General features: G+C 42.6%; 6 protein-coding genes across 9 annotated transcripts in view; 1 reads left to right on the forward strand and 5 right to left on the reverse strand.

Annotated features, from left to right (window-relative positions):
- Positions 1–676: 676 nt before the first annotated feature.
- LOC310790561 (sorting nexin-12-like) lies at positions 677–5,959 on the reverse strand. The gene is made up of 5 exons (XM_083652263.1): positions 5,828–5,959; positions 4,999–5,276; positions 3,026–3,121; positions 2,804–2,928; positions 677–2,645 (listed from the first exon to the last, which is right to left on the reverse strand). Exons 2-5 carry the CDS (start codon positions 5,158–5,160, stop codon positions 2,543–2,545), a joined length of 486 nt encoding a protein of 161 aa, XP_083508389.1. The 5' UTR covers positions 5,161–5,276; positions 5,828–5,959; the 3' UTR covers positions 677–2,542.
- A 1,572-nt stretch (positions 5,960–7,531) lies between these two features.
- Positions 7,532–13,780, forward strand: foxo4 (forkhead box O4). Its single transcript, XM_083652237.1, has 3 exons — positions 7,532–7,964; positions 8,712–10,235; positions 10,418–13,780. The coding sequence occupies exons 1-2, from the start codon at positions 7,533–7,535 to the stop codon at positions 10,203–10,205; spliced, it is 1,926 nt and encodes a 641-aa protein (XP_083508363.1). The 5' UTR covers position 7,532; the 3' UTR covers positions 10,206–10,235; positions 10,418–13,780.
- Positions 13,781–14,304: 524 nt separating this feature from the next.
- sesn4 (sestrin 4) lies at positions 14,305–29,757 on the reverse strand. Its single transcript, XM_083652242.1, has 9 exons — positions 29,624–29,757; positions 21,424–21,621; positions 20,965–21,147; positions 20,199–20,444; positions 19,359–19,473; positions 18,975–19,099; positions 17,734–17,900; positions 17,498–17,642; positions 14,305–16,264 (listed from the first exon to the last, which is right to left on the reverse strand). Exons 1-9 carry the CDS (start codon positions 29,687–29,689, stop codon positions 16,175–16,177), a joined length of 1,335 nt encoding a protein of 444 aa, XP_083508368.1. The 5' UTR covers positions 29,690–29,757; the 3' UTR covers positions 14,305–16,174.
- An 8,412-nt stretch (positions 29,758–38,169) lies between these two features.
- On the reverse strand, positions 38,170–46,036 carry LOC310790559 (UDP-N-acetylglucosamine transferase subunit ALG13). Its single transcript, XM_083652261.1, has 4 exons — positions 45,884–46,036; positions 43,818–43,980; positions 40,369–40,507; positions 38,170–40,246 (listed from the first exon to the last, which is right to left on the reverse strand). The coding sequence occupies exons 1-4, from the start codon at positions 45,962–45,964 to the stop codon at positions 40,120–40,122; spliced, it is 510 nt and encodes a 169-aa protein (XP_083508387.1). The 5' UTR covers positions 45,965–46,036; the 3' UTR covers positions 38,170–40,119.
- A 3,304-nt stretch (positions 46,037–49,340) lies between these two features.
- rap2c (RAP2C, member of RAS oncogene family) lies at positions 49,341–51,555 on the reverse strand. The gene is made up of 3 exons (XM_083652260.1): positions 50,785–51,555; positions 50,235–50,520; positions 49,341–49,638 (listed from the first exon to the last, which is right to left on the reverse strand). The coding sequence occupies exons 1-2, from the start codon at positions 51,055–51,057 to the stop codon at positions 50,242–50,244; spliced, it is 552 nt and encodes a 183-aa protein (XP_083508386.1). The 5' UTR covers positions 51,058–51,555; the 3' UTR covers positions 49,341–49,638; positions 50,235–50,241.
- A 7,692-nt stretch (positions 51,556–59,247) lies between these two features.
- The window catches only part of mbnl3 (muscleblind-like splicing regulator 3), a 21,588-nt gene continuing 9,641 nt past the window's right edge, over positions 59,248–71,194 (reverse strand). For 2 of the 4 annotated variants that reach the window (XM_083652247.1, XM_083652246.1), the window contains 4 exons: positions 69,095–69,242; positions 65,258–65,368; positions 62,260–62,354; positions 59,248–59,384 (listed from right to left, as the gene is read on the reverse strand). In XM_083652247.1, coding sequence (XP_083508373.1) covers positions 59,382–59,384; positions 62,260–62,354; positions 65,258–65,368; positions 69,095–69,242 — 357 coding nt within the window. In that variant the 3' untranslated portion in view covers positions 59,248–59,381. The remainder of the gene's footprint in view (positions 59,385–62,259; positions 62,355–65,257; positions 65,369–69,094; positions 69,243–71,194) is intronic. The other 2 variants (XM_083652249.1, XM_083652248.1) reach the window with 1 other exon arrangement.

Genomic DNA, 71,194 nt, shown 5'->3' on the forward strand with positions numbered 1-71,194 from the left:
CATGATATAAGAGTGACAACAGCAATTAGTAGCCTAAGCTATATACCTTATCTGTATGTTTTGTGCCTCTTGTTTCGGTGAAGCAGAGTCAACTGCTTAGAGCAGCTTTGATTCAAATTTAAAATGCCCCACATTTATACACTGAGGGGTAAACTTAAAAATACAAGGTTGTGGTTCAACATCCACGGCTTTTGAACAAATTAACCCCACAGACGCACGTCACGCCGCGACATGAGTATGACTCGCGCGCACACACACACATACACAAAAGTGATATAAGAAATAACGTACCCTAATGGTCCACAAGTAGCATTAGACAATGTTGTCTCTTCAGGAACTGTGATCAACGTCAAGCATGAAACAAACTGCAGCGACCTGGATCCAACACACGCCAACAAAAAGGACAGCAATTCTAGCAGACAGAATCAGACGACACTGGGATATTATGGGATGGCAGTCCCCCTTTACAAGGGGCTGACTGAGATCACACAGGGAGAGCATTCCCCTGCACAACCAACCATGTCATTCTAGATATTTTTAAACATGAAAAAATAGTTTTCTCATTCTAATTTATATACAGCACTTGGTCAAATTTAGCAACTGCCTTATTAAGGACACCAGTGCGATGTAACATAAAACAGTATAAAAAACAGGAAACAAACCATGTCATGGATTCATCATGTTTTAATCCAGTATGTTACATTATAAATCAATGGAGCTATAAAAATGTTTGGAAATACTCAGTAGCAGCAATATACTTGCTTTAAAAACAACAACAACAACAATAACAAACGCATAATTATACAACAGGTTTGCAACAGATCAAGCAAAGGATATTACAGGTCAGAAACAGGCCAGAAGAGACACCTGTGTGTGTCTTTGGCTGGATTTGAAATGTATGAAAAATGTTTTCATTATCATTCATTATTATTATTATACACAAATATAATCTAATGACTGTAAATCTAAGTATATAACCTTTTAATTATACTACTACTATTACTACTAAAGTATTGATTGGACACATTCTAAGTACAGTACCATTAATTTCCCCTGATAGTTGGCTGAATGTGATTCTGGTTGTGTAAATTCTCAAACATTTTGATACTGACAACAGGGTAAAATCATTACACACATGGATGATATGTATGCATCATAGCTGAAACCATCCCAGCGATGCACACTTTAAGGAAAGGTTCAGGATTTTGAGAAGCCTAATCGGCAAGTAATCGCTCAGTTGGGACATTTTATCTTCTTTAGACATTTGTTGGTGATTGTTATGAGAAATTGAATGTCTCAACATTGCATGCAAGGCATTCCATTTCCATAATTTGAAGATAATCCAACTGCGATGTTCCAACTCTTAAATTCAGCTTCAGAAAACCTGAACCAAGAGTGATATTATACAAAGAAACAGGGTTCTGATCACACAGTGCGCTCACAATCATAACCCTCAATTGCTTCTTTTGATCTACTAAATCTATGGCCATTGTTCAGAAGCTCTGCACTCCGCTTGTGAGTTTCCCTGAAAATGATCGATACATTCAGCAAACACGTGACACGGGAATAATACATATGGACCGAGTGTTAAACTTTACACAGAGCTGAGAGAAGTTGTGATGGGAGGTTGAAGTGAATGTCGCCTGCAGTTAGATTTGGTGGGAGTGGCACCTCATCACCAATCTGTAGGAGTGTACTGACAATAAAGATGATCACAGGAGCTGCTGTGCCTAAAACTTCTATATATATATAGCGTGATTCAATTATCTGTTAATTCTCGTAAATAAAAACTGCAGACATGGATCATTGTCATTTGCTTTGCCTTATGCAGCCATGTTGTGACATGAAGAAGAAATAGGCTACAATCCAACCAGTTTTGGCAAATACTGTTTAGAAACTAATTTAGCTCTAGGAAGTATACTGTATATGGAAGCTTAAAGGAGTTTAAGAATCAATGTCATAAGTATTTTTTATTTTATTTTAGGTGATCTAAGGTAGCCTGTTTCATTTTCCATGCAAGGATTTTTGTGTGTTCGCCAAAATAGTTCCAATAGTATGGGAAAAGATAAACTTACTATATTTACATAAGAAAGGCAATATAGAAACGTGGGATACAGAAAATCTAGATAAATCCATTACTCAAATAGAATATAAGTGTAGATCATATGACCTTGCCGTATGGTACAAGATCTTTGTTTTGATTTGAAGCTGTGAATAAATCATCATGACAGGCCTTTGATACACAGAAGAATCATTATCCATGCATCATTATAAGGGAAAAAAAAGATGACCAAACTACAACATGGAAGCTGTACATACTTATTGAATGTTTATTTTGGTTAGTGTAAAAAATAAATTCTATTTGTTTGAATAGGGAGATAAACCCCTTTCGATGTCAAATCAATCCCAAGTCCTTCCCAGATCTAACTCCTTAACTCTTCTACAGTCTCATGTGTCTCTGAGCTGGAGGTTTGGCCTATAGGACCTGATAGAGGTTTTTATCTTTGACTCCCACCATTCAAACAAGCCCTCCCTTCCCCTCCTACGGGCGTACTTTTCCTGGAATGTAGTTCCGGTCAATGGTCTCATCCTGCAGGAACATGTGAAGGCACCGTTCGTTCTGAGCCAGGGGGTGGCCTGCGATTCTGGTAATGATAGAGGTGATCATGCAGAGAGGTAAGGTTCAGAGTGTTGAAATTACAAAGAAATCTACAGTTAAGTCCTGGGTAAGGAAGGGTAATAAAGCAGTCCAGTCTCCTTAAATGAAAGAGGAGATCTAATGAGGAAGATGAGATGTACAAACCTGTTGATGAACTGCTCCAGGCCGACCCGCCGCTCCTCGATGAAGGAATCATCAAAGATGCCTTCATCTCCGCGAAAGGGAAGCTGTCTGGTTAGAGCTTTCCCAGGCAGGGGAGGCACCACAATCTGTAAAGAAGTAACAACAATATATTAAAGTTTCAACTCAGCTCATAACACAGGTTTATGTTTTGCTGAGCCATACTACACATTGCACACAACCTACCTTGCTATCTCTTTCAAGTTCATTCTTCAGCCACTCGAAATCGCTGTACCTTCGCCGCACACAGCAGTCTTTCTGTTTGAAAATGGGGAGGTTTGTCTGCAGAGAAAAAAAAAAAGGGGGGGGGGGTTAAACACTATCATCGTAGGTTCAGTGACACAACACTGCAGTGCCATCTCTTTACTGATGATCAATAAACTTTTGCATTGTCCGTCACCTGGGTCGTTTCTCCATCAGGTTTGTGGGTAAATCAATCAAATGTCATCTGAGAATCCCAGAGAGCCAGTGTGTGAGCCAATCTAGGCCTTTAGTAAGGAACCAATTAGATTTGTAGTTCGTCAAAGCAAAGCAACCATTTTGGATGCTACTGAAGATACCACCAGAATGAATAGTGTAAGTTTCTTAGGAACTGCCAGCCTGAAATGCTGAAATGCAATTTTGATAGTTCAGGGAGAAGAGTGTGAGGTTTCCTTCCTGTCAATGAATCATACCCTGAGCCAGAGGAACTGCAGAGCCACATCCCTCCAGCAGCCTTGGAGCAGACACTATCTGAGCAGGAGACGTTAAGGCCCTTGCTCATTTTGCTGATGCTACACTGACCTCATTTACATGTTGCCTAATACTTCCTAATGGGACACATTGGCACATAACTTGCTAGTGTTATTCACAAGCCGTTTTTTACTATTGCATGCATTGTCTGTACAACCCTCTGTACTTAAAATCTTGCACACTCTGGCACTTCAGCCTCAGAAACGCAGGTTTTTCAAAGCTTACTTGCTGCAAGCCATACTATGCCACACTGCTTCAATGCAAAGAGCTATAGAATATTGATCATTAACTGTACAGTATATGGGTGGTTAGCCTACAGTCAGCAATCATAGGAATAAGGAACACCAATATTATTGTTGCACTTCCTTGTCGTCACACACACTAGCTGTCAGGACTCAGGATGGTCAAGGCTGTGGTTAAACTGACACACAAATTTGACTACAGACCCCCATTTGATAAGATTTTGTCCCAGGTAGTGTTGTCACGGTTTTCGGTACTTCCGTACTTAGTCAGTACTACATTGTTTTCGGTACCTGTTTTTGCATGGTACCGAGGGTATCGTTTTTTTTCTTTTTTTTTTCTTCAATAAACAATACTTGAGGGCTACATGCCACTGGTGTTGCACTGTCTGCACTCACTGCCATACAGAGTTGAATGTAAGAAGTAAGCAGAAGCACATTGTTTTGTTTTAAAGTTGAAGGCTACATACCATTTGTTCATTGGAAATGGTTGCATACTTTAATAAAGGAGAATATGTTGAAGAAATATCAGTCTGTTTTTTTTTACCATGGTACCGAAATTGGTACCGAGTACCGTGGAAATTCACTAGTACCGGTACCGACTACTGAATTATTGGTACCGTGACATCACTAGTCCCAGGGTCCCCCATCTGATCAGATGTTTGCTTTTAGATGTTTTATTACAGAAGGTGTATGAAACCCATGACCAAAATAGCCATAAACATTCTGTCATTGTTTCAGACATTTGCTCTGGGCTGGCTCTGCCATATTCGTCAGGTTCCCAGGCTAGGCTATGGTGAAAATATTCCTCTTTTTTGCTGGGGACTCTGGAACCCCCTCAAGGACCCCACTTTGAGAACCACTAGTCTAACGTGTCTGCTTGTCTCTAAATAGAGATACTAATGTGTATCCAATGTTGTATTTAATCTAATGTTTCCAAAGGGTAAGAGGGGTTGCTAATGTAGCTATACAAACAAGACTCCTTTTGGAACAGATTTAGGGTGAGTCGAGAATATAGCCAACCTGGTGCTAATATAAGTATTTTATACATTACAGATTGTGGCGTAATGCGATAAGAAACACAGACAGTAGTAATCATATCCTCGAAACGCCCAGGAACTTCACATGTGACTGACAACTTCAGCCCAGCAGGCAGGTTGATGTCTCCTTCCTCTGCTCCAAACTCACCCGCATCCGCACTTCATAGGTGGTGTATCTGGTCCGGCCGACTCCTGTGGTTTGTGGGTCGTAAACGTCAATCTCTAGGAAATTGCTCGGGGGGTCGTAGGCGTCGGTGATATCCTGGCGTTTGGAGGTTAATCGCCGAGTGTCAATCTCAGATTCGGACATTTTCGTTTCCAGCTGCGGGCCGCCTGCGCCTGATCTCTGGACTACCACGAGACACTTCCTCCTTCGCAGCCAATGGAAACTCAGCAGAGGCAGCTGGGTGTTCAGAGGCAGGCAATCTAGAATGTTTCAAAATGTTACACTCAGTAACGTTAAACTAAAGCAGGGAACTTTAATACATCCATGGCAGGGAACAGCTATGAACACAACACACGGGAATAGAATAGAATAGAATAATAGGCGACTATTTAAATATATAATTCTATTTAAAAAAAATCTGTCATCCATATAAATTTATGTCGAATGTTTAGCATTTGCAATAGCAACACGTGATGGAAAAAATATATGAGCAGTAAACCATATGTAGCCAAACTGTTATTCCACAAACTAGGTCAATGAACCTATCTGACCCCTAGCAGGGCATAAATACTATGAAAATCATTTAGTAGTAGACATGGCAGCAGCAGCAGTAGTAGTAGTAGTAGTATTACTTAGTAATAATACATGTAACCTACGCATTTAAAAACGTATACATAAATTGCTGTTATTTATACAGGCTACAGGATTTGTTATTTAGGCTAGTCGGTCAGTTCCATTGTGTAACCGTCCATCATTAGTAATGCGCTTAAACTACCTGAGTACACCTTCGGAAAAGTGTTACATAACGTACCACAACGCAAGTACTCGCTGTCTCCTTGGTTGTTTACGCCTGTGCTGTCACATGACTGACTCCATTTCCCAGAAATCCACAGCGCGCAGGCGCAGAACGCGTTGTCTGACAGTGGTAAACAGACGTCAGAAGGGAGTCTTCGCCTCGAGTCAAAACAAAACAAAACACAACAAAACAAAAAGATATAGGATGAATGGATAATTGGACACCCACATTGGCAAGAAGTTGTACAGAACCTACCAGTAATTAAAAACGGACACTTAAAGGAAGTTATCTGGACCTTTTTACGGACTTTTTCAAGGATTTTAAACTCTGAAATAGCTGGAGCTTAACCAGCTAGGTGGCTATCGTGCTGTTTTCAAAGTGCGGTGAGTGGAGCCGACAGAGCTCCGACACATCTGAACTTCACGGAACACCGAGGAATTCGTCTTCTGGGTTGTTTACCGAAGCCACGGATCGAAGATCGGTTCAACTCCGGGCCCGGTCCAGAGAATTTCGTACCCGCTTCGAGCTGCATCGTGTGCCGCGACGGAGTGTCGAGAAACATGGCAGATGGTGACATGCGCCTGCCCGCAATGTGGCGGAGTGTGCAAACCTGAATCAGAAAACCACGGACTTTTCCCATAGATTTGTGTCCTCTCTCACTTTTGTGAACCTAAAGACTACCAAACAGCTAACTAGCTAAAATCGCCCTTGTCGCCATTTGCTCGGCCCGGTTGCATGACTTTACTTTGGCTATTTAGTTGAAGTAGCTCACGTCTAGGCCAGAGGCACGGGCGGCCAGCGTATTATTACTGTTATTACACTTTTCGGCAGTTGGCTAACAAAATCGTTGCACGGATAATCAGTCGTACGTTTTTACACGTAGGTTTGTTTTGCTCGGATTGCTTTGTGATTTATTTGAGTTCGTTTGAGGAATATCCGAGTAGGTTTTTTGTGCATGTGGTGGATCTAGACAGCACGTTGTTTACAAGTGGAGACGAAGGCTCTCCTAAGAAGCTCTTTTGTAACACTGACCCACTGCGGTAGCTAGGAGCTAACGTTAATCCCTGTTTGCTTCATTCATCAATACACAGTAAAAAGTAGTTATGATTTTAAATCACGAACGGGGTGAGCTAATATATTCGACAAGGATGGTACGAAATTGTTTTTATTTAGTTGTAAAATTGTTGGCGACTTGTTAAGAAGCATTTTTGTATCAGTTGATTTTATTTTTTACATCATTTTTACCCGTTAAATATAGGCCTATATTTCAGGTGAAATCTTATCAGGTGAACCAAAAATTGTAGCCTAATGGTGTGGATGTAATTTGCAGATCCAGATGTTTTGGTGTTCATTCCCATTCTGCCCATTTGTGTTTTTTTTATTCAAACAAAGGAATTCTCTTCCCAGCACTCATTTAGTCTATGTAAATCGGAAGGTTTATGATAGTTACTATTAAGGAGATTATTTGGGTTCCCTAATCTCCAATCTCAGGATTAACCGAAGCTATTGGTGTATCCAGATTATAGAGTCTCTTTTCTAGGCCTATTTATCCCCGTAGTGGATGAAACATATTGTTTTTGTGTCAGGAAGTTTATTGGACCCACAGCCGTGGTACTGAACCCGTCGGGTTCCATTCCAATATTTATTCCCTCTTACCGGTGAATGTGTTAGGTCACACCGCTTTGTGCTTTAGAAGTAGAGTCTCGGGGTTAAATCCACCATGGAGGAATCATCGGTACCCCCGATTGACCCAGATTTCGAGCCGCAGACCAGACCTCGGTCGTGCACATGGCCGCTGCCGAGACCCGACATCTCAGCTGTCAAACCGGAGGGGGCAGACGGCCCGGACTCCGCCGCGGGGACCCCGCCCGCCGACGAGGACAAGCAGGAGCCGCAGCAAATCACGTCCGAGCCCGAGAGAGCCGCGGCGGGCGAGGGCGGGGCCGTGGGCGGCGTGGGCGGCGCGACGCCCCGAAAGGGATCATCAAGGCGTAATGCGTGGGGGAACCAGTCCTATGCCGATCTGATTAGTCAGGCCATTGAAAACTCGCCAGAGAAGCGCCTCACCTTGGCACAGATCTATGACTGGATGGTGAAAACAGTGCCTTACTTCAAAGACAAGGGGGACAGCAACAGCTCTGCAGGATGGAAGGTAATGGGATGAGGATGGTGTAACCGTACAACAGCCAAGACACTTCAGATGACTTTACATGACATCTGGCTGCATTGACCACCTCCTGTCAGAGATGAGGGGATAGCTGTAAAGCAGGGGTGCCCACACTTTTTCAGCTTGGGAGCTACTTTTAAAATGACCAAGTCAAAGTGATCTACCAAACATATTTATATATATATACACTGAGTATACAGTGGAAAACAATGGAACAGTGGAAAAACAGTGGAAACAGTGGAAAAACAGTGGAAACAGTGGAAAAACAGTAAAAAAAAAAAAAAAATTCCTTCCTCAATGCCATGCGATAGACCACACTACCTTCGCGATCGACCGGTCGATCGCGATCGACGTATTGGGCACCCCTGGTGTAAAGAAAGTGAATCTCGCCTTGCCCTTATGCATAATCTGGAGGAATGACAAAACCATAATAGCCTATGTCATAATTATAAGCATTCACAATGACCTGAATGACGTTTACACTATACATCACAGCAGCACCGAATTGATTAATTATAGCCATCTCATACTTCTGTTTTGATTGGATAATTGAAATAAAGTGTGACAGACATTCTTAAATTATATTTTATATATTTTTTTTATTATATTCCCCAAGAACAAGTATCTAATTAATCTGTCAGTGAAACAATGTTCAATCATGTGGCGGGCAGCCTGCTTTTAGTCTACATAGATTATATTTGAACAAGCCTTTCTCCCTCTCTCTCTCTTCAGAATTCAATCCGCCACAACTTATCACTCCACAACAAATTCTTGAGGGTGCATAACGAGTCGACAGGCAAGAGCTCCTGGTGGATGCTGAACCCGGAGGGGGGAAAGACCGGTAAAGCCCCCCGCCGCCGGGCTGCCTCCATGGACAACACAAGTAAGCTGTTGAAGAGCCGGATGAGGGCCAAGCAGACCAAGAAGCAGGCCGGAGCAGCGGGACTGGGCGGCGGTGGAGGTGGGGCACTGCCGGGTGACGGTGGCACGGGATCCGGGGGAGCGGACAGTCCTAACTCGTCCCAGCAGTTTCCTAAATGGGGGGTCAACAGCAGCAGCCCCTCATCCCGCGGCAGCCTGGACGACCCCGACATGTGGACCAGCTTCCGCCCACGCACCAGCTCCAACGCCAGCACCCTGAGCGGCCGCCTGTCCCCCATCGCTCCTGGCCAGGAGGAGGACGACGACCTGCCGGAGGAGGGGCTGCTCGGCAGTTACTCCGCCAGCAACCTGCCCCCCACCTTCACTGAGACCCTCATGGAGGAGCTGGACCTGATCGATGGCCTGAGGCTGATATCCGGGCAGCAGGGAGGGGCCAGTCCCAGCACGGCCCCGCCCGCACCCCCCACCCCGCTGCCCTCTGCGTCCACCCTGCTGCCCCGAGGCTCCAGCTTCCCCTCCTTCCGTCAGCTGCAGCCGCCCAGCCTCCCTCAGGCCCCCACTCAGGCCGGGACCCAAGCCTCCGTCTCGCAGCGTGGACCCAGCAGCAACGCCAAGCCCTCAAACTTCGGCAACTCCCTCTTCAACCCCATGCCTGGCCCCGGATCTCGCGGGAGCAGCGGCCACTATGGGGCCCACGTGCCCTCCAGCCTGGAGGCACTGCTCACCTCTGACTCCCCTCCTCCCAGCGATGTCATGATGACCCAGGTGGACCCTCTCATGCCCAGTCCCGGAGGGGTGGGCTTGATGGGCATGGGTGCGCCTATGGTGGGCGGGAGGCCCAAACCCAATCAGCTGCTGTTGGGTAAGGGGCTTGAGGCGAACACGGTGGCCCCCATGGCGATGCAGGCACAGATGCAGCCGCAGCAACACCACCTGCACCACCAGCAGCATCTCTCTCAGATGGGGTTAGGGATGATCCTCTCAGGCATGACCCAGGAGCCACCACAGCTCTCCACCCTCAAAGCCCAGCATGTCCAGGTGCCAGTTGTGGGTCCTCATCACGGCGGGGGCATCGCCTCGGCCAATCCCAGTGTGAGTCTGCAGGGCATGGGTCAGTACGGAGCCCCTTCCTGCTTCCTGCCCAGTCAAGACCGGCTGCCCACGGACATAGATATAGAGATGTTCACCGAAAACTTGGATTGTGACGTGGACTACATCATCAACAGTGACCTCATGGATGCAGATGGCATCGATTTCAACTTTGACCCCATACTGCCCGGAGGCCAAGGCTACACAGGCCCGGCCACCACACAGAGTTCTGCCCACAGCTGGGTGCCTAGCTAATTTCTCAGCGAACCATGCAAAGTTAGCCAGGTACATTGAGTATTCTCCGGTTCTTTCATCACAAAAAACACACACACAACGCATGCACATCCTCACATAGATAATAGATAAAGGATGTCCATATGAAAATGTAAAAAGTTTGCTCAAGTCACAGCTGATTCTTCTAGCCAATGATGCCACCATGAATTACCTTTTATCATCTTGTCTTGCAGGAACTGACCCCCAATCAAGATAACCTCACAAAAACAAAGTAGATAACTGGTGTGTTCCTCCTCCTGACTGGCTGAAGATCTATTCTCAAAGACAAAAGCAGACCTCACCCATGTCATGTGCCAAGACATGCAAAGGACATGGAGGGGATTCAGGCTACTATGCACAAGTTTTTCTCCCTTTTTTAACACTTGCAAGTTTTTTGGCTGCTAGCCATTTTTTCTCCTTTTTTTATAACATAATTATGTTTTTGAGAGATGTGTGACACAATGTTTTAGAGTGAAAAGACAAATCATAACTAACAACTCCTACCCACTGGGAGTTAATATTGCAATTATGTTACACCAAAGTAGCTTTAGGATGGATATGGTACCCCCGCTCCTGATGGCTTTGGTATTGAAGACTCGATGGAGTGCGCATTTTGGAGAAATGGCCAGTTCTCCTGGCATGAGATGCCAGACCTTCAGAATGCGGTTTGATCGTCGGTGTCGAGAATAAGTTGCAACATCTTACTCTACTGCACTTTCCTTGATGGAGAAAAGTGTGAATGAAGGGGGCGGGGCTGGCATCGACTCCTGATTTTGCCGTAATTTGGATGGAATATAAAGACTGGGTGACGCTGAGGTTGCAGATGCTTGATTCAACATTAGCCACACATTTTGACCATGATGTGTAGGTGTACAGTACTTGGACGATACGTATGATTTCATTTCTTTCTCATTTAAGAGAGAGAAGATAAAAGTTTATACTTTTTTTCCCCAATGAAATTTGGTGATTTAACAGTAAGTTGGTATGTATTTGCAGTTTGGCATTTTTTTTTAACTTCAATCCAGTGTGTTAAAGTGATAGGTAGATGTCACTTAGAGGGATTATTATTATTTTTGTTATCCCTGATGTGCAGTTAAACTAACAAAATGAAGAAATGTGATTTGTGAATTTATACATGGGGCATTCAAGGGTAAACTTATTTGCCAACAAGTGATTGGTTGGCCAAGTATTATATTGTTTTAGACAGCAGTATGCCTCCACTGTTAAATGGTCTACTTGATTTTTGTTTTTTTGGCAGAGTCTGTGCATTTTCAAAGCACTTAGCGTTTCCTGTTGAGTGGCTCGCAGTTTGAGGACCCGGAATAGGAGACGACATCCATGTTAGGTTGTACCATTTCATTGAGAGAATTTAAAAAGCCGTATACATGTTATGTACACATTGCACATATACATGACACGCTATGCAGATTTATCAGGAGAACTAAATGAAATCTTGAAGGAAATTTTAAAATCACTTCTCTTTTCTATTTAAGGTTTTCCTGATATTTGTGGTGTCCCTTTAATTCAGGGATCTGGGGCTTCGTGTGAGAAGATCCTCTCACACATGACACTTTGTTATACAGTACTAAGAGTCCTTTTCAAGAAATTAATACAATGTGTGAGAAAAAAAATAAAGAATATATTTGATTATAGTTTTAATATACAATTTATGTAGATGGAGGTAATAAATGAAATATTAATACATATGAATATATTACTAATCGGAAGCAATTTTTTTTCTACATTGGAGAAAGCAATTTCAGATCATTTGTAACGGTAATTTTCTATACTTTTATTTTTGTAAAGGATGAGATGCATGTAGTTTTTTTTTTTTACATAACCAAAGGAACACTAATATTTGCATGCCAGTTAGGGAGTGTTTGGGCCTGACACAGTATCTCGGTGTAGATGAGCTTTGCGAAAGATGCCTGTTTCAAGAGATCTGTCATTGAAATACAAGGCGGGCGAGGCAAAGCACATCCACACCTGACCATTTTTTACTCCGATCTGCCTCTTAGTAAAATAAATAATTGTAAATCCAAGTAAAAATCTGTGCTTGGAACGTGGTGCGATGGAGAGTATCTCCCCCGCCCCACTTTTCAAATCTCATCTCAGACAAGGCATGATGCAACAATTAACTCTCAGGGTCACTTATAAAGAAAAACAACAGGAAAACAACTCTGTACAAGAGAAGTAACAGATGATACTTGTGAGAATAGCAACAATACTTATTCTTTTCTCTGTTGAGACAGACTGGAAACCAACAACCCTCTCGTTTTGTTTTCCTGGAGACCTATTTGACCCACAAATGTACAAGAGCTATCTAGCCATATATATAAATGCTAGCCTATCCCTTGAGGTCGTTTGACTGCCGATATTGAACACTATATAGCATGTCACTCTGTAGCAAGATGGACTTAATGTTGATGTTTTACCCCCCCCCCCCCCCCCCCCCCACACACCTAAACTTTGTGTTTTGTGTTAGTGTAAAATGTGTATTTAATTACTTTGTTCATAACCGGTGAAGGTCATGTCATTTTTCCCCTCCTTGATCAGAATTTTCCAACAGAAATTCATCCCTACAGTTAAACGTGTATACTCATCATTTCACTGTAGCTATGTGGACATGTTAGCCTCTGACTTGTATAAAGCACTCTTTCTCACAAATGTTTTTTTTTTCTTATGACTGGTGCTAGATGTCATTTATGGCATATCAAGTGTATGCCATGATGCAATGGGTGCATATTTGCGTAGAATCAAGGCCTATAAATCTGCATACAGCACAAAGATCTTGAATGATTGGTATTAAGGTAACAATAACCCTTTCCCCCCATTTCTACTTTTATATATCATAATCCCCAAATCTTGTCGGTAGATTCAGGGGAGAAATGAGCAACCGGTTTGTGCGAATTGCAAGACAAAAATGGACGTTCATTTCTTATCACGTGAAATCATGACAAGGAGATGTACCGTAATCTTTTTATAACGTTTTATATAGAGCAAATCCCCATTCTTATTTTTAGCTAATGGCCAAGTATTTTGGAAATGTTATCTCCTCTGAGTGTCACCTCTTCCTATTAACAGCTGATAGGAAAGACTGCAACTCAAACTGGAGTGGTGGTTTGGTTTAAGCTTGTGAATGGACATCCCTCACATTGTATTTGCTGGGCCTTGATGTCTGCATAGCTCACTCTACTGCTGCCTGCTAAAAAAGAAAGGCAGGTGTGGTTATTTCCATTGTCCCCCTCTATGTAAACTAATGTAATTACAACTGTCTTTATATTTTTTCTTCTGTTTCCATAATTTTCATCTTATGATTAAGTAGCAGTTAGTCACTGTATGTTTCTTCTTTTGAAATAAAAATTGCCCCCATTTGATACAGTATTTTAGTATTAGGAAAGGGTTGTTTTCTACTTTTTCCCCTCAATAGGGATGGGAGGGGGGTGTCAGGGGAATGATGAGTTGTGCATACGCCAATTATATGTTTATTACTTTGAATAATGTTGATAGTTTTCTTCTCCCCAATCTTTCTTTACATATTTGTAAAGTCAGCCAGAGATGACAATAAACAGTTCTGAACAGCAGAAATAAACTTAATCTGTTTAACCTATTTGGTCATTTTTGATTCCTTGGTTTAAGATTTGTACATTTTTACCCACATGAGTGAAGTGAACCATAAACTGACTACATTAGTTTTTCAAGTCTGCCACTAGAGGGCAATGTTGCCTCATGAGTTTGTCACACTTCATACAGGTGCCTGCTCTGCTCAGTATTGAATCATAACTAAATGCATGAGATACCATACCACTATAAAAGAAAATGTTTTGATTGTTCAAAATATGCTTTTACATGTGTGAATGTCAAAGTTTTAACTAAGAACTCCTACTTTCAGATACTGCTCATGTTTTAACTTATCCCTAGGTTTTCTATCATAACCCATAATCGTAACAACCATATTATATTGGCATAATAATAGATTTAAAGGTGTTTAGTCTGTTGGTGATATGTTACCACAATAAAACACAACAAAAGACAGCAGTTATTTTCATATAACATCTTTATAGAAAACTTTTTTCACATTTCCAAAAGAACTTTTTTTGCATTTTATTTTTTTTATTTTTTTATTTAATTTTTTAGGTTCATTGTCCATTTATTTACGTGGTAAATTTGAACAATTGTAACATCCATCTGTGTCAAAGGCTCTTGCTGAGATGCTGGGGCTTGTAGGAGGCGTCCGATAGAAACGCAGACATTCACAACTGTAACAATCGACCGACACCAAAAGATGTCTGTAGCGCTTTCAAACAGTTCCCATCCAACTACGTAAGTCAGATGGGGGAAGTTTCCCAGTCAACACCAATAATGGCAGCTGTAGCCAAAGCTCACGTTCGGCCCACAGTAGTCACGTCCTTCCTCTTCAGCAACACTCCAGTTCAGCCTGAAGGCACCTGTGTTACAGCGCTTTTGCTTTTGTCGATATGCACCAGCACTTCTATTTCTGTCCATGTCCTGCGGGTCCTAACAGCTAATCCTAAGAGTCTTCAACACCTCAACATCTAAACAGGGTGCAGCGCAACAAGCAGGACTTCGCATCAAACCCAGGAACAAGAGAACAATCATAGTACTCTATAGTTTACAAAAATGGTAAAAAACAAAAACCAAACAACAAAAAAGACAGAGAGAGAGAAAAACGAGATACAAAATCTAGCTTGCACTTTGTTCTGCTATCTGCTTTGCAAATTGTACCATGGATTTTGACTTGGTAATCTGCTTTAACACAGCTCACCAAAATAAGCTTTTGACAAAGTTCAGAACACAAGTCTGAACTGTTGAGTTTTTAAACTCAAACCAGTACAGATCTACTTGTGGGCATGGGCATGGGCACCCCCCCCCCCTCCAATCCATCGCATCACTTTAATTTTATGAATGGTCAAGGTTTTCTTGACTTTTGGTCTGTGATGGATTCTCCTTCATTTGATCACTGCCAAAGCATGTCACTATAAAAGGAACAAAACTCGCTAATGGCTCAGCTTATTCTTCACTGTGCGAAACAGCTCACTGACCTCCTTTATTTCTAACTACTTTTTTCCATTTTGATTCTTTAGATTGAATTTTAGATAGAATTGTATTGGGAATATCGGGGGTCTTGTTACTACACTCAAATCTGGGGGGTTTCAAATTAGAGCCAAGTCTGAAAGTTGGAGGACAAACAGTCTCAAAATCTGTTACACATCATACAGTGGACAAGAAAGGCGCAAGACACACATACTGTGTCTCCATTTCTACTACTAAGCTACCTTGCATTATAAATATATAAAGTTAAAAAAAAGTGCTTATTAAAAGAAACTATTGTGATGCGATAACCTCCAGCAGTGTCATGTTTGTGTTTGTTCTTGACCAGCACTAATATGAAATGTTAGGGAGCTTTGAGAGCAGAACGACCGTCCTTCACCATCCACCAACACTGACTTGGATTGTCACAAAAAATAGATATTTATGGCCAGGTCTCCCGATAACATTCATTCAACTCGTACAAAAAAAAGATTAATTGTTTTAGAGACAAGAATAGTTGAATACAAAAGAACTGATAGACCATCAAAGGAGAGTATTGGCCACTGGGAACACATTGCTACGATGAAGCACTCTCTGCTTTTGTCACAGATTAAGTTGGAACACAAAAACAATAGCTACAAATTAAAATAACTAGTAAATAATTGCACATAACCTTTGAGAGCCGAGATGTTTGATATGAGGAACGTCACAATGCAGAGTCTGAAGAGCGGGAACCATTCTTACAGGTACATCTCTACCTGTGTGCCTAGTGCTCTGTATCCTTTCAAAGTGCCTCTCTCTTCCCCCACTTCGCTGTCTGCTACTGTTTCCATCCTTGTATATCTCAACTTGGTCTCTCTGTACCGTTGGAGAGTTTGACTCTGTGCCTCTCCAAGCACCTAGGCAATCATGTACTGAGTGATGGCTCTCAGGGCGTAGAGGAGCTCAGCCTGCAACCGGGCCTCCATGACCAGTAAATTCACATGTATCTGAGGGAGAGGGAAATTCGAGGAATTACTTAGAAATAGCGGCGAAAGCGGATGAAACAGGATTTAAAACAGGATTAATAGATAAAAAACATTAATATAAAATATATACCATACAAGTGAAATACCACAAATTGGAACTAAGCTTACTTCCTGTTGCAGTGTTTGCTAATACAATAACTAACAGGAGATAAACTAGAGTCCAAACTGTTCCCTAGCAACAGAATTCTGGTTAAACGGTCTACAGACTGAGGAGGTGTAACAGTCTACAGACTGAGGAGGTGTAACGTCTACAGACTGAGGAGGTGTAACGGTCTACAGACTGAGGAGGTGTAACGGTCTACAGACTGAGGAGGTGTAACGTCTACAGACTGAGGAGGTGTAACGGTCTACAGACTGAGGAGGTGTAACGGTCTACAGACTGAGGAGGTGTAACGGTCTACAGACTGAGGAGGTGTAACGGTCTACAGACTGAGGAGGTGTAACGTCTACAGACTGAGGAGGTGTAACGTCTACAGAGTGAGGAGGTGTAACGGTCTACAGACTGAGGAGGTGTAACGTCTACAGACTGAGGAGGTGTAACGTCTACAGACTGAGGAGGTGTAACGTCTACAGACTGAGGAGGTGTAACGGTCTACAGACTGAGGAGGTGAGATGGTCTACAGACTGAGGAGGTGTAACGGTCTACAGACTGAGGAGGTGTAACGTCTACAGACTGAGGAGGTGTAACGTCTACAGACTGAGGAGGTGTAACGTCTACAGACTGAGGAGGTGTAACGTCTACAGACTGAGGAGGTGTAACGTCTACAGACTGAGGAGGTGAGATGGTCTACAGACTGAGGAGGTGAGATGGTCTACAGACTGAGGAGGTGTAATGTCTACAGACTGAGGAGGTGTAACGTCTACAGACTGAGGAGGTGTAACGTCTACAGACTGAGGAGGTGTAACGTCTACAGACTGAGGAGGTGAGATGGTCTACAGACTGAGGAGGTGAGATGGTCTACAGACTGAGGAGGTGTAATGTCTACAGACTGAGGAGGTGTAACGGTCTAGAGACTGAGGAGGTGTAACGGTCTACAGACTGAGGAGGTGTAACGGTCTACAGACTGAGGAGGTGTAACGGTCTACAGACTGAGGAGGTGTAACGGTCTACAGACTGAGGAGGTGTAACGGTCTACAGACTGAGGAGGTGTAACGTCTACAGACTGAGGAGGTGTAACGTAAAGGCCGTCTTACCCGTTCTGAAGGTTTGAGTGGGGTCAAAGGCAGCAGAAATGCTGGAGTCTTGGTAACATCCGGAAAGCAGGCCACAGCCTTGATGTAGAGCTTTAGATCCCTCTCCAGCAACTGGTTCACTTCTCCATAATCATAATCATCATAGCTGTAACCATGCACACATGTATATACGTTGAATAAAAAGTTCTAGGAGTTATTCTTAGAAAGTGTGTGAAATGAAGTGTGTTTTCTCTCACCGTATTCCCAGCACACAGTGGATGTAATTCCAAATTGCCCTCTTCAGGTCGGCGCTGTGGGGCGAGGGGAGGGTGGTGACGCTACGGAATCGGTCATCCAGCAGATGCCCGATGTCCGAATACAACCTGTTGACCAAGGAGAAGCCGTGGTCCTCCCACGAGTAGTCCTGTAGAGTCAATACAACAGCACTCAGACTCAACGTCAAGGCTATCAAATATTAAGACATCACTTTGATAGCACTAGACCTCTGGTTCTCAAACTTTTTTGGCTTCAGTACCCCCCTTTCCCTGATTTCTAAATGCAAGTACCCCCTTTATTCAACTAGAACATTTTGCTTCGAAAACTGCAAGAGAAAACTATAGCAAATATGATGCAATGAATGAATGATAAGTAACCCACCCTTTGCATATTATAACATTACAAAATGAGTTGCAATTAAGTGCCTCCTAAGCAGATTTATTTTAACGTTTAATTTATGTTCATCATTTATTACGTTTGTCCATTTCCCTTTCTCTCAAGTACCCCCTGTACTACCTACACGTACCCCTAGGGGTATGCGTATTGCGTACCCCAGTTTGGGAAGCACTGCACTAGACTGAGCACTACAATATTACTGCATAGCATCATTCAAAAGATACTGTAGACAGTATATGGACAATAGTGAAGAGAATGGAGTCAAGATGGAGTCAACAAAACATGCAGCAAATCCAATTTAAATACGCAGCCACTTTTAGCTCAAATAAATAAAAGATAAGGCGCAACTGCTCTTGTCATCATTTGTAATTTTCTCTTGTGCCAGTTGTGGAACTAATTTGGATTTGCTCGCCTGACAAATCTGTTGAAATATGTGGAAAACTTCAGTGAGGAGCCAGCTCTGCCTGCAGTTCCCCGAGTGCTCACACCAAATTCACATCTTGATCTGGCCGGTGGCCATTTGCAAGTTAGTCAACCTGAGGCAGATCGTCTCAAACTGATTCTGACTGTCACACTGATGCATTATCAGCAATTATTGGTCATGGTGCGCAAAATGCACTTTGGCCATAAAACGGACCATTCAAATACCAAATAACAGTTAGGAAACTTGACCTGTTTATGCCAAAAGGCCGCTAAGCTGTGACAGACTATGATACTGGATCATACTCACATGGTACTGAATACTGATCCAAGTTTATTGACAAGAACACATGCTTACTACTGCCCCAGTGGGCGTCGTTTGCAATGTCAAATGTGATGTCCTCACCTGCACTCTGAATACTTGGAAGTGGTCCTCCTCCCTGCGGGCAAACTCCTGATAACAAAAGTCAGGGTCTGTTATAAAACGCGAGGGGTCGGCGAAGTATATCAGCTCCTCCTCTTCTTCCATATCTAAAAAAAGGAGACGATGAAAGGAAAGAAGAGAGAAGGCAGGCAGAGAGTGCGTCAAGAAATGTAGTTGAGTGATAATTACTCAAGTTCCACACCATGTGGGCTAAATTTAACTTTCATGATAACCATCACATATTGAGTGATGATGAGTATTAGTGTGTGTGTGTGTGTGTGTGTGTGTGTGTGTGTGTGTGTGTGTGTGTGTGTGTGTGTGTGTGTGTGTGTGTTCCTTCCTGTACTCATTCGCCAAGTAGGTTACCTGTTTGTTGGAGTGTCTGGGACTGGAGGAGCCGCTCCCCTCTCTTCTCTCTCTCCTCGTGGGACTTGTGAATCCTCTCTTTTAGATAGGCCACATCACAACTGGAGTCCAGCGACTATCAAGACAAACACCAGAGAGAAAAGGACCAATGAAGTCAAACGTGCCATCAGTTAAATGATGTCGTCTGGTGTGTTCAATGCATTGTTACCATCAACTCATCTTGTTTCCCCCCCTCCTATTTCCTCCCCAATTGTACTTGGCCAATTCCCCCTGCTGTCCCGGTCATTGCTCCACCCCCTCCGCCGATCTGGGAAGAGCGGTACACTAGCACATGCTTCCTCTGATACATGTACAGTCCCCCCCCCCCCCAGTTCCCCTCCTCAAGGTGCCTCAACTGACCAGAGGAGGCGCGAGCGCAGCGACCAGGACTCATACCCCACCGACTTCCCACCCACAGACACGGCCAAATGTCACGGTATAAGTGATCCATCTATTTCACATGATGAATAAATATTCTGAAGCAATACACTAAAAGCTAAAAAAAAATGCAAAAGCTTGAAGAATTGAGTGGTATGTTGTGAGAAACAGAAGATATTTTGGCCAAATTAAGCAAACATACACATACACCTTCATACCCATTTCTATCATATATTTCCCAGTTAGATTACTTTGTGTAGATCTGCTATGGAGAGAAAAAAGAAAAAGAAAAATCTCTACCAAATGCATTTCTTTAGCACAGCAAACATGCCAACAGCCCAGAGGGGAGGAATACTGTACAGCAACACTGAATCCTCCAGGCCGCTGACTGAAATGAAACAGCCGAGTAGTAGCAGTTATTACCCGTCGTCGTGCGATGTGCTCTGAGGCCGTGGCGAGGGACAGGGGCACGTTGGCGTTGCCGTTGGCAGCATCAAAGGGGCAGAAGGTGGGCGGGGTGCCGTGAGGAGACTTGGGGAGCGGGACAGAGTCGGCGTCTGTGCCCGAGCCAAACACAAAGCTGCAGAGGGAGTGGCAGTGAGCCAGCAGCACCACCGCCTGCACCAGCTCCGCCAGCGACCAGCACTGCTCCCCTGTCTTCAGGAGCGTCTAGAGGCATCAGAGACAACACAACATGACCATACAGACACCATACAGACACCATGGATAGGGAGGGAGTGGGACAGTACTGCTGCAATTGATATAGGCAAACCAAATGTCCTGCTGCCTTATTATTAGGGACGGGACGATATGCTCATCTCACGATACAATTCGATGCAATCACGATACAATGTCATCTATACATTTCCGTGACAACAAAGTATGACGGTGAAGAATTATATTTATTTCTGAGCCACAAATCTCTCCTGCAATTGCATTGGCTTGCTGGAATCATAATCAACAATTTAAATTTGTCATTATAAAGTGCAAATAACACAATTTGGATGGAGAGCTTGTGAAATTAAGATGGGCAAGCCATCTCATTTGTGATCACTACAGCAGAATTAATCAAATTTTTTGTACTGCAATATATTCACATTATTTATTGAATTCCTACTCATGGTTCATGTACATGACGTTGTGCGTGTGTGGTTCCTCTCTACATGTTGTGCTGGGCGTTGGGCTGTACCTGGATGTGTGAGCAGGCAGTGAGCCAGGGTTGGTGGGCCAGCACCTTGTTGATGTGGTCGAGCAGGCGAAGGCGAGGGGGCGCCGCCTCCAAACCCTGCAACCACAGAGGGTCGCCCCCCACCCTCAGGAAGTGGGCCGAGTGCAGAGACACTAGGTAGCTACAGCGATGCCGCGCTGCAGCCTGGAAAGCACCAGAAGAAGAGGTTGAGGAAAAGAAATTCTGAGAAATTACCAACTCAAACAAAAGAGCACATTATTCTTTAATTATTTGGGAATACTCTATTGCTGCCTGAAGGAGAACATCTTCTTTTTGCTCGCCCCTCTCCTCCACAGCACGGTCAGTTACAGAACAAAATCCCCTAAATGATATGTTGTTTGAGAGAGTACTACAGAAAACAATGGCCAGGCATTAGGATTCGGGGGTTTGTTAGAGCGTTAGCGTAGCCAGATCACTGACCATGATGGCGATGTAGTGGCGGTATGGCAGTGGTAGGGGGCCGTCCATGTGCAGGATGTAGTGCTGTGTGCGCAGGAAGCTCTCCAAGTACTGAGGGTGAGAGGCCATCTGCTGAGACACGGCGTCCACGCTCCCCCTGCTGACCAGAGCCTTCATGAACAGCAGCGACACTCGCTCCTTCTCAGCATTCACCATCACCTGCACAGACACCAAGAGAGAGGAGGGAACAGGTTGGTATCCAAGGGTGAAAAGAAGAAAAAAAAGGGGAGGGGGGGATAAATAGATAGATAGATAGATAGATAGATAGATAGATAGATAGATAGATAGATAGATAGATAGATAGATTAGATAATGTGTGTATGATGCTGAGGGCAAAGTAACCATAGGCACAGTAAAGATCATCCTCAAGGGTTTTTGCGGCTCTCATACAATGAAGTGCTCGGTCTGAAAGGTTCTCTTCAAAATAGTGTTTACACAAGAATGAAAAACTGGAGAAAATAAAGAGCGGAAAAAACAGGCTCCCTCTTAATCAAACACAGTTTAGAGACCAATAACTCGGAGCTGACCATCCTTTGGGCATTATCAAAACTCATTTTGTAGCCAAAGCAAGTTGGGCAATTGCAGTGGTTTGGTTTCCAAACTGGGGTACGTGGAGGTACTACAGGGGGTACTTGAAAGAGGAAAATAGCATCTAACAATCTATCATGAAAATACATGATGAAACCTTCAAATAAATCAGATCGGGAGGCACTAATTGCAACTCTTTTGCTCAATTTCTTATTTTGTAATGTTAAAATTCTTCAAAAGCGTTATAACATTCATCCATTGCATCATAAGGCTAGTTTTCTCTAATGGTTTTCTAAGCAAAATGTTGTAGTCGGGTAAAGGGGGTACTTGGATTCAGAAATCAGGAAAAGATACTGAAGCCAGAAAAGTTTGAGCACCACTGGACTAGAGAGACAACTGGTATAGATTTCAGTGTCCACACCCGGTGTTCATAGGCCAAGAGTGAGCTTATACACCTTCAACTCAACTGTGAGGAGGAGCCGTCTGAGGGGAACGGCTGCAGTGATGCTGTAATAACTGCGCCACTGGCAAGTGGCTGCATTCCTCATCTTATTCTTCTCTCCAAATAAAACAAGCAAACATGGCTGCTCAGCAGGGGGCTCAGCAGGCACACAGACACTGACTCATGGTGGCTACAGCAGGGTCACATCTCAGATACATTTTGACCACAACCGTCCGCTATGGTATCACAAAACACAGATGAGCCAACATGAACTTACAGCACAAAACAAGTCGAATGCCTGCATGAAAGCAAACAGAAACTATAAGCTGCGGAATACACAAATGTAAACAGGGGAGGGGGGGGTAAGAAAGTTTAATTTCAAAGGGGATTTACATGCTGGGAGGAACCGTAGATGAAGGAGCCCATCTGAAAGCAGGGCTTAGGACTAGGAGGCCTTGCAGAGGGAAGTTCCACACAGTGAAGGAGTGGAGGAGACCAAACACACAAACAGAAGAACCACTGGGCGGGGGGGGGGGGGGGGGGCTGAAGCCAAGAGAAACAGACCCATGTGGAGAGGGAGCTGGACTGCCCATAGGCAAAGCCATTTATTACCTCTCCTGCCCTCTCATACACTGGCCTCTAGGAAAAGGTGTTTGGGACGGAGCACTCAGCACAGGCATGGGTGAGGACCCCGGCTCCCCTGTGTGTGAAATCTGAGTGCACAACAACCTGTCCAAAAGCCAAATGCTTCGCTGCAGCCTGAGCTATGCAACTGCTGGCAGAGATTCCTCCCTTTAGCAGCATGAATTGCTATCGAGGATTATTATGGGCCTCTCGTATCAAAGGTCAACGTCATGTCACACAGAGTTGCGGGAATGGCGACAAGTCAGAGCTTGTTACTTAATTTTGAGCCCCACGCAGCTCTTTGGCATCCAGCACCATGTTTATCTGACTGGTAGCTCCATGTGGTATTTCACTTCTCCCTGCAGTGGATGAGTTTCCTCCCGATCCTGCAGGAGGCTCCACCTCCCGACGTATATAGAACCCGAGCTGAGATGTGAAGAAGGTGGATCACACACACATGATTTTCATGACAACATACTACTACGCGTGTAATTCACTCCTCTCACTTGGATTATTTTAACTGCCCATTCTCATCATGGTTGACTTGAGATAAGGTAACAGAGAACAGGGTGGGAGTGAGAGGGGCAATAGTGGACACAGACCGTGACCCACTTTTCTCTGTCAATGAACATGGGAGTTGGTCTGGACAGGACCCAGAGCACACAGGTGCCTGTCAGTCACACCTATTGACATTACTGCATTCACACAAGTAAGTACCCCTCTACAAAAACAACTGCTGCAGATTAGTATAGTGAGCCAGTCATAATCTGTCTTACTGGCCTGGTCGCTGGTGAAAGGGATTGGGCCTTGTACAAGCCAACATCTTAAGACATGTAGCCTACACTTTGTTTGCTTTGAGTATCCCACAGATTGTGAGTTCACTTTGGTGGCGTCGGAAGGGGGGGGGGGGGGGGGGTTATTGACGACTTATGGTTAAGGTTAGCGAGTCGAGCCCAGTAACTAATATTTTTTTCTTCCAGGCACCAAATTCTCTCAATCAGGTATAACCTAAGACATTGCAGCATTGAGGCTACATACAAATGGTCTCTCCATTCAGTTTGTTTTGACACAACAAACACAACGTGACTCGAGGGAGCACATGTCCTGCATCACATCTTCAATGAATTATGGTCATTGTAGTTCACTAACATGCTTTTGGCACTTTGAAGCATTGGTTAGAGAGCTGCCAGCGTCATGCATCACACCACGCGAAATGAATCCAAAACAAAAAGATCACTTGTAGTTGTCGGGCTGTTAAAGTCCCTGGAAACCAGAAATATTTTTTTATTATTTAGCATTTTGAGTTCATCACATCACAGGAACCTATGTTAATAAGCCACCAGCCAAATTTGAATGATGATGAACATCGCAAAGTATATAAATTTAGGTTTGACAGTCATGGCAAAAGTCATTTTTTCTCCTCTCTCTCTCTCTCTCTCTCGGAGGAGACCTGCTCGGAGGAGACCTCTCTCTCCATTAACGGAGAGAGAGAGAGAGAAGGAGAGAGAGAGAGAAGGAAAGAGAGATGGAGTGTGTGTGTGTTCGCGCGTTGCTCGGCGCATAGCACAGACAGAGAGGGTTTACAGAGAGGAAGAGATCTCTGCCGCTGCGCTACTGTGTGTGTCAGTGTGTGTGTGCGCGCGTGCGTGCATGCGTGTGACGTGTGTGTGATTCGATTAAATCTTATGACGTGATAAGATCATGCATTTTAGCATCAATGAGGAAATGGAAATCCAGACCTTGTAGAAAAGTGTTGATTTTTGGGGTTAGGGTTGAAAGTAATGTCAATTAATTTCTGAGGCACACAATTACTCACATAAGACCCTAAATGTAATAGTTAGAAGTTTTTTGTGGATTTTGGTTTCCAGGGACTTTAAGTTATGTGGACGAGACGCCCAAATATTAAACATGCAAGGGCAGGCAGTCACTTATGAAAAGCCAGATCCCTAATGTCCCACTGTGGCTATGTCACAACTTCATTTTGACAGGTCCCACTGTGGCTATGTCACAACCTCATTATGACAGGTCCCACTGGGGCTATGTCACAACCTCATTATGACAGGGCAGTAGGGTGGCACAATGACAGACTCTCGAAGCCTAGAGGGAACCCCACGGCCAACGGGGCACCACCAACTCCACTGCCCACTCCCCTGTAAACATACACTCACCGAGCACTATTAGGAATAGGAACACCTGCTTATTGCAATTATCCATTCAGCCAATCATGTGGCAGAGTGCAATGCATAAGATCATGCAGATACAGGTCAGCAGCTTCAGTTCATGTTCACAACATCAAACATCAGAATGGGGAAAGTGTGATCTCAGTGACTTTTGACCGTGGCATGGTTGTTGTTGGTGCCAGGCAGGCTGGTTTGAGTATTTTTCTGAAACTGCTGATCTCCTGGGATTTTCATGAGCAACAGTCTCTAGAATCTAGAGTTTACACAGAATGGTGTGAAAAACAAAAAACAGCCAGTGAGTGGACCAAAATGCCTTGGTGATGATGAGAGAGGTCAGAGGAGAATGGTCAGACTGGTTGCAGCTGACAGAAAGGTGACAGTAACTCAGAAAAAAACCTTTTACAACTGTGATGAGCAGAAAAAAGCATCTCAGAATGTCAACATGTGGAGCCTTGAGCCGGCTGTCACTTTGGTCGTCAGTTGACACGGAGCTGAAAGCTGATACCTACCCAGTATTAGTATGGTGGTGTTACTAATAAAGTGCTGCTCGGTGAGTGTATCATGTTTCACTGGGACTAGAGAGCAGTACAGCAGCACACCCACTGAAGAAACTAAAAGCCATCCAAACAGAAAAACACAGCAAATCTCTATAGGCCAGTCACCATTAAACTGTCATGTCATTAGTCTTGCACCACTATTAAGCCTACAATAATTTACGCTATAATTAGTACAGTAAAGATAAGAGACACCACCTACACATGTATGGTCAGAGGAGATGGAATTTGCCGCAGCATCAACGTATATTCCCTTCAAATTAATAATTATAATAAAAATAATAACAGTGTTTTGTCTCAACTCAGGAATATGTCTGGGCATAGACTACAGCAAATGTCAGATCGAAACAGGAACTTCTGTGCAGTCTCACGGCAGGAAATGACACATCCTACACAGTCTGCTGTGCTGCTGACACCATAACACTACAGAAAAACAAAACGTCAGATTAACCTACGGTTCAAGACAGCAGCCTATTGTGTCAAAGTTGTCTAATATGAATTTTAAAACATCCCCAACATTTCAAAGCATCTGAATTTTCTGGGGTTAATTTAATGATCGCGACCATGTATAATGATCCCAAATGACAAAGCTCTTCTCTCTTTGTTTGTTTTACAATTCAACTCCCTGGATTAAATCGGTGAACAAAATGTGTGCCATGTCACATAAGTGGTCCATCCTACATATTTAAACATTTTCATAATAACTAATCAATAGATTTGGATAATACACACCAAGATAGGAAGGTTCAGACCGGTAGCTGATTTCACAGCTGTGTCCTGAAACCCACGCACACACACACCACTGCATCTCTACATCAACAGCAGCACACATACAATAGCATACCTTCTCAAATGGCTAAAAAACTCCTTATTTATGGATCCACATGAAAACTAGTGGCCATAAAAAACCCCGGTGAGAAGGGTGTGTGTGTGAGCGTGGTTGTTATATACTGTATATAAAAAAAGAACATGACATCATAATTTTAGTAAACGGTGTAAAGCACTTTTCAATCTCAGATATACAGAGATGCAAACAGAAATAGTCTGAAACAGGCATATTAGCCTAAGGCCTTGTACACACAACTTGTTAAGTTGAAAAACTATGAATACAGCTTATGCCCAGAAGCTATTGATTTTGAAAAGAAGCCATTTTTCTAGTGAAAAACAGCCTCGAGCTTCAGGGTGAAGGAGACAAAGAGATGGCGATGTTGATGTTTATATTAGAGCGCTGCTCTATTCAAATCACAAGATGAATTCAAACTTGTGGCCTGGCCGGGAGAAGAAGAAGGGGGGGGGGGGATAGAAGGCCTGTTGTGAGAGAAGATTCACAGGTGCAGATCATTTGGCATTCAAAAAAAGGCAAACCAAAAAAAGAAAGAAAAAAGAAAAGGAAAAAGCCTCCCCTCACAACGTGCAAGAGGTCATTTGTTTATTGATCAGAGCAAAATCCGAGGCAGAAATGAAATGAAAAACAGGAGTGACATCACTGAAGGGAGGAAAGGTAAATGGAGACAAAGAGAGGCTTTGATAACAGGTTGACAAACAAAACTGCAGCACTGTATGCAGTCCACACACACACACACACACACACACACACACAGAAGAATATGAACAGAGAGGAGTGCACGACCAAGAGACAGAACAAAGACATGGGGAAAACGATGCCAGCAGTCTTCCAAGGGTAAATGTGTCAGCGTGAGATTGGGGGGGGGGGGGGGGGGGGGGGGGGCGTAGAGGGCTGCAGGAGGGGGCTGCAGATACTGGAGAAGGACATTCAATCTGCATTCCGATTGAGCCTGAAGGGGTCCCTCTCCTGACCCTATATCATGCGCCAGTCAGTGTCCTGGCGGCTTGAACCAACTCATCCCCCTCCATCACCGGAAACACAAGCAGCCAGGCCTGTTTTTGGCTTTGCAACCTGAACTCGGGGAGTAGCGCAAAACAACCAGCTGCAGCCCAAAGAGGGGCGGGAAGGAGCGCGGGGAGGAGTGGGGGCTGCTGGCTGGGTAGGACAGCAGACACGACCAAGACAAACAAACCACTCGGCTGCAGGATGAAGAAAGAAAGAGAGGCCAACCCAAATGAATGATCGGACCTGTCAGAAAACATGGCAGGCAGGTAGAGCAAGGAGACCTTGACTGGTGCATTAGAATAATGAGATAATTTATAACTGGCTTCGATAGGCCAGAGGCATGCGCAACTTATCACATCAAAGTCAGCTGCTAAAAATGGTTGGTGCCTGCCATTTATCAATTTTGCTTATTTTAGCATAGAGGGCTTGGGGAAAGAAATGTTGAAAGTAGCTGTTAACTCTCGGGCTCCTTTTCATTTGTATGGCCATTTGTCTCAGTACAAATACTTTAACGGTCAGGCTGATATCAATAGTTAGCCAGAGCTACAGGTAATATTCTAAGAGGCTGTTTATTTGAATGTCCGTTCCATTCACCTGGGCTATTACTACATTCTCATATCACAAATAGATGACAAGGCAGTGTTATCTTTTCACAGTCTAGCAAGACCCAACTTGCAATCAAAGATATGTGTTATATGTCGACTGAATGAACCTGAAGATAAACAACAACCAATGAGTGTTTAATTATGCACAGCAATACAGACTGTGCTTAAAACAACAGTGAAAGATTTGAATCCCTGGCTGGTCACATTCCTTCCTCTGTTGTTCCATTTCTGGATGTTAAGCTGCAGCAAACATGTCTTTGACTGCACTGAAAACAGCGCCCCCTCTCTGTTGCAAAATGAAAAGCACAGCAGAAGAGAAAAACAACTTTGATTGGCAGTCCAGTTCACCCAGCATAACAGCACAATAAAGTCGTCAACATTTGGGAGGAGGAAAATGGAACAATCGTCATTATAGGCGATGTGTCAAAAGAACATTTACATTGTTGTATCATGTATACAGGTCGTAAACTGTTATAGTGTCAGAAATGCCACTGCATTTCTTCAGTCTCATACTTGATCGACAATTTCTCAAGATCTTCAGATGATGTCATCGTCATTTATCGCTTTCTCCAGGACTGCAAGTCTGTTACAATAACTACACATTTCAGCTTTGGTAATTGGCTAAATCGGATCAACATAAAAGTTATCAATGAAAGGCAATACAACACCCACGCAGGACAATGGACTTGTGAAAACCATTCTTGGTGAACCAGGTCTTGGTTATGTATGTGCATGGCTCATGCAGTAATTGTGACCTTATCAGTTTACAAAGAATAAGACAACAATGGCTACATTTTGTTGTAAATATGCACATTTCAGTTCATACCAAAATGCATATTATTAAACATATAACGCTGACGTAAGGCTGCGAGTTTTATATAACAAAGATTTGTTGGAGATGGAAACATTATGTCTGCTAACGTTGAGCAAGGTGTCAATTCCTATGCATGCAACTGTATAAATGTCTTTAGCGTAATGCAACTGTTCCTCAACACTATGTTAGCTCGATGACGTTAAACCGTTAGCTAAGTTAGATCAGTTAAGTTGCTGCGGCTATGCTCGCTCGCTAGCCACTGTAACGTTACTAGCTATCGCTAGTTAACACACTAAGTAAAAAGTTTAGAGAGAAAATAATGTTAATTCATCGCGTTGGTTGTTAGTTGACCAAGCAGCCAGATAAAAGACACCAAGAAAGCTGAATGAGAGCTGGTTAAGAGACAAGCTGTTTGTGTAGAGAGAGAAAAATCCCCCTCGGCAAATGAATGAACGTTAGTCAGGAGTTCTAGATGAAGCTAACCTAGTTAGCCGCTAGTTTTAATTATTTTACAGCGGTATTCTATGTTTTGCGGTCTCGTGGAATACCAGGTTTAACTTACCTGTTTTTGGACTCGCTGGCATTGGGTTCTAAGGGGGTATTCCATTGTATTCGTACAGATGATCATTTTCCAAAAAGTATGCTATTGCATGGATGCGGCTGTGTCTTTCTTGGTACCTTTCCAAGCTAACAAAGAGCCTCCACAGCAGAAGCTGCTCTGTGCAGCTAGCAGCTCGAGCGCAGAACACCTTCCACCGTGCTGACAGCTCCAGTAACAGTGCGGCCAATCAGAGCTCAGGGGGCGGAGCCAGCTGACAGAGGGTTATCCAAATGCTAATGCACATCTGCAAACAACAGGCTGAGAGAGTGAAAAACAGGCCAGGGCACAGCTAGTCAGAGGGAGGCTCGGACTACCAAATAGACCCTTCTCACGGGGGGGCATGCAGGGTTAACACACAGGTGCAAGCAAAACACGAATGAGGGTTTCAAACTTCCATGATTGGAATGTGGAAACCCTCATTAGTGTTTTGCTCGCACCTGTGTTTATTCTGCCTTTTCGACACAAATGGCCCCCGTGAAAGGGGTCTATTCACAGAAAACCAGTTTCTTAGTGTTGTTTGGAAGTAGCAAAGTCTTACAGACGCCATCTCATGGTGGTTGAACTGTTGGACTTACAAGTGAATTAAGCAAGTAACCCTAACCAGAGCCCTAACCATCAGAGTTCCCCAGTCCAGAATATTATCTCCCTTGTTTACAACCTTCACATATTGGTAGCCTGGGTTTGAAGGTCTGAGGGTCAAAGATCTGAAGGTGTGCTACTCTTTCAGTGGCCATAGTTGCACCTTACCCTTAAACTACTATCTCAAACTGGATCACACTCGAGTTGTAAATCACACAAAACAGAACTTTGACTCAGTAGGGAGTGATTTAAGCAATAGATCATGACAGGCCGTGGTATAAGCATATAATACGGTCTGAAGTGATCTATTGCTTTTATAAAATGGTTACCAAGTACGGCAATATGAAAGTATAACTCAGATTTAAATTGCTTAACTCACTGTTTGGACCTGAGCCCCTCTGGCTCATGTCCAAACAGCTCACCTTCATATCAACTCTCCCATAAGGGGCTCAATAAAGTCCACACAGTGACCATTAACAGATTTACAAGTTTTAGAAAAGTAGAGAGCCAAAGTCACGCCCCTTCCGATAGGGCCCTATGCAGACCAGCATCAGAGTGAGTGGCTCTAACTGTGGTATATTTAGTTTGGTATAATTAAGCAATATAGCATGAGAGCTAGTGTGTTGTGGCAAATATATCCCGCTGATCAGTTGTTATCCCACAAGGCAGCAGGCCGAGTGGGATAACAACTGATCAGCGGGATATATGCCACAACACACGCTGCTCGAGTGCTATATTGCTTTTATAAAATGGTTTCCAAGTATGATAATATAAATATTATAATAATACTATAAGTCCGACTGGCATGGTATTCTGATAGAGTCAGTTGAAACACTACTGTAAGGCGGGACCTCTAGCAAGAAGATAGACGTGCGGGTGATTTGATTGGATCGTTCTGGAGACTGAAGTTGACATTGGCCAATCCTGGCGCTTGCTGAGAAGCTGAGAGCTTTCTGGAAACCCCGACAGGCAGCTCGAGCGCAGCGCTGCATTCTCAGCGCTTGCTGAGAAGCTGAGTGCTTTCTGCAAAGCCCGACACCAACTAACGTTACGGGGTTAAATGCGGGGTTAACAGCCTTTTTTTTGCAAAGAAGACATTAGCCCGCATCTATTCTTGTACAAAACATAATTTTCTGCGAAGTATTAGTAAAGTTATAAGCGAAGATCGATTCACAAGGATCTGACAGCTGTCTCCGCCATTTGTTTTTTTTGAGGTAACCAAAGACTTTTAGCAGAGCCGTATAGCTTTTAGTAAGAGAGTTGCCATGGCAACCAATAACCCATGGCCATGGGTTATTGGAGTGGGTTATTGGATTTATACAATGGCTGTGAACCAATCAGATTGCTTGATTTGAGAGAGCCGTTTTATAATGCTAAATATACCACAGCTGTGAGCCAATCAGATTGCTTGATTTGAGAGAGCCATTTTATAAATTGTAGTGTCCTCTAGAGAGAGAGTGGCATCAGCGGAGGACCAAAATGCACGACTCATTAGCCAATGAACAGTCTTGCGCTACTTTTGAATGCTAAAATAAAGCCGATAATGTACAATTTGATTCTATAAAAAAAAGAAAAAAACTTTCAAAGTCATTTTGCTGCAACTCGACAGTGCTGCTTAATCCAGGACCTTACTTCCTGGAACTCGAGAGTAAAAAACTAGTCCATTGGAGTGAATGGAGATGTTGCGACTCTTCTATATACATGGCTCTGATACATTTAATTAGATTTTCCAAAGCCATATCCAGAGATGGCTTGGGTACTAGGAATCAAATCAGAAACACACAGATCATGTGTTGAAGCTAACGAGGTGGAAAAAGTGTGGGTGGTGAGGTAGCAAAAAAGAACTCTCACCTTCTTGCTCTCAGACACAGCTGTCCAAACTTACCAAATGCAAAAATAAAGCCCTGTTGCATCATTGACATTCACGGTAGTTTCCTGATTCCTTCTGCTGCTGAAGTAAACAAGTCGCTGCTTGCGGTCTCTCTTGCCATGTGATGTCTATAAATGACCATTTGGATAGAGTGCTTGTTTGACCCTCTGCTCTGACCCATTTGTTTTGTCTTTTTGTATGGACTTATTCAGTCCTCTCTCGTCTTCTTAATGAATAGGACTTTTGTTTGTTATCAGAATTCTGGGTATTTGCATTGAATTAGGCCTAGCTATCAGAATGTTTTTCTGTCTTGGCCCAAGAGCCACAAGACAGTTACACAGTAATATAGTCATTTAAATAGACTTACTTAGAGTACATTCCGTCTTGGTTTTTGTTCTTTCTTACAGACTTTTACTGTCTCCTTGCTGAGGATACAACACATACAGTTCATTAAGGTTGTGCATTAAGTGTGTGACATATATTATTTGTGTAGAATCTCAATGTGTGAGCCACTGCTGACATTGTTATGTAATCTAAAGCGTTCATTACTGTGTAATAGGATTATTCGTGTCCCTTTGGGGAAAAGATACTGTAGTTGCTACAAGTCGAGATGTGAAGACTAGAGGAAGTGGTTTGCTCAGTGGAAAGTTCAGTTGTGAAAGTACAGTAATGAAAGTTGAATCTAAACAACGCACAAAAACATGGACATCAGATAATGCTACAATACAAAGTATTAGGCTACACATAATCTATCTATATCATTAACCTTTCATGAATTGAAATATCAAGTTCAGACTTGAAGTTTAATCTCTGAGCAGCCCTTATTGCCTGTAAATTAATCCTGTATTTTGGAGTCAAGACATCCACCAATGAATTGATGTGTAGGGAGAAACATGTTATATTTTGGGGGAAACAATTCAATTAACCCTCTTGGGCACAAATCTGATGTTCTTATAGCCAGCTAAAAACAGATTCCGTTCAAAGAATCGTTTATGCCTCTCTAAATTCACCCATAGCCACTTATTGTGCCTTGTGCAGTTCCAGGGGGAGACAGGACTATTCTACATGTACATTACAGCAGTTTGTACATCTATCTGTTAGATTCAGGCCACATTAAGGAGCTGCTGCCAGAGTATCATGTTTTGAAATGTTTACAACTACTTTGATGTATAAGACAGTACATGTCGGAATGAAAAAATGGAGCTGCAAGAGAAGCTATGGAGGAAAGAAGTGACTCGGTTCCAACTTCCAAACAAGCCTTTATTAGATTTACATCCCATGCCTAGAATCGTCATGTGAAACATACCAAGAGTAGCAGGGAGGAACCAGCCCAAACCAGACAGCTTGTCTAGTGATGAAGCGAGAGTATGCTGCATCCTTACAGCTGAACTTGGTTGGGACATTTCCTAAAATACCTGCTTTAAATGCAAAATGTCACCAAGATCCTTAATAACGACTGGCTGGATACCAGAAGACTAGTTCAATGATGTTCATCATGTCTTCATTTATAATTACCGTAGACGTTTATGTTTTCTTGTGTTCAGACATAGGTTTATAGATGTTTTTTTATTTACCTTGACAGTTTCGGCGAGTCCCTCTTGTCTTCTTCAGAATTGCTGAAAAGCAACTGGTTGACACGTCATACCCAGCTGTCAGTGCGACTGCTTCTGAAGAAGACGAGAGTGACTTGTCGAAACTGTCAAGGTAAATAAAAAAACATCTATAAACCTATGTCTGAACATAAGAAAACATAAATGTCTTACCAGAAGACTAGTTTTATGTGAAATTGAATGACACTTCAAGAAATCATTTTGTGAGTGCCACATCTTAGCATTATGATATTCGCATGCCAAATGTCTTAACCCCTTAATTTCTGCAACTTTTCTCATTTAGCTAAAAGTAAATTTCATGTTTCCTCGATTAAGATAATAAGGTAACAGTTATTTGGTCTCACCATAGAATTCGAATCTAAAAAGGTTCATTTTTCGCTCTCTTCAAATGTGGTCATAATGTGTGGATTGGAGCTGTGAGATATGTATTTGATTGACTGAAGAGCAAACTATAACATGCATCTGGCCCAAACAGCAATAACAAGTTAGACACTATAGGAATGCTGCTGGATATATTAGTTTTATTCTTGTTGCAACATTAAGGAGATTCAACACCGTGTTGGACATTACAAAGTGGAGCTGGCCATGTTTCTTTAGGCAAAGCAGAGGCAAGAGGGAACTGTTGAACTATTCACTATTTGTGTAATGTCACTGGTTCTCTTCTGTTCGCTTTAAACCAAATAATATGACACCTACTGGGTATGGTTAGGGTTAGTAAGTGTGAATCCTCAGGTTCCACAGAAATTCATGAAAGAAACCAAAGAGGGAGGGACTTTCCTGAATAAGAAGGAAGACTGTCAGTGTCAGCCTTTGTTTGGTTTACTCCTCTTCTTACTTGGGTTTCTATGCTCGCATGTACTGTATGCTTTGCATTATGCTTGCCTAATAAACTACAGGCAGGATGGGAAATACCACAAGTAAATGCTGGTAAAATTGGGAACGTTTATGTACTCAGTCAGTTTGGCAGGTTACCAGGCTTTCTTTAGACGTCCTATTCTATTGGGAAAAACCTAGTTAATTGGTAAATGAATGCAAGTGACTGGTAAATATTTCAGATTTTCCGGCCCACAGAGACCGGTGGACAAAAATGTTTTCTGCTGACTGGAAACACCGTTTGGAGCTGGAACTGTAAATTAGGCTACAAGCAACATGTCACCCATCATTTCCTGATCCTGTGTAACATAACTCTACCAAGTGAAGCTATTGTGACCCAAACATGAAGACAGTCCCTTTGACCAGTCAACAGGATTATGAGGTAATGCCGTTGACTGTTTTCCTTAAATTGTAATGTTTTTTTCCCCTTTTTCATATTGCAGATTCAAAGACATTTGACATGTATAACCCTCTTATTTGGGCCCATTTTTGCTCCATACAGCTGAACATGGTTAAAAATAACAGTGATGTGGGTCTTCAAAATAAACAGCAGTATCTGAGCTTCTGTCCCAGTTTCACACCCTTGTTTACAGGCTGGTAAGACAGATACACCCTCCTTCCACAGGTTAAATCCACAACAGCCTTCCGTCACGGAGGCAGATGGTGACGCCTGTTATCTACACCAAGATGACATTTTAAAACACTCCTCGTCTCCTACTGCTCTAAAGCGATATGGGTTTAGTAGAAGAAGGTATTCATGGTGCATAGGATCCTACGTTCTGAATATGAACAACATGGTATCACATAGAAGTTCTCTCTTGAAAACTAAGCCAGGTACATAAAGATCTGGACTAGTTGTTTTGCAGTCACTACTTGTCCCACAATGCAAGGCCACCACATGTCAACATGTGCTCTTGCCAGTTTGGACGGGAAGAAGATGGAATGCTGCATTGCACTGTGGGACGGACAGGGAGGGCAAGTGTTGTCAGCCCACAAGGCCACAACTTTAAACATCATCTCACCCTTGTGGCAAGACTTGGTACAACGTGCCTCAATAACATGCAGCAAATCTCTTCAGGTCTTTGTGCAAGTCAGTCAGCGCCCCCCTCCCCCCACACACATACTTTTTTTTTACACCATACTGTACTTGTTTTTGGAGTAGAAATGGGTGGAACTTATAAGTCACGACTTGTGGCACAGGTTAGATATTATTCAGTTTACATTCCATGATGTCAACCTTCAGTTGGTCAAATGACCTCTGGTTTACATAAATTTTAATTTTTTTACATTTACACCCGCACACTATCTAGATCTACAGGTACATATTAGGCATTGCACACTTCTTTTAGCATTACTGTCATTTAAATGTGTTTGTGTTACATTCATGCTAGTCATACTAGTGTACATACTTTCTTATTTTAGTTTCTTTTGGCATCAGAGAGGACAGAATACTGATAATTTAATTGTTCCAGGCAACTCTTCTGTTTATATGACAATAAATAACTTGAACTTGATAATGGCACCAGTGGAAACTAAAGAGGGACAGACATGTGGTTTGTGTTAAGGCAACATAAGAGAATATGGAGGCGAACAACTCAATATGCTGCTTATAGACCATTTCAACTTAACAAACATTCTAATGCCCTCTAGTATATTTCCTGTTGCAGTGTTGCAGCAAGTAAGCTAGGTTTCAAACTGTTCCCTAGCAAGAGAATTCCAGTGAAACTGCCTATAACGTTGATGTTAAAGGCATACTATGCAAGAATTGTCGGTTGCCGTTTGCAAACACACAGCATTCAAAGTTGGCCCCTCCCCAGCCAGCTCCACGAGTGAGAGAGAGTGAGCGGTGGTCGAGCGAGCTAGAACAAAGCCAGTGAATCAGGAAGTAAACGTTGTTTTCCGATTGTTTCACAGCAGTCACATTCTAAAGCACAAATAAACACACTCACACCTCCGCACAAGCCAGCGAGGTGTCATATCGCTGGATTTTGTTTGAATGCACTCTGCTGTGGCATCTCTGCATGTGTGTGTGTCCGTCAAACAGACACACCGACAGCCAGGGTGGGAATGTTGTCATTTGGCCTTCGACGTCACGATTGTTTTTAGGGGCACAAGGCCACATGTCAGAGCACAAAGGTCATTGCTCTATTGACATTGTGAAGAGCAATTTTTCTGAAATGTATACTAAAATGAACCAATTATTACACATCCTGTGCATATAGGGTAGGCTATATCAAACTGAGGCGGCTGACACTTTTAAAGCAAGTGACAGTAGCAGGCTGGTAGCAGGGGACTGTCAAGGTGGCCTTAGGGATCGCAGGGCATCAGAGGCCATGGAAGGCCATGGCCTCCATGGCCCCTTTGTAATTCCCACCCTGCCGACAGCACAGCAGCACTCTAATCTGCACACAGCAGAGGAGAGAGATAGAGAAGTTCTCATCTTAGGTTGCCAAATACTGGCACTTTCATACAAACGCTAAAGGGTGCCACGTGCTTTGAATCATACAAACGCTAAAGGGTGCCACGTGCTTTGGATCAAACGCTAAAGGGTGCCACGTGCTTTGGATCATACAGACGCTAAAGGGTGCCACGTGCGTCGCTATCAGATGCCGAGCGGCGTGACAATGTTCCGGTATTTGATGACCTGGGAATGACAACGGGTTGAATACTCTGCATGCTGTTATTGGCTACTAGGGGCAGCCCAGAAACATCCCCACCACAGCAAAATAAGAGAATAAGAATACACCGCAACACAGTTGGGTGGGTCATAAGTGATGATTGAGAGGGATTATTTTATGAGTCTATACTTTTTTCTCTCGAAAATGCTGTGGTAAAATCCAGAGGTCGTGTTAACCAAATATATATTTTTTACAATGACAAACATCTGAAGGTTGTTTGTCATTTTAGCACAGAATTTGTCTTTTGCATGTCTGTCAAAATGACGCAACCTGCGCCCAGATCCCACCTTGGCTGTTTCCCCCCGACCTTAATAATCAGGAATGCCAAGCTTAGCTCTCATGTAATGAAGCAGAAGGATCAGAGGGGAGTTGATGTTGGCAAGAAACCGCTCAACCTCTGTGCCACAGGAATGAGATGTATTGAGTGTATGAAAAATCAAAGTACAGCAAGTGAGAACCGGAACAGCCAAAATATATGTACCAACAACACAGTGGCTTACCTCCATGTTTAGTACAGACGGGTGTCAGTCAGAGCTCCAAGAAAGCGGAATCTCCATGAAATCAGCTTAGGAAGGAACGCAGATTTCCATCAGTGGTGTGATGACTACATGGTCCTTTGTCTCTGCCTCCTCCACTCGTCTGTGTTCAACTGAACCGACAGTGTTTGTTTTTCATCTCAGAGTGCAACTGTTCCTTCGCCTGTCTCCATTACTGTATTGCACTCTGACACAAATATCCCAAGCTGGGGAAGATTTGTTTTGAACACTCGCCTAAAACCATTCCAAGACCCAGAATCTAGAAATGAGTCTACAAATAATTCACAACATCCACACAGTGATTTCAAATGAGTCTTATATTATGAATTAATTACATAATAGAATACATCTGAATGTTCAACAGTCTCAGTGATGCATTGTTGTGACTCATAATTACATTAAACCAAGTATCGTGCCGCACCAATAAAAACAAGGCTAGGTTGAAACCTAGCATATAGCCGGCGCGGAAAAGCGTTGACGAGCCTGTTGGTTGTAGCAGGCAGCGGCATTGTTAGTGTGGAGGGCTCTGTACTTGAATTTAAGAAAATGTTTTATTATAATCCATTCATACACAATAACTTTGTGAAAAGTGTGTGTATTTATTGTAAAAATATAAAAGATGTGTATTTGTCGCATTAAAAAGGACCCCACCCCTCAGTATAGCCTCATGGTGGATTGTCTTCCACTTCTATTGTTCTAATTACATCTCTCCCAGTTAGCAGTATCCCAAAATCACAAGATCATCATGAAATAGCCTATGCTGTCCCCTTAAACATTTTGCTATAAATATTAGAGATTTTCCTTTTTCTCTTTTTTGTGCTGCTAATTTGTACTTCTACTTCAAAGAACTTAAAAGTGTAACTTACCCCCAAAACACTTTCTTCAGCTTTTAACCAATATATATGACTTTGGGGGTGGTGTGTGAAGAATTCTGGTCAAAATTTCCACATTTGAGACCAAACTGTTACCATTGTACCATTTGAATCATTTTCAGCAGCATAAGTTCCCTCTATGGGTTCAAACCTGCTTTTTTTTGTGCCCTCAAATGAATGGGAGATTTGGTACATCGTGACGTCACGGTGGTATTTGCGCATGCCCCACTCATGTGAAAAATAGTTTTTTTCCCCATGTGATTACTGTAGTTCACGTGGCGCAAGCCCTTTAAGAGCAATGCATCCCTGGGTAATCGCCTACTGTGGCTAATATTAGCCGCTAGTTAGTTATGTTACATGGCAGTAAAACGCCACTGAATGACCAAATTGATAGAACTTTTAACCATTTCGAGTAACAGTTTCCATACGGATCACCAGCGTTAGTATGTTGTTTATAACGTGGCTATATTCATAACGTTTTCTATTATATCTATCTCGGATACACTGAGAATACTGGGAGGCGGGCCATAGCGTCTCTGTTGATGATTTGATTTGACAGTTCTGGGCGTTGGCGTTGGCCAATCCTGGCGTGTTCCACCCCCAAATCGATTGTGTCTGGCGCAAAGCGAGTGGGTTTCAGGACGAAACAGTCTCGAGCGGCCCATTTACGTTATCTTTAGAACAATATTCCTGGAATGCAAGTTTAACTAAACAGTTACATGTCCTCTGCATTCTACATCAAATGAAGACATTACAGGTTGTTTTATTTTGTATGTTACATACTTATTGGCCAAGATATGTTAGTTTATGGGGGAGGAATTCTGCCAGCTAAAGAAGAGAGTATAGGCAGCCATCTTGCCTGCAGAGTTTTCAAATCAAGTAGAATACCGTTTCGCAAGAAATGTGTGTGTGTGTGTGTGGGGGGGGGGGGGGGGGGGGGGGGTCAGTCCCCCTTTAAAATGCACCTGTACTGTCAAAAGTGCCACAACTGGCAATAGACCCTTCTCACGGGGGCCATTTTGTGTCGAGAAGCCAGGGTAAACACAGGTGCAAGCAAAACACTAATGAGGGTTTCCAACTTCCATGATTGGAATTTGGAAACCCTCATTAGTGTTTTGCTTGCACCTGTTCCAATCCAGTCCGCATTTCTTGGCTGAGTCCCACCCAAAGGCTGAAGGGCTTCATCGGATTGGCGTGCAGCAGACATCACTCAACAGGAGTAGAGCCGATTGGCTGAGTCCCGCAGCTCTCACCAATCCTCTGATTGGTGTGGAGCAGATGTCACTCAACAGAACTCTGGTGCGTAAAGTCGTGCTTAGATTCATTGCGACAAAGCCTCTTGTAACGCCAGCTCCGCTCTGCGTGCGCTGGCCAAAAATCTACAAAAGATATTCTCCAATTCACCGGCCGTCAGTTTGACTAAAAATGGGCAGTCCGGATCAATCGAAAGTTTCTCGGGACACACCAAGGGCCTTGTCTAGAAAGTTGGCGAAAGTCTTCGGCTGTCCAGGCAAGAAGGGCAACAGAACAGAAAGATCCATAGTTCTCAGCGTCTCTGTCAGGGTGCTGAAACATTTGTGAAGAGAAAAGGACTTGTTATCACCGTTTCACTGAAAACACTCAGAGCAGAAACTATATCTGATTCATGTATACACACACCAGTTTCGTCGAGAAACACACACACACACCTGCAAGTGCAGTACAGCGAGTGGGAGTCCACATGTAGCTGTCTGGCCAACTCCAGCTGGTGGTTGTCCATCAACCTGTCATTGACTACCACCAGCAGAGGCTTGCCTGCACCGAGGGCTTCTAAACAACTACCAGCTCCTGGGAAAAGAAGAAGAGCAGCATTGTTCATCACTGATTTTGTTTACAAGGACAGCAATAACTCGAGTACTGGCCTCAATCTAAATGAGGCAATATTCAGATTCAGTTGCTCACATGGTTTGCTTATAGATCTATTGATATTTCACATTCACGGCACGCTACGAAAGTAAAGTCTGATTAACAGAACAAAGGAGAGGTCAATGGAGCACACAGACAGCCTTTGTTGAAAAACCTCAAAAATCTTGAGCATGGTGGTGGTTAGTTAGTTAGTTAGTTAGGTGGTAGTTCAGATTCACGCCAAAGATGTTGGGGTGTCTTTTTGTCTGGTGTCAGTCATCTTTTCCTCTGTACTGTTAACAAGTTTGCAGTCACTGGAAGATGGAGCAAGCATTGTAAAGTAGTTGGATTGCTGCTCGTCACAAAAAGCCCCTCAATAATGCAACTAAAATCACAATACTGTCTTAATGTGATTATGCTTAGTGCTTACCTTATTTGGGTTAAGGTAATAATATAAGCAGAAAATGCTGTTTACAATGCAGTTTCTTATTCAGACTACTGCCTTAATCGGGTCGTATCTGATTATCGCTGTCCATGGAAACACTTGTAACTTAATACATTACAATCTTTCCCTAGTCAATTAGGGGTTCTCAGCTCATTGATAATCAAATAGTTTTTTTTTTTTTATTGTTTCATTACTGGTCGTGGTCGGTGCGTTTGCCAGCTTTGGGAGGCCTGAGGATGCGGCACCTTTCTGCAGAATCCACTGCAGAAAACGGCTAATAGCTATAATATTCTGGTGCAAAGCATCTTTGCTCAGAGTTTTCCCTTGCACACAATCGCTGACAAACTTAATAAACTAAACTAAAACCAGAATCAACCTGCAATCAGCGAAGAAAGGCTCCTGAGGACTGCACAACCTCTGCTCTAACAATACTCCCTGCACCTCTGACCTCAGTGAAATCTATCTGGAACTGGAATGAATGGGGCAGTCTCTTAATATCACTAAGACAGGTGGTCTGCCAATAGAAGTCCAGCCCCCCAAGCCCCGCCCCCACCCCCCTCCTGTCTCTATCATGAGCCATAACTCACTGACAATAGTTCAGTCTTTCAAATGTCATGGACTGTTTGGCGGACTGCACAGGCGTTGACCATGAAATACAAAACAGGATGAGGCACGCCGCAGCCGCCTCTGCCAAACTGAGACACCGCGTCTTCCAAAACAAGAACCTGCGTCTCTGCACCCACGCTGTCCTCTTACTGAGCTATCTATCTCACCACACGTGTTTACAGCTGCAAAACCTTAGTCACCTACAGTCGCCACATCAAAGAGCTTCAGTGTTCAGGCGTCCGATGTGGAAGACAAACAAGATCCTCCCGAGACAAGCTAAATCTCCGCCAACGTTCTGGTGGGGCTCAAAAAAGTGCAACAGGACCAACTTAAAACAAAAAAGATTCCTCTGGTGTTAGTGAAAGTTATTGGCATCTCTCACTTTTTTTTCTTTACCTTTCGATAGAATATTTTAAATGTTGTACAATTATCTTAACTTTGGAACAAATTTGTGGGACGAAAGTTGAACAGCTTGAAGTAACCGCTCAGGATTTTAGCAGTGCCGTGTAAACAAACCCACGACTTCTCAGGTGAAAGCATATGCATTCAATTGAAAAAAGCAGAACTTTTGTCAGTCAGGAAAGACTTTTCATCCCACAAATTAAATGTGTGTTGTTTGTTCTCTCTCTCTCTCTCTCTCTCTCTCTCTCTCTCTCTCTCTCTCTCTCTCTCTCTCTCTCTCTCTCTCTCTCTCTCTCTCTCTCTCTCTCTCTCTCTCTCTCTCTCTCTCTCTCTCTCTCTCTCTCTCTCTCTCTCTCTCTCGTCATCTACATTGGGATTTGATTTTGTGAATGGGATTCTCAATCAATGCTACCAGCCTCATTCTGACGACCAAAGAAGTTAGTGTTGACATTCAGAAGTGAAAGTCATCAGACACAACACACTACCATACGCAAGTAAGCTTGCCTATCCTTGTGTTTTGCTATCTGCTTAAGGGGACAGCTCACCCTAAAATCCAAAGTAGATATTTTTCCTCTCACCTGTACTAGTGCTATTTATCCATCTATATCGTTTTGGTATAGTTCCCTGAGTTTTGGAGATATCGGCCGCAGAGATGTCTGCCATCTCTTGAATACAATGGAACTGGATGGCACTCGGCTTGTAGTGCTCGAAGCACCAAAAAAAAAACATTTGAAAAACTCAACAGCATTGTCTCTTTTCCAGAAATCATGACCCGGTTACTCAAGATAATGCAGACTTTGTTGTGCGCAGTTTCATTTAGGAACTATTGTCTATTGCAGTCTCATAGGATCTAGCTAGCAGCAAGCGGGTTTAGTTCGGTCAAAAGAAAATAGTTCCTCCATGAAACTGCTCATAACAAGGTCTGTGGATTATCCTGAGTAACCGGGTCATGATTTCTGGAAAGAGACATTGCTATTGAGTTTTTCAAATGTATTTCTTTGGCACTTTGGGCACCACAAGCAGAGTGCCATCCATTTCCATTGTAATGGAGAGAAGGCAGACACTCTGTGGCAGATATCTCCAAAACAAAAACAAAAAACAAAAAAAAACAAAGATATATATGGGTAAATAGCACTACAGGTGAGAGGGAATATATGTATTCTGGATTTTAGGGTGAGCTGTTCCTTTAAATGTTGCCAATACTCTGCTACACGGCTTAATGTGTATCTGCCTTAATGTTGCCCTGTCACCGAGCCTCTGCTGCACTAATCATCACCTCTTTTCTGGATAATTTGCTTATTTTGCATATTGCTTGCTGATATATGTTCATGTTCATGTGTGTTGTTTGGTTTTCATTTACATCAGCCAACGACATTGTCTTTTTGGTGCCATTTGTTGTTTGTTTGTCTGTCAGCAGGATTATGGAAAAACTACTGGGCCAATCTGCATGAAACTTGCTGGAAGGGTGTAGCATGGGCCAAGGAAGAACCCGTTAAATTTAGGACCGCATCAGACTCACAGAATTTGATAGCAGACTGCACTATAGTTGTCCTTGGTGGAGGTCTGCGCTCTCCAAGTGTCCGTCTAGTTGCTTTTAATTTCAGGCATGTCATCTGGCCAGGCACCACACATGAAAACTATTTGTTGGCTAACGTTTTGGCACACAGAAATGATGAGTGTGACAAAAAAGGAGGCATGTTAAATTAGAGTTTAACCACTGCAGTCCAAAAAGAGTCAACACCTTGAACCTGTTTGAGAAGGAGCAGCAACAGGTGGATTTTGTCTTGATATTTTACACACCTGCATGGCTGATGACAAGATCAGCACGCTTCATGTCCTCTGCTATGGAGTCTTTAAATCGGAAGGCCTCCAGTGTGAGATGTGGACAACTCACTGCACTTGGGAGCAGAGAGCCTCTTCCAACCTGAAGAACCAAACGCTCATATCCATGAGCTTTTAAAGCCTGCTGGGAGAAAAAGTGAGTTAGCAATAATGTTGTCAAATCTAGACTTTGTGTATTATGACTAGCACCGGCTAAGTTCTCTTGAGAGGAACACCACTCGGTTGAACAATTCATGTTATTCCCATTTTCAAAGACCAAAGTCCATTTTTGTGAACACGAACTCCAAAGCTAGAAACTACAGTACTAAGAGTTCAGTGTGTAACCTTAGCAGGTAAACTGAATGAGAGATTGTTGTTGCGGGCCCAAGGACGCCAGCAATTTTGTACTCCAACAAGCTTAACGCTACCTATCGTGCATTCCTTTATAACTGCGAACTGGTAATCTTACGACTTCAAAGGTCATGAGCTGGGACGGTGACGTCACCAGAGCTGGTATTTCCCATTCCAAACTTGTAGGAGCCTCAGCAGCCCCGACCTCAAAAATCCAAGATGGCTGCGCCGCGCAACAACAGTAGTTATAATCGTAGTAATGTTGTTTAGCACTTCTGTTTTGTTTGTGTCTCACTAAATCAGCTGTACACACAGCACTGCCTAACTTCTATCTGCGTGGACACGTTGCTGCAGTGTTTGTATGCTCAAAATGCCGTGAAATGCCATGTTATCAACTGTTATTGCTAACAATGGCTAGCCTGGCTCCCATAAGTGACTCTACTACTGTACTCCGTGTAGTGCCGAAGTTTTTATGTGCTCCAAAGCGCCGGATATATCGGTTCGGTGCTCAGTGGTTGGGAGGGTGTAGTGCAGTTTACAATTTTGAGCATCGGGTCCGCCATGTGAAAAAGTGCTCGGTATTGGAAACTACGTACTATTTGGGAGTGCCTGGGCACCGTCATATTGGATAACAACATTGGCTCGGAGGTAGGTACAGTTTTATTGTGATTGATAGCGTGTATAGCGTGCAGCCACTTAGCAGGCGTTGCAGTGGCAGTAGGGCCCACGCATCAGAGACTCTGAAGGAAGAATAGGCTTGTTTGAGTTGACTGCCGCCTTGCCTGGAAAGCAGACGAGTGCAGTCAGGCAAAGCATCAACAAGTGGAACACCCCCGACAGCACACTCACTGCTGCTTTTCTTCTTCTACAGTTTTGTTTAACAGCAGTTTGTAAACAAATTAAAACATGCATTAGGGCAACCCACACTCACTGCTCAGACCCAGCCCTTCAGATTTTTTTTTTTTTTTTTTTTTTTTTTTTTTTTTATGTAAGCATTACAGGTGGTATTTATGTAAAATATGGAGTGACAGCTTGGAATAGATATCAAATTTAAGTTTGTACACTTCACTGTGGGTTTGTGATGCACCTGTGTTGAACCAATGGCCGCTCAGCTTGATGCGTTTCTCGTCATCCTCTGTCAACCGCAGTCTGGCGCAGTTGGGCGCCTCGCTCCAAATCTGCGCCCGCCTCGCTCTCACTAGAGTCCCGTGGCTCACGCAGTCGGCGCAAGTCGGACAACTTTTCATCATGCAACGGGGCAACAAGGCGCTGGTCGAATCTGCGCAGAACTTGCTCATCTCAAACGAGCCTATTGACTGAAGAGTCTCGCGTTGAGGCTACCTGACGACATCACAGGCTTGGTCTCAGTTTACTTGTTTTTGGAACAAGTGTTTATTGATAGGTTTGCCATTAAGCCCATGGCACACCAATCAAGCATTCTACAACAAACACAGATGTTTGTTTGGTGTGCCATGGCTGCCCGTCCTTGTTCGGTCAGATTCGACATGTTCAGTCAAACATTCTCCAACCACTTCTAACAATAAGGTTGGCAGTTGTTTAAGGATGTTTGATTTGTGTGCCATGGGCTGACCACGGACAGAAACATCGGAAGCTAGCGTTGCTAGCTACCAAGCTAACGACAGGTAAAATGAATTTGGATGGGCACATCATGGTGGTGCGTGTACTGTACTTACTTGAACGGCATCAGGAGACGTGATGCCCTGGATAAGCTCATCGAAACTGGTTGTCCCGACAGTAACGAATACTGTCTTCATTGTCTCTCAGAGCAGGCTGTCAGTTTGCGGGCAAACTTCATGCAGCTCTTCATCCGTCTGCCTGCAGCACGTCATGCGATCCATGATGATCCATGCAGGCAGGCAGCACGTCAGCTTCCTGGTTTAGGACGCAACTGTTCCAACACCCGAAAAAACACACCACGCTGCCACCTAGAGGTGTGGAGCCTATATGTATAATTGGCCTGGAAAACTCTGTTTGAATGAGGGAGCAGCTGCCTCTTTACACAAATAGGTTTGTGACTATAATTGAAATGTTTAATTTTAGGAGGGAAAACAATCAAGTTTCAAGAGAATGTTTGAAATTATCTGAATTACTGAATAGTTTTGGCTTCGACAAAAAAAAGGCAGTAAAACCTATGAGAAAGGCTTAAGAATATATGCAAAAACTTGACATTTTAGTGGAAATACAGATTGATTATTCTAAATATGTGTACATTATTTATTATACTGAGGATCTAGTGTTGTCCTTTCTCTTCAGAGATGCAAAAGTACTTCTTTTTTTTCAGTTTGCACAAAGGGAGGGGCAGGGTGAGCAGGTATTGTTACCAAAGACCAGTGCAACCGTGGCAACACCTACATCTAAGTACTGCAGGAATTAATCTGGAAGACCTGGAATTTTGGTTAAATGATTGAAATAAGGTCTGCGGTTAACAAAAGTTGATCAAACAGCGAAGTTTGTGTTCAGCAAGATCATCTTCACAAATGAGGACCACTTTTATGATTTTCGAAGCGTAAATGCATTTTTTTTAAATTGATTTTCAGAAAATGCTAAAACTCATAAGTGGTCCTCATTTGTGAAGATTATCTTGCTGAACACAAACTTCGCTGTTTGATCAACTTTTGTCAACCACAGACCTTATTTCATGCATTTTACCCCAAAAAGCAGGCAAAACTCCCACAAAAACCCATTGACTTTTACACACAAGAACCAGGAAGTGCAGGGACTTCTGGGTGAGCCTACAAAAATATGTAATCCCTGTGGTACAAATGTCAACATTTCAATCACTAGAATGAAAAACATGGTAGGACCTCATACAAACATCAAATTGATCATAATGATTAATATATTGACAATGATAGTATGGCCAAACAGATAACTCTAATATGAGAAAGTGATTGTCTGTTGAGGCTGATTGGGTGCACCTGGGGACGGTTTTAAAGCCTTCAGACACCTTCCGTCTCCCTCCTCACCTGTGTACACCATTTTGTTCTGTTCTTTTGTTTTAGGTAGTTTGTGTTGTCTAGTTATTTTCCCCTAGTTTATGTAATAAATTATTGTTTTAACTTTAACTTTGGCATATGACTCCTTATATTAGTTATTTCCTTGAGCCAGGTATAATTACAACCTGGCTCAAGGAAGCAACAAAAGGAGGGAGTCATATGCCAAAATAAAAGTTAAACAATAATTGATTAACTAAAAGTAATGGAAAATAGAGAACACAAACCACATCAAACAAACAGAACAAATTGTGCATAGGTGAGGGAGAGAGAGCAACCGATATGGCTTTATGCCCAAGAAGTTCACTGGGCCCAGGTGCACCCAATCAGCCTAAAGACCCCAAAACCCAGCTCATGCAAGACAGGTCCAGTGGGAGGGTCATTGCAATTCCCCTCATAAGAGCCCACTTGAGGATGAAGGATTGAATGAACTATGTTTTTCACTAGTGGGATTGGCATTACTTTTCTACATACTACCATATATCTGCAGGATAGATAATTTGTTTTAATTTGTTCTATGCTGCAGTACTGTAGAGCAGAGTCTACCGCATGAATGAGTCCGAAGACCAGGGATGTTAGCACTTCCTCATTCCCTTGTCTCAAAGTCAATGAGATTTTTGCATGGGGATTTTGGTTAAATGCTTGAAGGTATGGGGTTAACAAAAGTTTATGAAACTGACCTTTGTGTTCAGCAAGTTAATCTTCACAAATGAGGACCACTTTTATGATTTTTGAAAATCACTATTTTCAAGAAACACTTAAAAAATCACAAGTGGTCCTCCTTTGTGAAGATGATCTTGCTGAACACAAAGGTAGCAGTTTCATAAACTTTTTGTCAACCAAAATCCTCGTACAAAAATTCCATTGACTTCCGGACGAGGGAACCAGGAAGTGCATGACTTCTGGGTTGGCATACAAAAAATATTTGATCCCTGTACTCTATCAAAGAACTTTTATGGACTCTATTATCAGATGATGGCTGTTTGTTTGGAGGGGAAAAACACACACAAGACCAAGGTGAAACAGAAATTATTTAAGGCTCTGTTAAATTCTCAGCTTCAAAAACAATATGCCATATCTTGAAAAGTCACAAAAGAAAAAAAAAGTATAAAATGAAATGTTTTAAAATTGGCTACCCATGTCATTAGTGTTTAATAAATAGGTTACCACAAGAAAATAATAATGTTAAATTTGATTAACAGGACCAGAATTGTTTATCAAACCACATTGCGTCAGGAGTTATTAGATGACAAGACTCTGCATCTCCTGGTTTTAAAGCAAGTCACAGCATACAGTCAAACACAAACATGTACTGTGATCCTTTGGTCATTCCAAAATCATCTCATACTTTGAGGCACACCCACAACTTTGACCATTCCTCATAAAAATTGAAAATGGAAGACCTGCGTCCATATGATTTAGGCCTTGCAGAGCACAGCAATGACATTCTCCATGGTTTGACAGAATTCAGGCTCAAACAGTAAAATGGCTCTTCCTTATCACTTCTAGTCGATTTAGTAGAACATTTCCAATTTTGAGCATGCATATTTTGAGACAAGTTTAGCTGCCCCAGGTACCGGCAAACAGGCCAAGTAAAGTCTTGAAAGGTAAGGTATGAGACAGTGCAGTACAGCGGCCTGGTGGGTAGTGTGACCGTCCATGAACGAAAAACGAAATAAAAAACAGTTTGATCCACGTGTGTCCTGTCCAAAGTGTCCCAGAGCGACGCGCTTTATCTACTCACTCACTCCATGACGCACGAAAAAACTAACTAACTCAGGATTCACAACGCTGTATTTAGTCAGTCATAAGGATTATTTTTAGACATGGTTTTCAAATCAAAGTGAGCAGCAAGTACTATACCTGGAGCAGCAAATATTTATAGTTGATTGTTCGTGAGCCCATGGAAGTATGCATGCTTAAAAGTAAAAAATGTTTTAATTATTGTGAAATACTGAATTAAAATTAGATTCCAAACTTGAGACAAGATACAAGTAATAATTAATAAAAGGATATAGTGATTAAGCAGCTTTAAAAAAGAAGAAGCTGCAGCCCCACTTCAGGAATACTTCCAGGTTCCAACTAAAAAAAAAAAAAAAAAAAAAACCCCACAAGATTGAAATTCACAGATGGCCGTTCTAGCTCATTCCAATCAGTCTGTTTTCTACACGCACATTTGAAGAGTAGCTCCATCCTGGCTCACTGCAAAGGCCATTAAGGTTGCAGTAGAATGTGTTATACAGTCACGATATCAAAAATAGGACCGACTTCTCTCCTTGGAGATGGTTTGTGTTTGTGGTAGACAGTCATGAACCATCCCTTTAGTAGAAACATTGCCAGCTGCGGTAAGTTAACAGGGTCAAAGTGAAGTTGGCCCCAGGTTCATGGGTCATCAAAACGGAAAATGGTTGTGGTGATCTTGACAAATGATGCACCTATTAAAAAAGAAGAGAAACACAATCATTAACAGGTCTAACTGTATATCACTCAAACTATGGCAATTCACAATGTGCATCTGTGTGGGCAGTTGTTAATGCTCGCAGCATTTCTCACAGCATTGAAAAGTTAACTTCCTGTTTTGGAACATCATTTCATTTTCAGGATGTTACATTTTCCTCTTTCTTTGTCTGGCTTCTGCCGTCCGGCTCGTAGGCCTCTGGATCATTTGTCTTCCCTCTACTCTTTTGGTCTTCCTCCCCCAGCCCCCCCACCCCTGTGCTGCTCAGACAGTTATGTTCTTCATACCACATTCCTTTCTGCAATCTTATGATAACAAGCTAAACCAACGGTTCGCACGGAGCAGCACACCCACTCATCTTTCCCACTTCCAATGGTTGTTGCATGGTGAATACAGATCATCTCCCTCACACTATACTGAAACGCTACACAGTCATGCATGTGTCACATTTTCCCTCAACTTGTGAATACTTTTTTAGAGACTCCGGGGACATTTTGTAATAATTGTAAGTGACCAACTGTACTCTGAGCTCTTTGGTCTGGCCCATGTAGGAATGCAATCTGTGGTACCTACTCCTTCCTCACTGTATCACGCAGGCCGTGCAGCACTGTTCCTGCTTTTCTGGTAGTGTGGAATAGTTCATCTGTCGGACGATCTCGGCGAATAGCTCGTCCACCATGGTCTTGCTTTTGGCTGAGGTTTCAATGAAGGGGCAGCCCCATTCTTGGGCCAGTGCCCGGCCATCTGATCCAGAAACCTCACGCTCAGACTCCAGGTCGACCTTGTTCCCGACCAGGATCAACGGCACCTTCTCAAAGCGTTTCACCCTCACTATTTGGTCTCGCATTGGTCTGATGTCCTGAAAGATGAAGAGGGGGGGAGAACATAAGTGCATGGCTTCTCTTGAAAACCACTGAGCTATATGAAAATGTTAAATATAACTATACAATGCAAAGTTCTGCAATAGTACAACATGAATACTAGATGGCACTTCCAATGCAGAGTCCAAATACCATGGTTTGCTACCTAACGTGAGCTAGAATCTAACTAGACAACGTTCAATTTCAGCATTTGTATGGTGCACTATGGTGTGAAATAACTTTAGCATTATATGATCAGTTACCTGAAATGACTGCTGGTTGACCAGGCTGTAGACAAGGATGAATCCCTGTCCGTTCTTGATGTAGAGATCTCTCATAGAGGCGAACTGCTCAGTCCCTGCGGTGTCGAGAATCTCCAGCACAGAGGGCGACGAGTCCACTTCAATTTCTTTCCGATAGAAGTCCTCGATTGTCGGGTCGTATTTCTCGATGAACGTACCCGTGACAAACTGGACAGTCAGCGCGGACTTGCCAACGCCGCCGCTTCCCAACACAACAACTTTGTATTCCTTCATCGGGGCTGTGGAGGTTGACCCAGGCCACTTAGCAAGCTAACGAGCTAGCTAGACTGCTATACTCGTTGTGGAAACATTTGTCAATCCTTCAAATAGCTAACAAGCTAAACGACAAACGTTAAGCAATAAAACACTCCCTTCATCAACCAGAAGCCCAGGTCCAGCACAGCTAGTGGCTTTGCGTATGCTAAGTTAGCAAGGTAGTTGGCGAGCAAAGTTGTTGACCGTTACCGTTAGCTGGCTGGTGTTAGCTAACGCTAGCTCGCTTCTGGCCAAATCCACAGTACTGTCCCATGCTCGCTCTAGTTAAGGAGCCTTCTCAAGCTAAATCCCAATTGGAAAACACAAGTATGCGGAGTCATCGGCAAACTTGCTGTGGATCGAACGTTAGGGATGGCAAGTCACGGCGCATAACATGTATATTTCCTACTGTTGTTGTCAGTATCTCTAGACAGCAGCATGTCAATTCCTGCAGCTCATACTGTAGCTAGCTATACATAAACCAACCCACCGGTGTCGCAAAAACGCAATGCTGATGATGATGTCTGCGACTTCGTGGTTCGGGTTCGGCCCGGGCCTGGTTCTGGCCCAATACGGCGGTTTTCCTGGATGTCCTAATAATGGACGCACCCCAGATTCAACATGACCCTGAAAGCCAGTGTCTGCGCTATACTGCTGCTGTTTTAACACTGGATTTGTTTATCATATCAACCACTGCCCTGGTAGGTAACGTTAGGATTATTTTCTCCAATGTCAAGCTAACACAGCAAAATGGTTTGGACTTCCGCGTCTGATTTTTGTTTTTTCAAAATACCAGTTTGTATTTCATAACCAATAGAATGCAAAAAACGAATGTGATGTAAATTATTATAGTAGGGAATGTCTCGTTACCATGATAGAATGTTAGCAACTTTGCACTTAAAATGTAGGCTATATGTAAATGTGCATTTGCCACAAAGGTACAGTGTTGGGGGTAACTCATTACAAAAGTAACATATTACATGTAATATATTACTTTTAGCAGTAACTCAGTAATATAACTTATTACTTATAGGATTTAAGTAATATTATACCAGTTACTTTGTCAAGTAACTCAAGTTACAAATTGAGTTACATTTGATTAAATCAAAGCACATAATATTTCAAAAAGATACAATAATTTCCTAATCAAACTGTGTGTTTTTATGCAAATAACCACTATAGATGACAATAAGAAAGGAAAATAATAACATTTTGAATTTTGGATTGTTTACACTGATTTCAAGGTGGTTGAAATTATTTTTCGGGATGGTTCCGGGGCGGCAATGTCATTCTGCTGCTACTGTTGTTTTGGTGAAAGTAATGCAAAAGTAGTGTAATAAGTAATGAGTTACTCTACACAGAAAGTAATATTGTAAAGTAACTTATTACTTTCAAATGAAAGTAACTAGTAATATGTAGTATATTACATTTTGAAAGTAACTTGCCCAACACTGCAAAGGTATATTGATGGATGGATAAATAAATGCAAAATACATTTTCGTTTCGCTACTCTATTGCTGATTGACACCAAAAAACCCTACCTCTCTCCCGGCTAATCGGTCTGGTGCAAAGGGAGTAATCATGAAATTACATTGATTAAACTGAGTCAGTAAATGCCTGTAAGGTCTCCCAACATGATTGAAAACTACAAACTGACATGCAATGTATCTTTTTATTTCAGTGTCAATCAACAAATGATACATTTGATTTGGCCTGGTGTGCATACAAAGAAAGACCCATTTCATTTAAACATTGAGCAGAATTGAGGAATACGTTTTTTTTTTAGCTAGGCTATACATACTGTACATCTCTGCTTTCACTGATTCGAAACACACGCCTAACTGATATGTTACTGGTTTGTTATCCAACATTTTACAAACTACAATCCTATGTTCCTCTCGTTTTATTGTCATTGCAATTCCATTCTTTATTCTCACGTGAAATATTTATGACTTTACCTGCTATATTTTAAATGCAAACCTGATATTTGAATGAAGCCAAATGACTGGAGCTGAGCTTTTACAAAAGGCACATACCGTATGTATCCAAACTCATTTCAATTTCATAATTCATTAGTCACAGTCAGTCAGTTCACCTTTCCAGATAGAAGTAAGCACAAATCACAAGGTCACTAACAGCAGTCTCCTTCAATTGTAGATTATGCAAAAAGATTATAAACAACAAAACACAGCACAAGAGGATCACAATTAAGTGATTTATTAAAGGTAAAACAAAAACTGCAGAATTAATCATGGGCATAGTAACCTGCCTTTAATACCTATACATAGCAAAATAAATTGGCATGTAGCACATACAAGCACGACAAGCAAACATAGTGAAACCATAGGCGACTAAGAAACAGCAGTCACTTTCAAGTCTGTCCTAGAGTGGCAGAAAGAGGAGTTTTTCATATGGCTTTGTCCTGAACAGTCTTTGGCCCTCATCACCTTCCACAAGATGCCATTCAGTCTGGCACTTAAGTGATCGAACCCAGTTCAGTGATGGCTCACCAACTCGAAGGGATTTTAAATAAAGGGACAAATTGTACAGACACCCATTGCATGTGCTGTTTAGTGACAAAAAAACACATTACATCTTAAATGTAGAAACTAGAGAGGAAAAACACATCTCATATGATAAAGGCACAATTACAACTATTTTTTTTTCAAATAATAGTAACAATAAATGTATTTCAGAATAAAAGCACTACCTAATATTCACTTGTTGGGGACTGGAGACCCAATAGTGTGTAAGTGCACTCCAAAGTGTTTCCCCCGTATATTGAGACAGTAGTGATGATGAGAGGGATTCAGAGCAGGTGAGACACAGCAGAGGGTTTTGGTGTTTTTTTTTTGGGTACATATCACGTCATGCAGAGGCATAGTTCATACCCAATTATACCATCTCTGAGCACAGACTCTTATATTCAACAACCTGAGGGCCTTGAACCAATTCACCAGGATAACTCAGTCAATCCACCACTAGGACAAGTGCCATGGCAACAAAATCATTGGCATCAAGAGCAACTGAAGAGCATCAAATGTCCAAGTTTGCAGAACAGGTTTTTTTTGTAATGGATGTTGCTGCTACATGAACAACATTGGAGAACCAGGTCTTTGTTCACAATTTCGACTACAATCCTGAGGAGAATTCAGATTTATTGTTGTTTTGGATGACAATGAGTGAGCAAAGAATAACCAATTTCACAAACAACAGAAAATAATTTGATAATTTAACCCTTTGCACACTGCCCACACCCATGTCCTTCTATTCTCTGATCTTGACATCTGCTCCTTTTTATTTTCCCTGGCTGCTTTTCCACAGACAGCCTGCAGGTGGAACTGTACTGTGCTGTTTTTGGTGCATTACTGTTGAGCAGAAAGGTGTCCTGTGGAGACAGGTTTGCATTTTGTGTATTCAAGATTAGTATTTATGGGCAAGATCACGACTAGTTTCTCACAAACATTCCAGTTTGATTTTTTTTTCTTAAATCACTGAAGGAATCTACAAATCCACATTTCTTGTTTGATGTCAGGATCAGATATAGTTGAACCAATAAAATGCTTCTTTAAATGATGAGAATAATAAAACCCTGCTTGTTTAGAAGCAAACCATTCACCATTTACAGCTAGGCAATGTCATGCTTGACAAAGAATAGGGCTCTAGCAAACAGAAGAAAAGACAGCTCCCTCAAAACAATCTTTTTATACCATAATGAAATTATAACTGTGTACTCATATCTTTAACAATACAGTGATTTGATTTTTTTTATCAATTCTTTTCCCTATATTTATTCAAAATAAATTTTGAGTATTTTGACATAGTTATGTACATAAGTGCAAACAAGGTGAATATCACACATTCGTACACCCCAGCGAGGATCAACATCACCCAGCACAGCTGGGCAGCCAGGGGGGGGAGAGACATGATGGACTGCTCCAAGAGACTCCAAAATCAGCTTTTCTGGGCCAGGACTGGCAGGCCAACCAAACATTAGCACTAAATAATGAAAGCACACACCTCTGAATAGACACACTTGAGCGAGGGCCTAGTGTTGAGAGGAGGTGAGCAGCGGGCGGCTGTTGTCTACTTTGACTTCATACAAAAAGCTGAAGCATTTAAATCTTCCACTCAGTCCAAATGCCTCTTGACCTCCCTGACAGATAGGTGTTTTCTTTAAAAGCCAACATCCACTCTTACTTTTGAAAGACAAAACAATGTACAAGAACAACAAACAAAAACCAATTAAGACCAAATAAACAAAACAAAATAAACACCTGATCTCCCCAAAGGACCTTTGGATATTACAAGGATTTATCTGTTTTCCATACAAAATATTCAATCACGTTGCAATCCAAGACAAACTAGACGTTCCCTTTCTGAATAACTAGTGTGTATGTTATTTCAATTAATGTGAAAAATAAATTCACAATTAGGATAATACAAAGGTAGCCATGTTGTCATTTTGTTGCCATAGCAACAGCAACTATTATCAATAACAATGACTCCATCATTGTATACAAATGTAGATTTTTACATTATACCTTTTTTTTCCCTTGTCGGTCTACACAAACTATTAATTATGTATAAATGAAAGGTTTTATTTCCATGCAATGGTATCTTATGACAAATAAAAAGTATTAACTTACCACTAATACGTTATTTCCATACAGAGCTATCACGTCTTTATACAGTGATCGAGAAATAAGGCCCGTAGTCCCTGTCCTGGAGAACAGAACGGTGATCAGGACCGATTTAGCTGTCCGCATGATAAAAGTTCTGATCACAAGACGTGATGATCAGAACATTTAGCATATTCTAGGCAGACAGAGGTGATTCATGACAATGTGTAAAGTACAGAGGGGCCTAGAGGAAACCAGGTACGAGAGAGAGAGAGAGAGAGTAAGAGTGAGAGAGAGCGAGAGGGGGGTAAAAACAGATCTGAGTAAAAGGTTTCTCGTACACATGGTAATTCCCCTAGCTAACTATGCTCTCATACAAGGAATAAATACTTCTAAATCTACTAAAAATTCAAATGCCCCCAGGAGGCACAATTTATGACTCAAGTATGTTGTTATTTCCAGCTGGATAGCAGTTAGTGAAGGCATAATAATGTGACAGAGAGGGAAAAGAGAGGGGCTAGTTTTCTTTGTGTGTGTGTGTGTGTGTGTGGCTGGACAAAGCTAGTCCTTCAAAGCTGTAAGATTTAGACAAAATAATTTGCCTGGACATTCTAATTACTATCAATTTCATTGAGTAAGAGAGGAACATTTCTTCAACGAGATGAAAAAAAAATTAGGTACTGCAAGTTGCTCAAGGAGATTTCTAAAAGTAGACACACCACCCATTGACATTAAATATAAATCTATATAACAATACACATACTTGTATATGTCTTAACACAGTATCAACATGGTATTTATGTGACCTCTTAGAAATAGTCTATATATAGTGAATCATTACATTTCAACATGCCTATCTTTTAGATGGGCAGGTTTAGTTTTTGCATTAGATACATTCACGACACAATAACATGACTTTAAAATGAACAACTTTCAGTGGTAAATGCCATAACATCTGCAGCATTTTCAACTCATCAAATCTGTGATTCATCGTCTCTTTCAACACATTTACGTATGCACACAATTCACTCAGAGTATTTTTTTTTTTACATTAGAGACAGCACAGCTGTCTCAAAAAAGAAGAAACTACAGAGATGTGATTTACTATTATGATAACGATGCCAAATAACACATCTATCTTTGTGGATTGGCCTTTTCTTACAGTGTATGGACAATGGTGAGGAGACTTGAAAGAGGCACATTTGAATGTGGCTAAAAGTGATTTCAGCCCAATTTCCATACCCATTTCATCCAATTGTATATGCATCCAGAGCAATTCCTTTACAGAAATTTGAGGACCAGAAATCTGGCTGGTGAGATTTTTTTTTAATCACCAGACATCAAAAGGTCCATTTCTCCCCCCCTCCATCTCCTGACCTGACCACGACTTGGCTCTTAACCACTGTGGCTGTAGCATTTAGAGTCTGACGACTTTTCAAAGAAAGGACACAATCAGTGGAAAAAACAAACACACATTTTAAAGTGAGATAGGACATTTTCAAGTTCTAAGCTTTCTCCCTGAAGAGCCATATGACATACAAATCTTGTGCCATTTGCTCACTCCAAGAGCCTAATGAAATTACACAAACACGCTTCTTCTTCCTTTTTTGTACATCTTGACATTTGAAGCATCAATTTATTTTTGGAGGAATTATTGGCATTAACTGGATTATTGGCATTAACTGGGGCAGGTCCTTGCATATACCGCTGCTTGGCACATACAGACTTTGGTGAAGGAATCACAGGGCAGGAAAAGGGGAGGGAAAGAAAATCCTGCTTCCAGTTTTCTGCAACAATTCTGACATCAGTTGTGAAAGTTCAAGAAATACCTATTAAAAGGTATTTCATTTTAGATCTGAGCTCCATAATATCATCTCAGATTACTTGAGGGCAAGGATCGGGTACACTAAGACAGTAAAAAGTTCCCTCGACTTTAATTGACACCCATAGATTGTCATTTCTTTACATTGCACAAGAAGCCATTTTAAATCATGGAGAAAATATGAAAAACGAACCTCTTTTTCTAACAATAAATGGCTTGTCAGTCGTCGTACAATTAAACAAATTCAAAAATTAAAATATGATCCGACATCACCGCTCAAGACAATTGGTCAGTCAAATTCAATGTGTAGTGTTACTAGTGTGTGCGGTCTGGTCTGCTCCTGTCACAGACTCAGGCCCTCACACAGATGACACCTTGCCTACTTAAGGCAGTTAAGAACCACATTCTTAAAATATCTCTCAACTCAGCTCCATTAGCAGTACAGACAGGAGTTATAATATCATCACTTTATATCAAAGTCAATTTGAAGTTGATTTGTCACATGTTAATTAGAAAGGCTGTGACCATTACAAGAAATGTAACCTCTCATCTTCTGTTGTGATCCAGTATTAACAGATACTGAATATGAAACTGGATAAAATAACAGAAGAATTCCAAAGCATCTTTTAACAGTTTTTCAAACTTTCGTTTAAACGAGGATGTCACTGTAATTATTTGATTTTCTCAGACCAGAAGCCAGACAATATACACTATTTTTGGAATTACAAATATTGCCTGGCACATGACATCTTTCGCTGTATGGCGTAATCTATTATTTGAATTATTTTGGGGTATGAAGCCTCCTCCACAGCTGAGCAGATAAATCAAAGGCACAAACAAATTAACAATGAGAGACTGTTTCATCATTAGGCAAGACAAGAGCACAGACCATGAAACAAACTGTGTGGTAATGTGTATACATGGTACGGTTGAAACTGAACCCAACTGAACTTTTATAGCCATCTTGAAACGTAAACAAGACATGATATGAAACACATCTCTTTCAAGTGACAACAACACATGATGGTTGCAGACCAGCGGGCCGTCCATTTGCTTGTCGTCTGATCAGAATTACCATAATTCACTTTTCTCACTTTGGAACAGTCAAATGTGTGTGTGTGTGTGGGGGGGGTCGCCTTCCATAATGGCTCCAACCCTAAAGGGCTTTCAGTCTCAAATAGTGTGTGTGTGTGTGTGTGTGTGTGTGTGTGTGTGTGTGTGTGTGTGTGTGTGTGTGTGTGTGTGTGTGTGTGTGTGTGTGTATGTGTGTGTGTGTGTGTGTGTGTGTGTGTGTATGTGTGTGTGTGTGTGTGTGTGTGTGTGTGTATATATATATATATATAGATATGCGTGCACTTGTGTGTGTGTGTGTGTGTGTGTGTGTGTGTGTGTGTGTGTGTGCGCACACGCACGTGCGCTTTTAAGGTGTGAGGATGTATGGCTCTATTGCTCAGCCTGATCGTCAAGTCTGTATGCATCAGGACGGCTGCCTGCCTTATAGCAACAGTAACGGGTCCAGGCTTAAGTATTGCGTGAACCAATCTTTCACGATGTTTGATATACTTATACTCCCCAAAGGAGGTTCACGTTGCCACTCAGTCGGTGTGTCTCTGGAGGTTAGGCACATGTTTGCTGCATTCAGAGAGATGACTGCCCAGTTGGGGCGCAGGTTTTGGGGCGTGGGGGTGGGGAGGGGCAGGGGGAACAGGCGACAGTACTTTAACTGGGGTTTGGGGAGAGGCTTACTGAGTTTAGCGCCACTGGAGCCGCCATCAGCAGTTTGGGGACGGGGCAGAAATGGGTTTCCATGGGGATGCACTGGAGCTCCACTGGATCAGGACTCAAAAGCTCCGAGGCGTCTACTGGAAGAGAGAGAGAGAGTTTTGGGGGGGGAGGGGGGGGACAGTGAACCCCTCGATGAAACGAAGACAAAGCAAACAGTAGACGATGATTCAGTACGAAATACTTGTGATGTAAAGCCTGCATTCTCCAATAAAAAATTAACATGGGATAAAACAATTGAGCCTAAACAATAACAGCATTTATTTTTCAAATTAAGGCATTAGCAGTGGGGTAGTAGAGAAATGGATTTTAAATGACCCATATTGTCATTTTTGGATTGAACCTGCCAATAGCCAGTATTCTACATTCTACATTTGACCATAAAAAGGGGGGGGGGGATAAACTATGCTAATAGTTTCCCTCAGAATTGGATTCTTCACAGGGTGAACAGCATTCAGACCACCATGGGACACAAAAACCCATGTTGTTTATATTTATCTACTAGGAGTCTACATCTACCTGTAATTTACATTTCCCCAGTCATTTTGCAATGCATGTAGTATCAGTAATTAGATTTAACATTTACATGTTGTTGTTGTTTTTTACCTAGCTTGCAATTCACTGCTTATGCCACCGTGAAGCTGTTGAGTAAAATCATATCCTCACCTTCATCATATCGACGGTGGGCAGCACTGACTCACCAATATCTGATTTTTACTGAAACTGATTTATCGGTCTAATAATCCTAGTAGTGGGTACTGTTACTGATACGGCTCCTCTACATTTTTATTTTATGATTGCTAATTTACTCATTGTTACAGAAGAAAAGGATATACAGTATATCTTATATTTCCAGCTGCAAAATGACACACTAGGAGAATATGGATATAATGTATCATTGGTTTCACTTTTCCCAGCCACTGACTTCCTGCTTGTAGACAGTGTGATGTAAAACAGACACTTCTCAAAAGAGTGGATCAAGAGACGGGTCCTTAACTATTTATGACTCTTTACCCAAATGGATGAATTTATTGAGTGGGTCCTCAGCCACATATCTGCCTGATTGAGAATCCCAGAGGGAAAATTCTGAATACAAGTTGAGGGAAACTCACTACAGCTGAGAGGAGAGGAGAGGCATTTCAGCGAGTGCCTGGCTGAAGTGGCAGTACCAGTACCACCACAAGCTGTAGTGTCCGCACGTTACATAGAGAAACAATGAGAACTGAGACAGACAGCCTGGCGTGATATGGCTCCACACGAAACTAAGACAATTGGATGGAAACGGTGACCTATTTTTAAGCTTCCTCAATCCTCCCAAAATAAATTCTGTTTTCATTTGCTCATGTCACAAGAGACTGAAAAGTGAAGAAAGATGGAAATGTGAACATAATACACATATGAAATTATATGCAGGTGTGTGTTCTTGGCTTTTCCTGTTGACAGGATTGAGTAGTCTGGTAAACCATCCTGATCAGATGATCTTGCATTCAGTTTCGCTCTGCGTATCAGTCTGGACTCCTAGCCGTCCACATGGATTTCAGTGGGTGGGAGTACTTGACTTGACAGACAACTCCTTCGGCCAATCGTAGCCAAATCCAATCCAAATCCAGTCGGATGAACAGCGAAAACATATTTTCCGTCAAGAAACTGTGTAGATAGTCTTGTTTTGTTTAATTGTGGTTATTGACTCTATTTCTGCAATATAGAGTACTACAGGGATGACGTATTTTTGTAGGCTCATCCAGAAATTGCCGCCATTTTGGTTCGTCAGTGTTAAAGTCTATGGGGTTTTAGAATGGGAATTTCACTTAAATGCATAAAATAATAAGGTCTGTGGTTAACAAAACTTTATGGGAATGCGAATGTGGTTAACAAAACTTTATGGGAATGCGAATTTGGGTTCAGCATGATAATCTTCACAAATGTGAATAACTTTTATGCCTTTTGAAGCGTTTTCTAAAAATTGCGTAAAAAACTTCCCCCGCATTTACGTTCCAAAAGTCATAAAAGTTATTCGAAGAATAATTCGCGAAGATTATCATGCTGAACCCAAATTCGCGTTCCAATAAAGTTTTGTTAACCACAGACCTTATTTTATGTATTTAAGTGAAATCCCCATTCTAAACCCCATTCACTTTTTGCCTGACGAACCCGGAAGTATAGAGACAGTCCGCATGTCTGGGAACGCCCACAAAATGTTAATCGGCTGGCGCGCGAGTGGGGTAAAACCGCCGATATATCTCATGGGCTGACTCACCAAAAGACGGTGCTGCGGATCTAAACTACGTGTTTGGGGGTTCTAGAGCAGAACACAAGACGTCTGCTCAGATGTGCGTTTACTGCGGTGGTTAAATCCCCGATCGTGTCTGCCTGGGCTGGGCTATCAGCTAAATTCTAACTTTGCTGAATGGATAGAACGGGGGAATTTACCCCACCCTGACGCCGCCCCCAGGCTAACCCAGCGTCTATTGTGGGCGTTCCTAGAGCCTGTATGGGCGTTCCCAGAGCCTGTATGGGCATTCCCAGACATGCGCACTGTCTCTATACTTCCGGACTCATTCCTGCGGTTCTCTATAACTGCACTTACGGTATGTCTCTGTTTACTCTACTAACGTTAACATAGTCTCACGTAGTCAGACCCACTGTCGACGTCATCAAGCTTCCGGCGACGGCTGGCACTGCGAGACTAACGTTAACATTATCCCTCGTTGCTTCGGGAGCCGCCATTATTGTTTTGCCAGAGGCGCCCCTGATTGGCCGGTTACGTTGTCAACTACGAGGCAGGTCCTTGATTGGCCCCGTGGACTTTGTAATTTCTGGAAATGGCTGGGTGCGGGCAGGAGTCCAGACTGAGACTAGAACGAAACAGAATGCGAGTTGACGAGATCAGGAGGGTTTTACCAGGTTGAGAATCTAAAGCTAAATTAAAAGAGAACCCAAAATGAAAGGGCAAACCTGATTCGAAGCGGCAGATTCAGCGAAAGGAACATTGGTGACTTGGGTCGAGGCCGACGAAACAGTGGAGGTGGTGGCACCGTGCATCATGGGAACTTTTATTCAGGCGAGTCAGACGAAAGACAGAGGACGAGGATATGGGTGGGGAGGGGGGGAGGGGGGGATAGGAATGATATGGTTACCATGGTAAAATGTGTAGGACCAAAAATCATGGCACAAGTCATGTGATATTGCCAGGATGAATTTGAACAAGAATCAAGACACATGCAAATGAAATAAAGAGATAAAGGAAATTACATAATCAATCGGAGGAGAGCCAACCAGCTATAAAACAAAAGGGAATGTATTGTTCAACAAAAAGATGGTAGTTAACACAATATGGCAATATATAGTCATACAATCCAATCAGACTAGAGTATCTGATAATTGTATTCAAATGAACGGGGACGTGTGTATGGAGGGAGCAAATGAACAATAAGAGAATATAGAAGCAAAAGCTTTTTCAGTCAACGTCACACACAACTAGAATGTGACACTGGTTTATCTTTTGTTTTTCACTCAAATGATCAGAGAAGTAGAAAACGACAAGAGGAAACAGCCCTGAGACTTGATACGATAAAGTCTCTTGAGATCGCAGATATGGGAAGAAGATAATACAACTTCTACTTCGCTCGATGCTTTTCGTGAAACATGATCTAATTCCGTTTTTTTAGTGACATTTTCCTTTAAAATGTTCTGGCTTTACAAGATACAATTTCAACATCTCCACTTCACACTCAACACACAATGCAGGCGTGGACTTTAAAGGGTACAAGTGACAAACTTCACAAATGACTCACAGATAGAACAGAACTTGTGGGCAACATTTGAGAAATCGTGTGAGCATCTTCCTCAGCGTATTCCACGTTTTCTCTTTGAAAGCTTCTCTTCCTGCCCCTCTTCCCTCTTCCATCACAGAGAGGTTTTCTATAGCTGCTCATGCAAAAGAACCCAAACCCGTGTATTGTCTTGGGTAAATGACAGAATATAGAAGGGATTTCTCAGCTTCTAGAGTAAATCGAGCCCTATAACTCCCAAACACATCCAAACGAACGCAAAAGCTGAAAACCGCGCTTATCTTTATTCTGCTAACAGCGTAACCCATCCTGCCAACTTATATCACTGACAAATTGGAAGCAAGAAGAGAATCCTACACACGGCAAATTTCTTTCTTTTCATACCGCCTGATTTTCTGCTTTTACTGAGAATGAATCAGTATTGTATTGTTCTAATATTATCTGCATGCTGGAGGGGGTAAAAGGGCCATGGATGAAGAACACAAAGACACACACACACACACGCACGCACGCACGCACGCACACGCACGCACACCCACCCACGCACGCACACGCTTACAGACACCTCTTGAGAAGCCTTTAAAGGAACAGGGCAACATTTTTGGGAGATTTGCCTATTTGCCATATTTCCGATATTAAAACGTGAATATAGACGCCTCTCTCTTCTCTGTGCGTGGAGTATAAAGTGCGTTGCACGCCTCCTGCGAATGGTAGTCAATGGTACTGTACAGTGGCACACCCCCGTTCAGTCACCAAAAAATACACGTTCCAATAGCGCCAAAATGCTCATATGTACATGTTGTGAGTGACTCGTGAACTGACCACGCTATGAAATAATAATCCAAAATGACAAGAAACAGTAATTTTCTGGAACTTATTTCCAAACATGGCTGCCTAGCGCAGTGATATGCATTGTACACACAGCGCCTCAAACGCACCACGGCAACTAAAGCGCAAATTATGCTCGAGCGAAATCGCCGGCGCTGACTGCGCCGAGGGGGTCGCCACAGCTGGGTGTCCTATCGGCGCAGCTCGGCGTAGGGGGCGTGCAGCTCCTCGAAAATGTGACTCCACGCCGTCAACTCCTTGTTGTGAGGAATGAGGAAATGCTATTTCCTCATTTAGCAGTGCTTGTCCCTCATCTAGCAAAGCCTCCTGCAGGCTCACCGGAATGAGTTTTGAAATGGAGGGACAATAAAATGTCCCCCCACCGACATGATTGCAAGTTCTTGGTAAACGACATGATAACGTTTTGGACGTGTTTTGGACGTGTTTTGGACGAGTTACGTTAGAGTATGCACAGTCTCGCTGTCGCCGCTCGTCGGCGGCAAGGCTCGTCGGCGAGGCTGCGCAGAACCATGCCGGGCGCTTAACGTAACTTCCAAAAAAACAAAAACAAAAATGGGGGGGCGGGGGCTGATGATTGCACACAGCACCTGCGCTATCGTTCTTCTTGTCCCTTTTGTTTTGTTGACGGAAGTAACGTTAGTTGCCATGGAGCTTTTGAGGCGAGGTGCGCATATTAGAGCTGTCTTCAACTCAGAATTCTATCAGTTGAATCGGATATTTGGCTGTTCAATACGAATATTCAACAATTATTTTTTTCCTCCTTTTTTTAATAAGACTATCTGGCAATCAGAAAATCCATTGGCATGAGCTTGTTTGAATTGCTTGTTTAATTGGGACTTGGTTCTACGGTATTAATAGGCTGATACTTATAGGCTATACAATATACTGTATCACGATCTGTAGGGAGAATCCAAGCAATTCTATGTCAAATCAGACATTCAGCACCCCCATATAGCCAGGAATGGAATGATCTTGTTTCATAACCACCTTTTGCGACGATTCGACTGTGAGATTGGCAGGCGAATCAGGCTCCTTTGAACAAATCATTGAAACGTTGACTATTTGTGGTCACCCCTAGTGCATATGTTCAGCAGATCGTTGCATGCGTTATCCTATTTCCTATCATTAAACTTGGATGTATATATAGTGATATTTCTAATACGTGTTGTGAATGTCTATATCCCACAGACTGAGGAATGCCGGTGTACACAGCATTCCATTACAAGCCTGTAATTACAGCTGTGTGGAGTGTTTGATGAGGGCTGCTACAGGCGGGGTCTAGGGAAGGGAGAGCCTACAGGGAGTCCCCTCACCAGTGAATCCAGGCACTGACAGGAGGCGGCTGGGGGTTTGCCTGCAGCTGCTCCAGTCCTGCCTCTCCCAGCGGCCATCCGCTGCCAGCGGGGCGTGGGTTTTCATAAGCCCTACAGGAGACAGGAGGGAGGCTTACTGCAAGACCAACCACTGCAAGACCAACCACTGCAAGACCACTGCTCGCCCTCGCCCTTCTCCCTGAGCTGGCACAGACACACACACGCTCTCGCACGCACGCACACACACACGCGCGAGCGCACACACACACACACACACACACACACACACACACACACACACACACACACACACACGGCTTGCTCGCACGGACTTAAAATGAATCAGTGGATTGCCTACACACACAGAAAGAAATGTAAAATAAATAGCCAATGGATGTGAATTCCTAACTCGTAGCAAGAAAGCAGAGAAGCAGATGGAAAGACATACAGCTGAGACAAGCAGGCAGAGGGCCTGAAAAGCAATCAAATAGTTCCAAAATGACTGTCTGTCATATAGCTCAAAATAAGCTATGGTGTGTTCCTCTAAAGTTGCAGATTTAGCTCTTTATTGATAACCTGGCTAGACGAAGCTGTCCACCAATCAGGGCCATCCCCTACTGGTTACATCCACTCAGTATTCTGTGCACTACAACCTATTGTTGTTACATCCACACAGTATTCTGTGCACTACAACCTATTGTTACATCCACACAGTATTCTGTGCACTACAATCTATTGTTACATCCACACAGTATTCTGTGCACTACAACCTATTGTTACATCCACACAGTATTCTGTGCACTACAATCTATTGTTACATCCACACAGTATTCTGTGCTCTACAACCTATTGTTACATCCACACAGTATTCTGTACTCTACAACCTATTGTTAGATCCACACAGTATTCTGTGCTCTACAACCTATTGTTACATCCACACAGTATTCTGTGCACTACAATCTATTGTTACATCCACACAGTATTCTGTGCACTACAAACTATTGTTACATCCACACAGTATTCTGTGCGCACTACAACCTATTGTTACATCCACACAGTATTCTGTGCTCTACAACCTATTGTTACATCCACACAGTATTCTGTGCACTACAATCTATTGTTACATCCACACAGTATTCTGTGCACTACAATCTATTGTTACATCCACACAGTATTCTGTGCGCACTACAACCTATTGTTACATCCACACAGTATTCTGTGCGCACTACAACCTATTGTTAGATCCACACAGTATTCTGTGCTCTACAACCCATTGTTACATCCACACAGTATTCTGTGCACTACAACCTATTGTTACATCCACACAGTATTCTGTGCTCTACAACCCATTGTTACATCCACACAGTATTCTGTGCTCTACAACCCATTGTTACATCCACACAGTATTCTGTGCTCTACAACCCATTGTTACATCCACACAGTATTCTGTGCTCTACAACCCATTGTTACATCCACACAGTATTCTGTGCACTACAACCCATTGTTACTTTCACACAGTATTCTGTGCACTACAACCCATTGTTACATCCACACAGTATTCTGTGCTCTACAACCCATTGTTACATCCACACAGTATTCTGTGCACTACAACCCATTGTTACATCCACACAGTATTCTGTGCACTACAACCCATTGTTACATCCACACAGTATTCTGTGCACTACAACCCATTGTTACTTTCACACAGTATTCTGTGCACTACAACCCATTGTTACATCCACACAGTATTCTGTGCTCTACAACCCATTGTTACTTTCACACAGTATTCTGTGCACTACAACCCATTGTTACATCCACACAGTATTCTGTGCTCTACAACCCATTGTTACATCCACACAGTATTCTGTGCACTACAACCTATTGTTACTTTCACACAGTATTCTGTGCACTACAACCCATTGTTACATCCACACAGTATTCTGTGCTCTACAACCCATTGTTACATCCACACAGTATTCTGTGCACTACAACCCATTGTTACATCCACACAGTATTCTGTGCACTACAACCTATTGTTACATCCACACAGTATTCTGTGCACTATTGTTACGTCTGTCTGCTGCAATGAGAGAGCTGACCTACCCATGGCTCCTGAGGGCGCCATGCACAGAACGGAGCCTGCCACATCGTGCACACACAGGTGGGGAGAACGAGAGAAAGAGAGAACGGCAGGAGGTGGAAGGTGGCAAAACGAGAACGAATAGGATAGGCGAGAGGGGGATGAGGGCATGAGGAGAGGAGAGGAGAGGAGAGGAGGATTGGGAAAAAGAGAAAGGAAGGAGGTGTGATTGGCAACAACAGGTCAAGACAAGTCAACAGGTTCAGGTTAGTGCAGGTGTGATGCGAGCAACATCAAGGCTGTCACAGACAAGAACACATGGAGGACAGTGTGGAGGCCTAAAGGTGCGTGCACGTGCACACATGAGCGTGCACACGTGCAAACACACGTGCAAACACACAAACAAACAAACACACACACATTTTCATGTGTGTGTGTGTGTGTGTGTGTTTGTCAAGGCATTAACCAGTGGGAGACAAGAGCAGCAGCTCAAAGGTGAGCTACATACAGAGCAAAAGCAAACTGCTTTCAACTGATGCGCAGACAAGACATCAAAGCTCAGAATGGAATCAGTATAGAGTAGAGTAGTAATGACACCTAGCAGCAAGAATAGAGGGTAAAAAAACGTTACATGTGCATAATAACTTCTCCCCTCAGCACAGATCAATATGCTGACATCTTGGACTAAGACCTCTATGTTGTATAGAGCTGGACGATAATTCAATATTATAATTTATTGTCTTTCAGTGGAATCATGATGATATTTTGATATCCTGATGCACAATTCTGCGGTCTAAGGTAATGATAACAATCAATTTCTATTTAAAAACTGACAAATTCAAGAAAAAAATTAAGGAATATTTATGGAAATTGCAGTTTTGTTTGACATCACACCCATTCATTTAAATCAGAGGAACATTCATTTGATTGACATGATTTTGCATACGCAAGCCATATCGTGATATATATCGATATCGAAGATAATCCTTAACAATAATGATTATCGTGATATTGATTTCAACCTATAGCCCTGCCTTAATGTAGACATGACATATTCCATGTCTGACAGCCTTCTGGTTTTTTTTCTTCTTCTAACCAGCATTATTATTATTATCTGGGCTCCTTTACTCCCTTACTTTCCCCTGCCTGCTGTGGCTCAGTGGCTGCTGCTATTTTCATTTTGTTCATTTCCTGCACCCTGGGCCTGCATACTGGTATACTGAAGCAGAACATTAATGAGGGTTTCCAACTTCCAATCCATTTGGTGATCCACTCGTTAATGACCCGATTGCACCTGTGTTACTTCCTGCCTTTTAGACACAAAATGGGTGAATTGGGTGGGAAGTGAAAAAGGCTAATTATATGGCTTAGGCGCAGCACCCAAGCCGTACCCCCTCCCCCCCCCCTCCCCCAGACAAAGTGGGAGAAAGCGAGAAACACACATATTGAGTAGGAGCAGAAGCGGGTAGTTGCACCACAGAGAAGCCTTGCGCAGACGGAGCATGCATACTGTTAGTGCTACAGTATGTAACAATGTAACAACCTCTTTTCATACTGTTAGTGCTACAGTATGTAACAATGTAACAACCTCTTTTCCCGCCTCTGCACACCTATTTTTTGTATATGACCTGTTTGCCCAAAGCATAGCTTAATTGGTCAAATCAAGCTCCAAGGGTTCATGGTCCATGGTTCCTTAAGGTCCCCTAATTTAGCCCATACATTATGCAGGATGTCTTGGTGTTGCTGATGAGACTCACCAGTGGGAATAAAGGCTTGCTGATGGAGCTGCATGTTAGCCAGGGCCTGCTGGTAGTGGAACATGCTGGGGTTGAAGACGGCGGCTCCGTTGCTCTTCTCTAAGATGGGCCTCTTTGGTAGCTGTTGCATGGCCCCTGGGGGCAGAGTCTGGGGAGGGAGAGAGGGAGAGAGAGGAGAGGTAAAGAAGGAGAGAGACACAAGAGAGAGAGATCGTCTTACAACATGGGCGCCTCCTGCAGGCTACATCTGAGTTTAGCTCCTTGCAGTATATAAACAACTTCCCAACAACAAACTGCAGCATCTCATGTTACCCGAGATTAAATACAAGCTCTCCTTAAGTGCTCCTCAGACTCTGCAGCCGCTGACTGTTATTGATGGTTCTGTATGCCGCCACAAGAGGACACTGCAGTATCTACAGTACGACCAGCTGGAGTGATATAGGCCAGCCCAGAGGTCAGGCCAAGAGCAAAGTGGGATTGCTATGATTCCATTTTCTAAATGGGGATGGTGCTGAACCATCAAATTTTTAAAAGTATTGAAGATAACCAAGAGAACATTTTCACTCATGACAGAGGAATAGAAATATAGCATGAATGAGGCAAGATTTTGCCATATCACATTGTAGAATGTAATACTAGCCAGTTATTGTAAAAAAATAATTTGGGTTTAATTACCCAGCCTGGTTAAATTAAGTTTAAATAGTCAAAAAGCAAAACCCTAATGAGCGCAGGTCTCACTTAAGGTGGCTGTGACAGGGTTAGCACTTAGCAGCAGGCAGCAGCACATTATGACAAACAGTGCTAATGATGACCAAGCAAAAAAGCACAAACAGAGAATTAAGCCGGAAGAGAGAGAAGGCAGAGGTCAGACTCTGAGATAAGATGAATGAATAATTAGAGGTCCACAATTTCGAAATCAAAACACGATTGGGTTACTGAAGTGCAGGACACAAATAGATCATAACAGCATTGCATAAGAGACTGGTTGTCACAGCAACCATGATTAAACAGCATAGGGCATTAGAAGCCACTGCAGCTGAAACACACGGAATGAATGAGAAATGAAGTCAATTTGCCCAAAATGAAGAGGCATTACTCTCTTATTCCTTTCATTTGACTATTTTCTATCTTTTTCCTCATACCGTGTTTCTTCTTTTTCTGCATCTGCATTGCAGATTGACCTGATTAGGTTACAGCTGCTCACGACGCTAACTTTAGCCCCTGTTGCTTGTTTCACTGAGAGTACAGATTCAAATACAAGCCCAGTAGCAGACACTCGCACAAAAAAAAAAACATAATCCCCAGAATACATGATAAAATTTCAAGACGGTCGAGTGCTTGTGTGATGCCCTGAGCCTTCACTGCATCAGTAAACAATATCCGACTGGAGAACACACATAATCCACAGTGGAACAGCTTGATGTTGAGCAGAAAATAAATAGTATTCACCTTATTCTTTGCCCATACAAGGACGCTTCTGCATGACGTCATTTTGTAATCGTCTTTCCGTTTTAGACACGGAAGTAGATGACGCCTACCGTAGACATTTTTAGACTCGCCAAATATATGTTTTCAAGTAAAAAAAAACACACTGTTATAAAGTTTTAATATTTTTTCGGATGAGAACATTCCAAATATGTGACCAGTTTAGCAGAATAACGCCTATTTGGAAATATTTAATGAGCAGCAAGGACTGGGAGTGCTGGCTGTGCTGACCAGTCGGACTAGCTATCTGTCAAACCCTACTGTAGGCTACTGGCAGTGAGAAAACACTGTCGACGTGCTTTTGTAACTAACGTTAAATGCCGACCGGGTACAGCCATCGGCTCCTCGCAGCAGTAACGATATGAACATGTAACTAAAGTTGGCCGCAGTGTAGCTGCTGAATGTTGCCAAACTTCATTCATAGTGACATTCATAGTGACGTTTTGTTTTGAAATTGGCCGCCAACTAGCGCTGAACCGTAAGAACAAATACAATTGCGGGTAACGCGGAAGAGAGAAAAAGTGGCGTGGTGAATACATTGAGATATATATTTTAATAGGATAAGCAGTAGTGGTCCGTTTCTTTTGTTCTAGGGAAGTCCAGCATATGTGTTGT

This window comes from Poromitra crassiceps (genome assembly GCF_964638095.1).
Source record: "Poromitra crassiceps genome assembly, chromosome: 15".
NCBI classification, from domain to species: domain Eukaryota; kingdom Metazoa; phylum Chordata; class Actinopteri; order Beryciformes; family Melamphaidae; genus Poromitra; species Poromitra crassiceps.

Bases quoted from the DNA above. Each gene is read 5' to 3' on its own strand.
- LOC310790561 (XM_083652263.1), bottom strand. From the start codon at position 5,160: ATGTCCGAATCTGAGATTGACACTCGGCGATTAACCTCCAAACGCCAG. The intron at 2,929-3,025 runs GTAGGTTGTGTG...ACTTCTTTACAG, and splicing joins AACTTGAAAGAGATAGCAAG to ATTGTGGTGCCTCCCCTGCC. The intron at 2,646-2,803 runs GTTTGTACATCT...TATCATTACCAG, and splicing joins CTGGAGCAGTTCATCAACAG to AATCGCAGGCCACCCCCTGG.
- foxo4 (XM_083652237.1), top strand. From the start codon at position 7,533: ATGGAGGAATCATCGGTACCCCCGATTGACCCAGATTTCGAGCCGCAG. The intron at 7,965-8,711 runs GTAATGGGATGA...CTCTCTCTTCAG, and splicing joins ACAGCTCTGCAGGATGGAAG to AATTCAATCCGCCACAACTT.
- sesn4 (XM_083652242.1), bottom strand. From the start codon at position 29,689: ATGATCATCTGTACGAATACAATGGAATACCCCCTTAGAACCCAATGC. The intron at 21,622-29,623 runs GTAAGTTAAACC...GTGTCTGTGCAG, and splicing joins GCCAGCGAGTCCAAAAACAG to GTGATGGTGAATGCTGAGAA. The intron at 20,445-20,964 runs GTACAGCCCAAC...TGATGCCTCTAG, and splicing joins CTGCCTGCTCACACATCCAG to ACGCTCCTGAAGACAGGGGA.
- LOC310790559 (XM_083652261.1), bottom strand. From the start codon at position 45,964: ATGAAGACAGTATTCGTTACTGTCGGGACAACCAGTTTCGATGAGCTT. The intron at 40,508-43,817 runs GTGTGTAAAATA...TTCTTTTCCCAG, and splicing joins TCTTGTCATCAGCCATGCAG to GAGCTGGTAGTTGTTTAGAA. The intron at 40,247-40,368 runs GTGTGTGTGTGT...CAAATGTTTCAG, and splicing joins TCGCTGTACTGCACTTGCAG to CACCCTGACAGAGACGCTGA.
- rap2c (XM_083652260.1), bottom strand. From the start codon at position 51,057: ATGAAGGAATACAAAGTTGTTGTGTTGGGAAGCGGCGGCGTTGGCAAG. The intron at 50,521-50,784 runs GTAACTGATCAT...TTCATCTTTCAG, and splicing joins TCAACCAGCAGTCATTTCAG to GACATCAGACCAATGCGAGA.